Source organism: Perca fluviatilis, chromosome 11, assembly GCF_010015445.1.
Source record: "Perca fluviatilis chromosome 11, GENO_Pfluv_1.0, whole genome shotgun sequence".
NCBI classification, from domain to species: Eukaryota; Metazoa; Chordata; class Actinopteri; order Perciformes; family Percidae; genus Perca; species Perca fluviatilis.
Genome location: NC_053122.1, coordinates 1,339,120 through 1,390,991, shown reverse-complemented (window position 1 = coordinate 1,390,991; position 51,872 = coordinate 1,339,120). Strand labels below are relative to the sequence as shown.

Here is a 51,872-nt window from a genome sequence, read left to right as displayed (position 1 = left end):
CACACAGACATACGTCACACGCACACACAGACACACAGACAGAGAGACAGTCGCACTCACACACACACATGCACACACACAGACACAACACACACACACACACACAGACAGACGCACATTCGCGCGCGCACACACACACACACACACAGAGAATTTACTGAACTTTTATAGACAAAATATTATCTTAAATTCACTGAATATAAGTCCAGCTGATTATACAGTACCTCCTTGTGTCAACGCTCATGAACGGGTTCGTATGATATCCTAAATTTAGCCAAGAAAAGGTGACTGTGAGCCGGGTAAAGCTTATGATCAACAATAACTTAGTTGCATTCCAACCGCTGACTGTAAATATTAATATTAACAGTCTATGATTCCAACACTGCATGTAAGTAGACCCAGGTGTGATTCCCCTCCCGTCCAGCAGGGGGCGGTGGCGCCACTGAGCGAAGCCGTCCAGCGTTCAACAACATGGGGAGGAAGTTCTAGCCAGAGACGGTTGAGCCAACGACAACAAACCGAGCCAGCGGGTGTCTGTCTGGAAGAACTGTTAGCTTTACTGGCCGGACTTTAGGTATTTAAACCACTCGTAATACATTCATTTGTGTACTTAATTGTATTATTGGTTTGAGCCTTTACTAATGCATTGCACAAATTGGCGGCAAAGCAAATCATTTAACGCTAGCTAGCTAGTTTGCAAAAAGCTAAACGTTAGCTTAGCACGCTTGCAAAGATTGAGGCAGAGTGGGTTGTTAATAAAGCTAAACCGGTGTGTATGCTGCTTTAAGCTATCTTAAGCTGCATGAAACGCAATTAAACTTTAGCTTTATAATATTCAATTTTCCACGTTTTTTAATTGTTCTTCTAGAACTGCAAGCCAGACTCAATTTAAAAAACAGACAATTTAAAGCGAGTGTCTTAATCAGCCACGCCATAGTACATTTGACATACCAGTAGGGTCTACTGCTGAAATAACCTTTTTCTGTCATTATTTCCATCCCGAATACCATGAAAGATTGTATTTATTCATAAAAAATAGTTACTCACTACATCATATTCGAGTATAATTCGTAGTTTAGAAACCCATGACATATTTAGATTTATGTATGGAGTTTGGTTGTGATTTAGTTTTTCTGAAGTCTGGCAGTAAACCATTGTTTTTGTTGCTTTGAACTCAAGACTAAGTAATATTTACCTTTTATTTTATTGTCGAGAACTGCAAGCCAAACTACATTTATAAAACAGACACTTTAAAGTGATTGTCTTTATCTGCCACGCCATACGACCTTTTCCAAATCCGAAAGGTCTGCTGCTGAAACCTTGTGTTACCTGCTCATTCGGTCATCTTTTCTGTCCCGAAAACGATTGTAGATTGTATTTATTAAAAAAAAAATTAACTCACGACATGACAGTCCACTATGATCCCTAGGTTAGCTAAGCAGGAAATGTACTGATTTGTGGGTGGAGTTTGGTTACTAAAAACATACAGCATTGGTTTACATCCCAAAAAACACTAGTGGCATTAAGTTTTAATACATTTTTATTTCTCAGATTAAAGGGTCTACAGAGGAGGAAACTCCCCGCCCGTCAGTCCTCCATGGCGGACGTCAAGAACTTCCTGTATGCCTGGCTTGGGAAAAAGAAGCTGACTCCCAGCTATGACATCCGAGCTGCAGGGAACAAAAACAGGCAGAAGTTTTTGTGTGAGGTGAGTTATCTGTCTGCACTGAACATCAGAATAGTTTAAAGGGGTAACTTTGTATGTGTTTTTGTCAAAGTGACTGTAGGGAACAACAGTCTTTGACATTGGTTCAGTATTAAAACGAAATCGCTGCTGTCGACACTCAGCCAAACAAGCTACAACCCTCCTTTGCATTCGCCTAATCCATATATATATATATATATATATATATATATATATGCTGGCTCTATACACGCTAAAAGTCCTGATTATTTACATGGAGTCTAAGTCCTGATTATTTACATGGAGTCTGGTGGAGATATGCTGGCTCTATACACGCTAAAAGTCCTGATTATTTACATGGAGTCTGGTGGAGTTTGGTGATGGTGATTTCGGGGCTGTTTCATGTTAAACTAAAAGGATCTTACTCTTTAACTAAAAGGTCTATCTCTGTAGGGATCCTTTCCATAATGTTGTCAGACACTTAGAATAATAATCTGAGTCTGTCAGCAGCAACAAACAGAACTTTTAGTGGACTCTAACTGCTGCTGAACATTAGTCCTGTAGGGTTACAGTACAGCTTGTTCTGGGGCTGCCTGGTTACAGCAATCTCGCTCAATACTGGACCAACTTCAAAGATTGTTGTTCCTATCAGTCACGTACACACAAAAAACATAGGAACATAGGGACCAGGTTAAACAAAAACAAAGGTCCCCTTTTTTTTGGTTCTTTAAGTTCTAAAGGTGTACATTTTCTAACCCTAAACTCTCCTCCGTCCAGGTCCGTGTTGACAGCTACAACTACATCGGGATGGGGAACTCCACCAACAAGAAGGACGCTCAGACAAACGCCGCCAGAGACTTCGTCAGCTACCTGGTCCGAACCGGGGAAATGAGCGCCGCGGAAGTCCCGGCTGTTGGGGTCAGCACACTTTTTATACATCCTCTAAACATCAACATCGCTTTGCGTGGTTGTGGTGATGGCGCGGTGGATATGACACATTCGATTCTTCCCACTGTGATCCATCAACCAATGTGTCCCTGAGCAAGACACTTAAGCCCTAGCTGCTCCAGAGGCGTGATACCTCTGACATATATAGCAATTCAAAGTCTCTTTGGATAAAAGCGTCAGCTAAATTACATGTAATGTAATAAATAGAGCTGCAACTATGAGTATCTTTGAGGGCCAGACACGTTTAGGTTATTCACATGCTGTTATTTAATCGTAAAAGTCAAGCATCTTCTATTGTATTATTGCATGTCTCATATAATCTCATAAAGACCCCAAAAAGTCAGCAAAAAAAGTAATCAAATCAAAGAAAAAACTAAAACATTGGGGGGAAAACGTCATAAAACGGGCCAAAAAACATTGGAAAAAGTGGCCAAAAGGTCAGAAAAAAGCTACAAAAACTATGTGGGCCAAAGTCTAGTGTGAACTTAAATTGATTTGCGGGCCGGATCAAAAATCTGGGGCCTTGAGTTTGACACGTGTGATGTAAAGACTTTGGACTTTGAGAAACTGGGATGGACATTTACAAAGTCTTTTAAAACTAGGAGATTTGAAAGAGTTTCAGGGATGTATAACATTGAAAATGATCATAAAAGACGAGTCGTAGACATCTCCGTTACGATTCTGACGCTGCATTTTTAAAAGCTCTGTCGGTAATAAGTTTATTGATTCAAACGTTGTTGAAAGGCTGAAGTCTCGTGTCTCTAGGTGAGCGCTCCAGGCGGCGACCAACCTGACGGAGGAAACGGGGGAGGAAACGGAGGAGGAAACGGAGGAGGAAACGGAGGCTTTGGATGCCTCCCTTCCAGCGGCCCCCTGCCGCCTCACCTTCTAGTCAAAACTGAACCAGGTATGACTGTCTCTCTCACACCGCCACTGTCCGTAACATAGAGCTGTCATCGGGCCTTAAAAGTTTGGCCCGACAAGGATATTTTGATTGACAGCTTTTTAAAAGCCTGAACCCGTTTACAGCCCGACATTATTCAAATGTGTGTACACACACACACACACACACACACACAACACACACACACTTGTTTTGGTGGAACATGTGTACGTTCAAAAGTAGTTTTACTCGTGCGACAGAAAACTCAGATTGGACAGATAGTCTAGCTAGCTGTTAGACAGACAGACAGACAGACAGACAGACAGACAGTCTAGCTAGCTGTCTGGATTTACCCTGCAGAGATCTGAGGAGCAGTCACTTCATAACGTTCCCATGGCAACAGGGGAAAATGGCTGCTCTTGTGTGAAGTAAACGCAACATTTTTCAACTTTCTGCTAAGATACAGTACAGGCCAAAAGTTTGGACACACCTTCTCATTCAATGCGTTTCCTTTTTATTTTCATGACTATTTACATTGTAGATTCTCACTGAAGGCATCAAAACTATGAATGAACACATATGGAATTATGTACTTAACAAAAAAGTGTGAAATAACTGAAAACATGTCTTATATTTTAGATTCTTCAAAGTAGCCACCCTTTGCTTTTTTTTTATTAATAAGAGAACAACTTCCACTAATGAACCCTGACAAAGCACACCTGTGAAGGTAAAACCATTTCAGGTGACTACCTCATGAAGCTCATTGAGAGAACACCAAGGGTTTGCAGAGTTATCAAAAAAAGCAAAGGGTGGCTACTTTGAAGAATCTAAAATATAAGACATGTTTTCAGTTATTTCACACTTTTTTGTTAAGTACATAATTCCATATGTGTTCATTCATAGTTTTGATGCCTTCAGTGAGAATCTACAATGTAAATAGTCATGAAAATAAAAAAACGAAACACATTGAATGAGAAGGTGTGTCCAAACTTTGGGCCTGTACTGTATTATGGGACTTTTTTGCAACGAAAATGCAGGGATTATGAAATCATGCAAGCACCGCATATTTTGTGCGGAAATCTGCAATTTATGCTGCGAAAGTGCAGCGTATTTGAAAAAATGCGCTTTTTGGAGGGACTGCCTAACATCCAGCGCCACCGGAGAAATCCCGGAAATAAAACCTTGTTGTTTAAACGAGATCTGAGAGAATGCCCCTAGAAACGCCCGCACCTAAACCATATACTGGCAGGAAACCCTGATTATGTGCTTGTACTATGTTGTTGTTGTTGTTAGAAGAGAGTGGTGGGCCGGTCCCGGGAGTCACTGGACTGGGCTACTCCGGAGGAGGAGGAGGAAGAGGAGGGGGAGGAGGAGGAAACTCTGGCTGGGGAAGAGGAGGAGGAGGAGGAGGAGGAGGGAGGAGGAGGAGGAGGAGGAGGGAGGAGGAGGAGGAGGAGGAGGAGGAGAAGAAGCTCAGTGGGAACGAGGAGCCAACCTGAAGGAGTACTACGCCCGGAGAGATGAACAGGAAGCCCAGGATGTAAGATACTTAGATTTCCAACAACCAGGGCCTGAAGACAGCTGACTGTAATCAGACTCTAACTGTTCAACATGTTTTAAAACGCCCATATTATGCTCGTTTTCAGGTTCATAACTGTATTTTAAGGTTGTACCAGAATAGGTTTACATGGTTTAATTATCTAAAAACACCATATTGTTGTTGTACTGCACAGCTCTCTCTCACTGCTGCAGATCCTCTTTTCACCTGGTTTCTGTTTTAGCTACAGAGTGAGACCTCTTTTCTTCTTCTTCTTCTGTACTATCTTTGATTGCACTCACACATGCTCAGTAGCTCAGATCGTAGATGATGTCAGCTAGCTAACTCTAGAGACAGTAAAAGAAAGCCTGTTTCTCCAACTTCAGTCAGTTCCAAGGCAGGATCAGCTGGGAGACTTCTTCTAAACCAGGGAGCACATGGAAGTAGTTCTTTTGGAGATTATGGTGAACTAGTGTGTGTTGTAGCAGCGCTTTGCTATTGAGAACGAGGTAGCATGCTAACGTTAGCCACTAACAGCATGGATGTTTTTTTTTCCAAAGTTTGTATGTGTGTGTGTCATAATATGGGCACTTTAAACCACTGAAATAAATCTTTTGTCATCGCTGCAGACTCTGGAGTCAGAGGAGGTGGACCTGAACGCTAATCTCCATGGCAACTGGACGCTGGAGAACGCCAAGGCGCGTCTGAACCAGTTCTTCCAGAAGGAGAAAACCAGAAAACCGCAAGCTACAAACGCCAAATGGACGGACACGACAGGTTTGGGACTCAGAACAACAGGTTTGGATCAGAACAACTGGAAGCACAAACCCTGCCTGATGGGGTCACACATTTTTTTTTTTTTTTTTTTTTTTTTTTTTTTTTTTTTTTTTTTGTTTGTGTGTGTGTGTGTGTTGTGTGTGTGTGTGTGTGTGTGTGTGTGTGTGTGTGTGTGTGTGTGTGTGTGTGTGTGTGTGTGTGTGTGTGTGTCAGGATGTTCCTGTGTGTTTTTCTGCCTGACTGCTGTAAACCCAGAGACCTCCGGCGTGTGTCGACTACACCAGAGAGATCTCACTGTTTGAATATTATTATTATTATTATTATATATAATCTAACAAAGCTGAGAGACAGACACCGGCTAAATCCTGGTTTTAATACCGTGTTTTGGTCCAGGGCACCCACAGGCTCTTTAAAGTATTTAAAGAAAGTCCTCAATTGGAGTATAAAAAAAAAGCATCAAAAACTTTGGAAGAGGAGACAACATTTTTTGAAGGAAAAGCGACAAACGGTTCTCAAACACAGTCCTGTTAGGCCGGCCACACACCGGCTGCGTGGTGTTTTCTACGTCTTTCCCCACCAGAAAGGTGTCTGACGCGGCGCTGCTGCTGCTGCTAGCCTCGTCTGGACACATGGATGTTTCCCATAAACATAAATATATACTGATCTGATTACAGCTAAGACAACGTCTGCAGTATTGACGGCTAAATAGGCTCCAGAATATTTCCTTCTGGATTGACAGGTGCAACTACATTCATATATTCTGCATTTATATCAAAACCTCAAGACTTTCAAACATCAACATGTCATTTATTAATATGTTTTAGTGTCTAAATGACATATAAACATCTTTTCCTGTTCTATGTTGTCTGGTAACTCTTCCAACACGCTGGCGTGTGGCGTGAAAAATAGACCTTAGCCAACATTTAGCTGGTGTTGTTGGGTATTAAGATCTTGAGTGAGTTTCCTGTCTGGTCAGGGAACACAGCGGTGACGCCAGAACTCCCAACCACACTGAAGGAAGACACGGGACAGCGTTTAGGTTCAGACTAAAGCTGTCCCATGGGTGCAGCTCGGTGGAGGCTGGTTGTGAGTTCTGGTGTCGCTGTGTTTCCCCGCAGGGCAGACAAACTGAGCTGTCGATTGGTGTTTCTAAATCTCAAGTCTGGCAGAAAAACCCACAGGCTTCCTCCTGACGGAGAGAGAGAGAGACAACACCTGGCAGGTGAGTTCATGGCTTCGGTGACCACAGGCTTGTTGTCGCTTTGATTTGGAAAAAGCGTGGAGGAGGAAGTGAAGCTGCCATGTTTGTTTTTTGTGTCTGCAGAAGCTTCATAGCGGAGATGCAGCTGTTTGTCAGACAGCTCGGCAGAAGTAAGACTCTCAGATACTCCTCATCCAAATATACTTTGATTATATTATAATATACACATTGTCTCTGTAAAGTAAAGTAAAATATTACCACTTTTTGTCTTAAAATATTAATGTTTGTGTGTCTGGCTCTGTGTTTGTGTGTGTCTCTTTGTGTGTGGGTCTGTCTGTCTGTGTGTGTGTGTGTCTTTGTGTGTCTGTGTGTGGGTGTGTCTGTCTGTCTCTGTATCTGTGTGTGTCTGTCTGTCTGTCTGTGTGTGTGTGTGTGTGTGTGTGTCTGTCTGTCTGTCTGTGTGTGTGTGTGTGTGTGTCTTTGTCTGTGTGTGTGTGGGTGTGTCTGTCTGTCTCTGTATCTGTGTGTGTGTGTCTTTCTGTGTGTGTGTGTGTGTCTTTCTGTGTGTGTGTGTGTCTCTCTGTGTGTGTGTGTGTCTGTGGGTCTGTCTTTGTGTGTGTTTGTGTGTGTGTGTGTTTCTGTGTGTGTGTGTGTGTGTGTCTCTGTCTGTGTGTGTGTGTGTGTGTGTGTGTCTGTATGTCTGTCTTTGTGTGTGTCTCTCTTTGTGCGTGTGTGTCGGTGTCTCTCTCTGTGTGTCTGTGGGTCTGTCTTTGTGTGTGTCGGTAGATCGGCAAAGTTCGGTTCCAACGCTCCCGGCGGTCCACGATGCGGTGACCGCTCAGCTCTGCAGCCCCGTCTCCTACCGCAGCGCCTGGTACTAAAGGTACTCCGGTACGGGTTAACCAAGAAGAAGGAGGAAAACGGCGGTGCGCGCCGCCCGCTGTTTTAACAACCACAAACCGCTTCCGTTTCTTTTTTGTAGATGTTTGACGTTGGGTTTTGTGTTGTTTTTGTGTCCAGCTGGAGCCGTTTGACGTCAGTGTGTCTGCAGACCTGCAGCAGCAGCTGGCCGCCGTCGTCCAGGAACTCGGAGTCCACATCCCCCCACCGGTGAGTCTACCGAGACACCAAAACTCATCCATGTGTAGATATCAAGTTTCGCCGGTCCGGTGTAGGAGGCTAACGGCAGAAACTAGGGCTGTGCAATTAATCTAAATATAATCGTGATTATGATTTCGGCTCCCAATGATCACAAAAACAGAATAATCGAGAAAAACTATAATTTAGCTCATTACGTTTTAAAAGTAAACTCTTATTTTCTCTCGTGTTCTGAATGAAGAAATAAAGTTTAAATAGGAAAAGTATTTTGGCAAATTTCACAGTGTGTTTACTGTTGATTTATTTAACTTGTCCCACTGTTTTTTAAGTTCAATAATTGCAACATCTTTCCAGAAGTCAATGAGTAATTGTGTTAAATTATTGTGATTTCAATATTGACCAAAATAATCGTGATTATATTATTTTCCATAATCAAGCAGCCCTAGCAGAAACACACCGCTCGCTGAAGCGCCGTGAAGCTCACCTTTTTTATTTTGCAGTGGATGTTATCCAATCTGTACGGCCACATAGGCTGTGATCAGGCGTAGGTAGGGATGTAACGCTATAAAAATGTAACCTCACGCTTATAGTGACCAAAATGATCACCTTTTTTGGTATTATCGCGGTATTTTATGTACTTCCGTTTACTTTGTTGAGAATTGCTCTCTAAACCCTGTTTCTTGTGAAGTAAGTAAGTAAAGTTTATTCCTAGAGGACATTGAAACACAGTTTAAGCTGACCAAAATGCTGTACAAACAAGCACTAAGGTGCTGGATTAACCCTTGTTTTGTCACAAAGTGTGTTCAATATGTTCAGAAAGCACTGATAGGCCTACACACAAGCTGAAATAGTTTCAAAAAGTGTAACAGTGTTTATTATATTACAAAAATCTAGGCAAAACCTTATCAAAAGTGCAACAATTTGATGTTAAAAGTCCAACTTTTAACATCAAAGGAACAAGTGTTCAGCATGTAAACAGCAGCTGTCCTTGGGCATTCTTATAATAACCTAAATATGCCCATGCTTCAGACTCGGTCCTCTTAGAGGGCTGATAAATGTCCTGAGCGCTGGCATCTCCTCCTTCCACCATGATTCCAACTTCAACAAACGCACGTTATAGGCTACGCAGGGCGCCCGCACGGCCACTTCAGGAGACTCAGATCTGGGAAGGATTAAACACACGGTTTCCACACCGTGGTAAGAATTAGGGCTGCCATCTCTTAGTCGTTTTGGTCTTAGTCGACTAAGATTTCTTTAGTCGATTAGTAATTTTTTATGCTTATTCATGCTTAATTATTTATTTCCAAGAAACTTCTGAGCACATTTATGGTAAACACAAGATTTAAAGTGGTGCTTTTGCAGGATTAATTGTGGAGAAACTCAGTTTTACAGATGGTTAATTAACTACATTTATATTGTGCTTTTCTAGTCTTAACCACCTCTCAAAGCGCACAGCTCTGTCAATTCAATCAATTAATCGATTAGTCGACAAAATCGTATGTGTTAGTCGACTAAGAATTTCTTTAGTCGAGGACAGCCCTAGTAAGAATGATATTTTAAATGAAAACGATAATTGTTATCGACAACATTTTTATCGTGATTTACCGTTAGAGCGGTAATCGTTACACCCCTAGGGTTAAATCTAGGGGCGGCTGCGTTCTGCGATTGTTTTGGCATCTCAAGTTTGTTTGCAAGATTTTTGTGGTTGTTGTGTATAGGCGTAATTTATGGGGGGTTACAACAGTTTTTGGAGGGTTTGTTGCCTTTTTTCGGAAAGAATTGACAATTTTTGTTGCTTATTTCTACATTTGTCGCCTTTTTTGTAATTTTTTTTTTTTCCGACCATGTGGTTGGTGTTTTTGATGTTTTTGTCAATCCATGCAGACATGTCCCGGGACCTCCCTACATAGTTGGAGATCTCAAACCCCCAATGTTAAACCCAAACCCTAAATCGTATAGGTCTTAAACTTCATTCATAATGGTCTTAAAAAGTCTTACATGTGACTTTGTAAAACCTGCAGGAACCCTGATCTAAGTGGTGGTTCTGATGTTTCTCTCTGTGACTGTAATGTTGAGTGTGTAACTGGGTTCATGTGGTCCCGTCCAGCCTACAGACCCCTCCTGCAAAGTGTCTCTGGTTCAGGGCAAGATGGCAACATTTGAGCCGTCCCAGCGCCAGAGCGGAGCAGGGGTCGTCCCGTGGTCGCCTCCCCAAGTCAACTGGAACCCCTGGACCAGCAGCAACATCGACGAGGGACCGCTGGCCTTCGTGAGTCTTTGTCCTTCAACTTTAAATACAGGAGACTAGGAGGGCTGGGCAATATATCGCTATTAGGGGTGTGACGATACATCATTCAGAATCAGAAAAAGGTTTTATTGCCACAATAAGTACACTTATGTGGAATTTGCCTCGGTGAAAGGTGCTTACATAAACAAACATATTAAATGAACTCACAGACTTATCGGGACTTTGTCTTATTCCCCGTATCCCCCAGAGTTGGATAAGTCCATACATACCCTTCTCATCTCATCTGACGCCCCCACCGCTAGCCTAGCTTAGCACAGATCCTGGAGGTAACCGGCTCCATCTAGCCTAGCTTAGCACAGATCCTGGAGGTAACCAGCTCCATCTAGCCTAGCTTAGCACAGATCCTGGAGGTAACCAGCTCCATCTAGCCTAGCTTAGCACAGATCCTGGAGGTAACCAGCTCCATCTAGCCTAGTTTAGCACAGATCCTGGAGGTAACCAGCTCCATCTAGCCTAGCTTAGCACAGATCCTGGAGGTAACCAGCTCCATCTAGCCTAGTTTAGCACAGATCCTGGAGGTAACCAGCTCCATCTAGCCTAGCTTAGCACAGATCCTGGAGGTAACCAGCTCCATCTAGCCTAGCTTAGCACAGATCCTGGAGGTAACCAGCTCCAGCCTAGCCGTTTAGCACAGATCCTGGAGGTAACCAGCTCCATCTAGCCTAGCGCACAGATCCTGGAGGTAACCGGTTCCATCTAGCCTAGTTTAGCACAGATCCTGGAGGTAACCGGTTCCATCTAGCCTAGCTTAGCACAGATCCTGGAGGTAACCGGTTCCATCTAGCCTAGTTTAGCACAGATCCTGGAGGTAACCAGCTCCATCTAGCCTAGTTTAGCACAGATCCTGGAGGTAACCAGCTCCATCTAGCCTAGTTTAGCACAGATCCTGGAGGTAACCAGCTCCATCTAGCCTAGCTTAGCACAGATCCTGGAGGTAACCGGTTCCATCTAGCCTAGTTTAGCACAGATCCTGGAGGTAACCGGTTCCATCTAGCCTAGCTTAGCACAGATCCTGGAGGTAACCGGTTCCATCTAGCCTAGTTTAGCACAGATCCTGGAGGTAACCAGCTCCATCTAGCCTAGTTTAGCACAGATCCTGGAGGTAACCAGCTCCATCTAGCCTAGCTTAGCACAGATCCTGGAGGTAACCAGCTCCATCTAGCCTAGCTTAGCACAGATCCTGGAGGTAACCAGCTCCATCTAGCCTAGTTTAGCACAGATCCTGGAGGTAACCAGCTCCATCTAGCCTAGTTTAGCACAGATCCTGGAGGTAACCGGTTCCATCTAGCCTACTGCTCCCCATAAGTGACAAAATAACGCCAACATGTTCCTATTTCCATGTTGTGATTTGTAGAGTCACAGTGTGAACAAATAACAAGGTCACATGACACACAGCCATCTTCTAACCGTATACACACTGGGAACTATATTCTCAGAAGAAGAAGCACTGCTACTCTCTGCGCCTCACCACGGGTCTTCTCAGGTGCTGCAAGCAATTCACTCCGCCCAAGTAGCAGAAGTAGCAGTGCTTCACCTTCTGAGAATATAGTTCCCAGTATGTAGAAGATGGTTAGAAGATGGCTGTTCCAATGTTATGGATGAAAAGCCCCAGATTCAGCCTAAAACAGTGGTATCTGTATCGGCGAGTACTGGCGTTTATGCACCGATCTGATACTTAATTTATCTCTGAAGAAAATCTGCTTTAAAGGAGTTTATTTAAGTTATTTTTCCGTTATGACTTGCTGTCGAACGGGGCCGTAAAAGAAAGTTCTGTGTCGTTTATTGTTTGTGTTTGTTCATGTTTTACAAAGGAAAATAAGTATTGAATTCCAGCACTACGCTGAGTGAGTGTGATGTCATAACCCTGAGATATATTTCTCCGTGTCCTCTGCAGTGCACGCCGGAGCAGATCAGTGGCGAGCTGCACGACGAGCTGATGCACCAGCTGGAACACGATGAAAACCTGCAGAAGGTGAGTCTGGTTTAAGGCTGCACAACGTATCGGTTTGTTAGCGTCATCGCGATATCACCTGGCTCAATAAACACATCCCGAAAGGCTGCGACACATCGCAAAAACACACTCAGACTTTTTGTGTTGGTTGAAAGAAAATATCAGCAGAAAACTGCACTTTAAAATGTAACTGTCGTTCTTATTTTAGTGCTGCCTTTAAGGTTCAATTTATATTTGTTGTGTGTGTGTGTGTGTGTGTGTGTGTGTGTGCGCGCGAATGTGTGTGTGTGTGTGTGTGTGTGTGTGTGTGTGTGTGTGTGTGTGTGTGTGTGTGTGTGCGCGCGCGAATGTGTGTGTGTGTGTCGGCAGGATATTGATGTGTGTGTTTTGTGTTTCAGGCGTTTTGCTTCTCATTCTTATTCTCCTTTTATTTTTAAAGTTCTGTAAAAACTATGTATATATATAAGTATATGTATAACTACGTATGCTGGGATTGGCTCCAGCCCCCCCACGACCCTGTGCGCAGGATAAGTGGTTGACGATGGATGGATGGATGGATGTAAAAACTAAACCGTAATGACTACGAAATGTACATTTTGTGCAGCTATAAACAACTTAACTTATATTCCCTTTATATTAAAGTATTTGGGCATCAATGTATTAATGATGTCAGAGTTCAACACTCGGGGCCGGGGGAAAGTAAATACAACATCCCAGCCACCCGATGGAACATCCTCGTATCATAAATGACGTTGTTATCTGTTAAATGATTTGATTTAAATGTGCCGTTGGCCAATCAGGAATTAAGTGGACGCTTTTGATGCTTTTTTCTTTTACTATTTAGAATTTTTTTCTAACCTTTGTTCTTTTGTTTTATCAAATTGTGACTGTTTTTCTAAGTTTTTTAAATATTGACTTATATAATAACTATTTCACTTGCTGACCGAAGTAGAAAAAAAACTTACTGTGATCTGTGGATGTTTTAGGTCTTAAAGCTGGTGCTGTGTGAAGGGTTAGGGTCAGGTTCTTTAACGCTGATCTGTGGATGTTTTAGGTCTTAAAGCTGGTGCTGTGTGAAGGGTTAGGGTCAGGTTCTTTAACGCTGATCTGTGGATGTTTTAGGTCTTAAAGCTGGTGCTGTGTGAAGGGTTAGGGTCAGGTTCTTTAACGCTGATCTGTGGATGTTTTAGGTCCTAAAGCTGGTGCTGTGTGAAGGGTTAGGGTCAGGTTCTTTAACGCTGATCTGTGGATGTTTTAGGTCTTAAAGCTGGTGCTGTGTGAAGGGTTAGGGTCAGGTTCTTTAACGCTGATCTGTGGATGTTTTAGGTCCTAAAGCTGGTGCTGTGTGAAGGGTTAGGGTCAGGTTCTTTAACGCTGATCTGTGGATGTTTTAGGTCCTAAAGCTGGTGCTGTGTGAAGGGTTAGGGTCAGGTTCTTTAACGCTGATCTGTGGATGTTTTAGGTCCTAAAGCTGGTGCTGTGTGAAGGGTTAGGGTCAGGTTCTTTAACGCTGATCTGTGGATGTGTTTCAGATCCTGGGGGAGCGCGAGCAGCTGCCAGTCAAACAGTTTGAGGAGGAGATCATGGCCGCCGTGGAGAACAACGCCGTAGTGATCATCAGAGGAGCCACGGGCTGCGGTAAAACCACCCAGGTCCCTCAGTACATCCTGGACAGCTTCATTAAGAGAGGCAAAGCCTCCGACTGCAACATCGTGGTCACCCAGGTAACGGAACCAGGCCGAAAACAAACAGCCAAGTTACAAGTTTTATTCATTTGTTTTACCTAAAAAGATCCATTTCTCTGTTTGTTCATCTCACTTCAATTGTATTGCTGCAAAATCAGATTGTCAAGCAGACAGACTGACCAACACATATATCATAAAAGATCCATACTTGGCGTCTGAGTATCGATACATTATTGCCACAGAAAATATTGCGATACTATGCTGTATCGATTTCCCCCCCCCCACCCCTAATAGACAAGTAAAATGACACAACCACTATTCCAGATTATGACAACTGGCAGGTTGATGGCATGAGAAAAACATAACCCAAGGACCATACGCAGTAGACACAGGTGAAAGTGCATATAGACACACATTAGAACGCATCAACAACACATAAGCATTAAGACAAACTTTTGGGGAAATGCCTGAATACTTCTTCCACCAGCTGAGATGACCGTTGACTGACGCTCAGCTGCCCGTTGATGTGTGTTTCCTGTTTCCTCCCTGCAGCCCAGAAGGATCAGCGCCGTGTCGGTGGCCGAGCGAGTCGCCTACGAGAGAGCCGAGGACATCGGGAAGAGCTGCGGCTACAGCGTCCGCTTTGAGTCCATCCTGCCTCGGCCGCACGCCAGCGTCCTCTTCTGCACCGTCGGTACGTAAACAGACTCCCAACGGCAGCGCCGATTCTCACCAGGGGTTACGATTTAAACCGGATTATCATCGAGATAGGAAAGGATCGATACTGGGCTGAAGATTTATAGTGACTCAAATGAGTGTGTGTGTGTGTGTGTGTGTGTGTGTGTGTGTGTGTGTGTGTGTGTGTGTGTGTGTGTGTGTGTGTGTGTGTGTGTGTGTGTGTGTGTGTGTGTGTGTGTGTGTGTGTGTGTGTGTGTGTGTGTGTGTGTGTGTGTGTGTGTGTGTGTGTGTGTCGCACTTCAGCCTCTTGTGGCACAAATGTGCATTACAACAACAAACAAAAATGTTTTCACCCATTTACACAGATGAAATCTTTGTGTGTGTGTGTCTCTCTTTGTGTGTGTGTGTTTGTGTGTGTGTCTGTGTGTGTGTGTGTGTGTGTCTCTTTGTGTGTCGGCAGGATATTGATATGTGTGTTGGTTGTGTGTGTGTCTCTTTGTGCGCGTGTGTGTCTCTTTGTGTGTCAGCAGGATAGTGATATGTGTGTTGGTTGCGTGTGTGTGTCTCTGTGTGTCGGCAGGATATTGATGTGTGTGTGTGTGTCTCTTTGTGCGTGTGTGTGGGCAGGATATTGATGGATGTGTGTGTGTGTGTGTGTGTGTGTGTGTGTGTGTGTGTGTGTCTCTTTGTGCGTGTGTGTGGGCAGGATATTGATGTGTGTGTGTGTGGGCAGGATATTGATGGATGTGTGTGTGTGTGTGTGTGTGTGTGTGTGTGTCTCTTTGTGCGTGTGTGTGGGCAGGATATTGATGTGTGTGTGTTTTTTGTTTCAGGCGTCTTGCTGCGGAAGCTTGAAGCAGGAATCCGAGGCATCAGTCACGTTATCGTTGATGAGATCCACGAGAGAGACATCAACGTGAGTTCACACGTTACACAGATCCCAAAACGTTTCCATATCGGTTCCAATACCGTGACATCGATACAGCTTCCTGAACAGAACTTTTTTTGATACAGATTTGATAAAATCCATTTTAACAAAAAAGAAATTACAACATTACGGCACAAATCTTTTAGTTGTGTTTCTCTCTGTGTAACTTTAGACAGCCAATCCCAAACATTATTAGATCTTGGTAGAAGCATGCTACGTGCTGATTGGCTCACTGACCCTGATGAGATTCTTAGTTGTTGAAGTATGGTATTGAATGACGAGGCTTTTTTCGATACTCGATACAAAGGAGGCAATTATTTCGGTGCCTAAAAAGTGTTGAATTTGGTACCCAGCCCTACTGTTAAAGTGTTGTGTGTTGTCTGACCCTGTGTGTGTGTGTGTGTGTGTGTGTGTGTGTGTGTGTGTGTGTGTGTGTGTGTGTGTGTGTGTGTGTGTGTGTGTGTGTGTGTGTGTGTGTGTGTGTGTGTGTGTGTGTAGACTGACTTCCTGATGGTGGTCCTCCGAGACGTGATCCAGGCTTACCCGGAGGTCCGCGTCATCCTCATGTCGGCCACCATCGACACCACCATGTTTAAAGAATACTTCTTCAACGCTCCCATCATCGAGGTGTTCGGACGCACCTTCTCTGTCCAAGGTACCTCCCACATCTCTCACCTTCTCTGTCCAAGGTACCTCCCACATCTCTCACCTTCTCTGTCCAAGGTACCTCCCACATCTCTCACCTTCTCTGTCCAAGGTACCTCCCACATCTCTCACCTTCTCTGTCCAAGGTACCTCCCACATCTCTCACCTTCTCTGTCCAAGGTACCTCCCACATCCCTCACCTTCTCTGTCCAAGGTACCTCCCACATCTCTCACCTTCTCTGTCCAAGGTACCTCCCACATCTCTCACCTTCTCTGTCCAAGGTACCTCCCACATCTCTCACCTTCTCTGTCCAAGGTACCTCCCACATCCCTCACCTTCTCTGTCCAAGGTACCTCCCACATCTCCCACCTTCTCTGTCCAAGGTACCTCCCACATCTCTCACCTTCTCTGTCCAAGGTACCTCCCACATCTCTCACCTTCTCTGTCCAAGGTACTTCCCACATCTCTACCTTCTCTGTCCAAGGTACCTCCCACATCTCTCACCTTCTCTGTCCGCGGTACCTCCCACATCCCTCACCTTCTCTGTCCAAGGTACCTCCCACATCTCTCTACCTTCTCTGTCCAAGGTACCTCCCACATCCCTCACCTTCTCTGTCCAAGGTACCTCCCACATCTCTCACCTTCTTGTCCAAGTACCTCCCACATCTCTCACCTTCTCTGTCCAAGGTTACCTCCCACATCTTCACCTTCTCTGTCCAAGGTACCTCCCACATCTTCACCTTCTCTGTCCAAGGTACCTCCCATATCTCACCTTCTTTGTCCAACATCTCTCTCATTCTCTGTCCAAGGTACCTCCCACATCTTCACCTTCTCTGTCCAAGGTACCTCCCACATCTTACTTCTCTGTCCAAGGTACCTCCCACATTCTCACCTTCTCTGTCCAAGGTACCTCCCACATCTCTCACCTTCTCTGTCCAAGGTACCTCCCACATCTCTCACCTTCTCTGTCCAACATCTCTCACCTTCTCTGTCCAAGGTACCTCCACATCTCTCACTTTCTCTGTCCAAGGTACCTCCCACATCTCTCAACTTCTCTGTCCAAGGTACCTCCCACATCCCTCACCTTCTCTGTCCAAGGTACCTCCCACATCCCTCACCTTCTCTGTCCAAGGTACCTCCCACATCCCTCACCTTCTTCTATCTATGGGAGGTCGCAGATTCCTCAAATAAACTGTCCAAGGTACCTCCCACATCCCTCACCTTCTCTGTCCAAGGTACCTCCCACATCTCTCACCTTCTCTGTCCAAGGTACCTCCCACATCTCTCACCTTCTCTGTCCAAGGTACCTCCCACATCTCTCACCTTCTCTGTCCAAGGTACCTCCCATCCCTCACCTTCTCTGTCCAAGGTACCTCCCAATCCCTCACACTTCTCTGTCCAAGGTACCTCCCACATCCCTCACCTTCTCTGTCCAAGGTACCTCCCACATCCCTCACCTTCTCTGTCCAAGGTACCTCCCACATCCCTCACCTTCTCTGTCCAAGGTACCTCCCACATCTCTCACCTTCTCTGTCCAAGGTACCTCCCACATCTCTCACCTTCTCTGTCCAAGGTACCTCCCACATCTCTCACCTTCTCTGTCCAAGGTACCTCCCACATCCCTCACCTTCTCTGTCCAACATCTCTCACCTTCTCTGTCCAAGGTACCTCCCACATCTCTCACCTTCTATTCTTGTATTTCACCTTTACTTTTCACAGCTCCCAGTATGGCGTTGTTAGCTCCGGGGAGGCTTGTTTGTTGTGAAGATAAACTCGTTAAGTGCGTACGTGTGTGTGTGTGTGTGTGTGTGTGTGTGTGTGTGTGTGTGTGTGTGTGTGTGTGTGTGTGTGTGTGTGTGTGTGTGTGTGTGTTAGTCTAACGTGTGTGTGTGTGTGTGTGTGTGTGTGTGTTAGCTAAGGTGTGTGTGTGTGTGTTAGTTACGTGTGTGTGTGTTAGTCTAACGTGTGTGTGTTTTTTTCTGTGTGCGTGTGCGTGCTGCGGTGTGTGTGTGGTTTTGTGTGTTAGTTAAAGGTGGTACGGCGTTTACAAAACCCACAGTTCGGTTCATATCACGGTTTTATGGTCACGGTTTTCGGTTCTCGGCGGGTTTTGTTATTTTTTTTAATTTTTAACACCCAGAAATATACTTAACCGTATTTTTTATATATATATATATATATATATATATATATATATATATATATATATATATATATATATATATATATATATATATATAGCTTAATTATCCACAATAAAGGATACATTATTAAATAATAGTTATATCTGGAATCAGGCACAAACTGAATTTGACTTTATGCCCATTATTGGGACCATCTCTGAGGAAAGCGAGGTGAGATGTTGATACAGCAAGAGGGAAGACTGTGATGATTTCAACAAGCTTTTCATTTATTTAGCAAAAAAAGTAGAATATGTATTGCCATCTACAGGAACTTATGTGCCTATTTAGCACACGAAGATTGAATTATTACAGAATATCAATTGAAATAACTTGCATTTATCATACTGCCAACTTCAGTGTAGCTCTTACAAAAATGTTATACCTTTAAAAGAAAAAGAGAGGAACTCTTAAAGCTCCGTCTTTTGAATAAGTCAGAATACGTTAAACATAAAAAAGCATTATATCATTTAAAAAATAATAAGGAAAGAATAAAACTACTCTGGCTGAGTTTTCCAAGTAACCTTACCAAAAAGGCTCAGGATGCTGCAAATGTTGGTATAATATGAAAATAGTTGGTGGATTTAAGACAAAAAATAATACTTTATTGAATAAATCAAATTTGAACATGTCTGTCAGTGGCTGGTTGATCTTTAGCCTACAGTGTTACCTGGCCTGTCTGGGACACATTTATACGGTTTGATAAAGTATTTATTGGACTTTAACTTATCATTGCACTTACAATAACGAGCGTAGCTGTCCTCAATTTAGGTCCTTGTGTACGTCTCCTCTCTGTTTTTTCCTGCATCCAACTTGTGTGTTTGTGTGTGTGCGTGCGTCAGTCGCGGGGGGAACGTAGTGGCCCCGCCCGCTGCAGAGCCGATAGGATTGAAACAGCAGGGCTGCGCTTCAGCTGCGTTTAGAGTGGGGGAAAAAAGTTACAGCGTACATTGATGTTAAAATGTATACAGGTTGGCAGGACGGTCTGAAATGTTTTGCACGGTCTTTCGCTCTACGTTTTATTGGTAACTTGTCCACACCTTCTGCTTTTGCGCGAAAGGGAAACACACTGTCTCATACGGGCAGCTGACAGGAACGAGGACACATTGCACATGCGTCGAACCGTGCGGCTCAGATGTTTTTTCATGAACCGTACCACCCCTAGTGTTAGTCTAACGTGTGTGTTTGTCTGTAGTTTTGGGAAGAGAGAGTTTGGCAATACTGGTGAAGCAAGAAAGGGAGAGACGAGAGAGAGAGATTTGCCAATTTAAGCCCTGGTTGTAACTCATTCTTTGCATTAAAAACAGAGTATTTCCTGGAGGATTCCATCCAGATGACCAACTTCGTCCCTCCGCCGATGGACCGCAAGAGGAAGGATAAAGACGAGGAAGGAGGAGGAGGAGAGGATGATGTAAGCAACCTTTCTTCTGCTGCCACTGTAAAGAAAACTCTCTCTGCACAGTAGGGCTGTGCGATATGGCCTACAAAAAAGAATCTCTGATTTTTTTCACAAAACTTTCCCCGGTGCCATCAGGGAAACACTTATTGAACCCTGAGTTCTCAGTTTTCCTGGTCAGCTTTTGTAGCGATTTGGTACATTCGTGACCCAACTAGGGATGTAACGATTACCGGTGTAACGGTAAACCAGGATAAAAATGTTGACGATAACATTTAGCATTTTCATTTAAAATATCATTATTATCACGGTGGATTACCACGGTGTGGAAACCGTGTGTTTAATCCTTCCCAGCTTCATCCGAGTCTCCTGAAGTTGCCGTGCAGGCGCACTGCGTAGCCTACAATGTGTGTTTCTTAGTCAGGCGCACTGCGTAGCCCAGAGATCTTCAGAGTCACTGCACGGGGGCCTTCAAATTATTGTCAATTTTTGAATGTTTTTTTTTTTCAAAAATGTAATGTCTTAACATGAATCCAACATATTATTAGTGAATATAAATCCCCACTGATAAGCTTACTGGCCTATAGGTAAGGATGTCACTAAGGCTATCCACAGATCCAGTTCATCCTAAGGATTCACTGTGCCACATGTACATTAAAACTTAAAAAAATGTATAATGTCATGCCAACAATTATTTTAATAGCTTACTATTTTATGCACTAAAAAGTAGGCATGTAACGATTCACTGAACTCGCGATGCAAGACGATTCACGATGCTGGTTTCACGATACGATTTTATCACGATTTTTTTTGTACAAAATGAGATTTAAGAAAGATAAATGAAAAAGTTTCCTTTTATTATTTTATTCTCACTCGGACAAAATGCTGCACATTTCTTTAACCATCTCCCACTCACTGGTTATCACATGGGCTGTGACCGTACGATAACTCTGGGTAGCCCTGGAGGTCCAGCCGTCGGTTGTAATTGATACACTATATGCTTTTCTGAGGGTCTCAATTACCTTAGATTTTGTTTCCCTGTAAAGCGCTGGCATGACAGTCTGGCTAAAGTGGGGGCGTGATGGGATGGTGTATTTGGGCTCCAATTTGTTGACAAGTAGCTTAAATCCTTCATTTTCTACGACAAAACGACCTCATATCTTTTGCCATGAAAACGCCGATACACCTTGTGATCTCTTTGGCTCTCGCACTCGTCGCCGCGAGCGGGGCTGCAAATCCGCCGGTCAGTGTGGTTTGGCCCACTAACAGGTTTTTACGTGCAGACGGCGGTGACTGGAGCTTCTCACTGTGGTGACGGTTTGTATGCTGCATCATGTTTGTTGTGCTATTGGTGTATATTAACATCTTCTTGCAGTATCTGCACACAGTTTTTGTTTTGTCCGTTACCACCTCACCTTTTTCATTTTTAGTCTTCGGAAAGCCAAAATGCCGCCACACGTCCGATTTTAATGAGTTTGGGGCATCCTCAATATCAACGTCATCTACACTTGCCGCCGCCATTTTTGCTTCTGTTAAAAGCTACGGCTTGTTCGCTGCTGTCACGCCTGTAAAGCGAGGTCAGAATATAGGCTACTGCTTCAGTGCCCCCTGCTGTTTAAAATGTGTATCGCGATTCTTTTAACATCTCAACCGACACAAATCGTCACATATTTTCATCGATTTTCAACCGGCTCGGAGTGCATCGTTACATCCCTACTAAAAAGGTATGTACAAAGGCTTTAGGCCGCCATACACGTTATTGTAGGCCCAGTTTATTATGCAACTTCATTTTATACAATATATGTAGTAGGGGGTCCCTGATCCAACTCTCTTTCAGTTAAGGGGTCCTTGGCTTAAAAAACGTTGACGATCCCTGGCGTAGCCTATAACGTAGGGCTGCACAATTAATCAAATTTTAACCACGATCACGAACCTCCATGAGCCAATCAGAGTTGTTTTCTGCACCACGCAGCTTAGTTTCTAGATGTAGGCAGTCACAGAGGACAGAGTAACGTGAGGAAAACTCTACAACAGGTAGCAGTCGGTCATAAGTCGTCACAAGGTTTACCAGTAACGCAACATTTAGTCCCGTCTGTTTTGTTTTTCAGACAACAGCAGTGACCATAGTGCTAGTTTGTGTCTTTTAGCTCATATCTTTAGCTGCAGACTGTTTGACGTCCCGCTGTTGGAATCCTATAGTGAAATACAGTCACACTACACTGTTTAGCAGTCAGCATTTTAGCCGTGTTTTAATCCAGTTACTAGTGTGGCTAACGGTAGGCTAACGTTAGCTGCAGAACGTGCAGGAAAAAAGTTGCTGCTAAAGGCATTGAACACACTTTTAAAAAATACCGCAGTAATACCGAAAACCGTGATACTTTTGGTCACTATAACCGTGAGGTTACATTTTCATACCGTTACATCCCAGACCCAACGGTAACTTTTTTCCAGCTTCATGTAGTAAAAGGAAGGAGTTTTTTTATGCTTTTTTTCCGTAACTTTTTTCAGCGTTTCTTTAAAAACTTTTTTTAAATGTTTTTGTCTATCTTTTGTGTATATTCAACCGGGTGCAGAGCTTGGTCTGGACTTTGAGAGCCCCTGATATAGTAAATAGTGAGTGAGTGAATGAGGGAACGGTTTCCAACACAGCTAATCCATCCATCCATTAGGGGTGGGAATCACCAGAGACCTCACGATACGATATCATCCCGATACTTAGGTCACGATACGATATTATTGCAATTTTAAACATATTGCAATATTCTGCGATATATTGCAATGTATTACATTTTTCCAACTTTTCCATTTCAAATGATGTCCCCAAAAGGACAATTTTGTCAACATCTTATCTAAAAAGATACATTTCTCTGTTTGTTCATCTCACTTCAATTATATTGCTACGAAATGGGATTGTCAAGCAAACAAACTGACCAACACATATGTTATAAAAGATCGATACTTGGCGTCTGAGTATCGATACAGTAACGCCACGAAAAATATCGCGATACTATGCTGTATCGATTTTTTTCCCCCACCCCTACCATCCATCTTTGTCCGCTTATCCTAACACAGCTAATGTTTGTTAAAAAAGTGGAGTCCAGAGTGTGAGTTGTTTCTCTTCTTCCTGTGTGTGTGCAGACGAACTGTAATCAGATCTGCGGGCCGGACTACTCGGCGGAGACGAAGCGTTCGATGGCTCAGATCAGCGAGAAGGAGACGTCCTTCGAGCTGGTGGAGGCTCTGCTGAGGTACATCGAGACGCTGCAGGTAGCCGGCGCCGTTCTGATCTTCCTGCCCGGCTGGAACCTCATCTACTCCATGCAGAGACACCTGGAGACCAACCCGCACTTTGGTACGTTGGCACGGCAACGGTAGCGACTCTGAAGAAATAGTCACGTTTATAACCGCTCACAGTTCATTCTCCACATCCAGCTTCATGAGTCATATAGGGTCGTCACGATTCTCCAAATCCTCAATTCGATTACATGGCCAAAATCACACTAATTTCGAACTTTGAAATCAAAATGGCAGACTTCCTGTTGGGTTTAGGGTATGGCTCCAATTAAGTTTTTTGTACATCTTGACATGTTACATATGTGTACCAAGTTTCGTGAGTCTACGTTAAACGCACTGCAGGGGCTCAATTTTTTTTAACTTTCTAGGGGGCGCTAGCAAGCCATTTTTGTGCGCCTATTCCAGAAACCCTTAAAATACGTACATTTTCACCAGACTTGATGCGACCGCCAAATTTGGTGAGTTTTTGAATATGTTAAGCCCCTCAAAAAGGCAATTCATTTGCCTTACTAATAATTCCTTCAGTTTCAATAGGGCCTTCGCCTCTGTCGGCGGTCGGGCCCTAAAAAAACAATTGAATGGAATGGAAATTGATTTATTTGAAACTGGGACAATGCACAAACTAACATCAAACTTGTTAAACAATAGAATATGTGTTGGGCCAGGTTATAGCAACAACTGCTAATTTCCTCCTGTAGTCCCTGGGCATGTATGACAAATAAAAAAAAAACAACTGCCGTAGCTGTATCCAATCTAGCCTCAACCGTTTTTTTTTACCCTTGTGTTGTCTTCCCGTGCAACTTTAAAATTCAAACGTTTTGCTCGTCTTTTTCAACCCTTTTGTCGCTTTCCCCCTGATGTTTTTGTCATTTTTCTCCACTTTTTAAAATTTTGTTACACAATGTTCTTGTTGATTTCTTTTTATCTGCGCCTTTGATGTTTTTGTGGGCTTTTTCCAACATTTTTGTAAATCTTTTTCAGCGTTTTTATAATTTGTTTTTCATCTGCATTGTAGGGAACAATCCACTTTATTTTTATTTTTTTATTATATATTTTATTATTGGTTAAAACATTTTTTTTTTTTTTTAAATGGGTCAAATTTGACCCGAGGACAACAGGAGGGTTATCTTCTTTCTGCTTTTGTTTTTCTTGATCTTTTTCTTTATGTGTGATTTGTTTCCAGGAAGTAACCGGTACCGAATCCTGCCGCTCCACTCACAGATCCCCCGAGAGGAGCAGAGGATGGTGTTTGAACCGGTTCCCGACAACATCAGGAAGGTCAGAGGCTAAAAGATTAGAAACCACTTTCCCCACACGTGTTAAACTCGCTCACAGAAAGAACAACTACACTGCTACCTTTTCATTTTTAACCATCTCTGTCCACACAAGAGTTTTAACTCCAGCAGCAGAACTAAATGTGCATCCATATTAAAGCGTGTAACTCTCGCCAAAATGCAACCTAGGGTCTTTTTGTGAATGTACCCGAGTCAAACTTAAAAGCGTAAAAGCATATTTAGGACGGAAACGCCACTTTTAAGATTGACCGTATTCTAGTTTTTCGGTCAAATGGCCTTTTGAATGGGAGTGCTAGGGGCACTTTTTATGCTAGCCTCAAAATAGCTATTTTTTGTTGTTTCTGAAAACATTTTAAGAGAGAAATAGGCCATACAGTTGCTGAATCTGTCTTCATTTCAGCTCAACAAAGGTCAGTTTAAAAGATTTTCATCAGATTTTGAGAGACTCTAGTCACCTCATCCTGCTCCCCATCTCCTGGTGAGTCCCGACTGTCCTGCCGCTGACTGAACATGTCAGGTCGGCCAAAATGAACGCCGACGGCACGGGACACACCAACAGACTCACGTCACTGACCTCGCCAGACTGTCCTACGACCGATAATCAGCCGTGTGTGTCAGCACCTTTAGGCTACGAAAACGTGCACGCAGGCTGAAATTCAACCGTGCTGTTTTATCGAGATAAAGCTATAAACTGAAGGACACTCTGCTAGCTGCTGGGCTAATGTGCAACGGTAAACCCTGCAGCTGTAATGTTAATGTGTCTACCTCAGCTGAGAACGGAGAGATGTCTTTGCCTTCCCTCCCGTGTATAGGGCTGGGTACCGAACGTCGATACTTTTATGGTATCAAAAAAAATACTCCAGTCCTATGAGTATCGAAAAATTCTTTATCTTTCGGTGCCAAATTTCAGTTCCAAAAGCGTCTGAGCGCGTAAGTGCAAGCTCATCTGTCCTCTCTGCATACTGACACAGAGCGGAGCTCCGACACACACACACACACACACACACACACACACACACACACACACACACACACACACACACACACACACACACACACACACACACACACACACACACACACACACACACTCACACACTCACACACACACACACACACACGGAGAGGTGTGGACAGAGTAAACTGTCTGCAGTGTTGTTGAAGTCACAGAGAGTCACGGTTGGTTTCATGTGTGGTTACAGTTTTTCATAACTTGACCCAGACAGCGTTTGCTGCGATATGATATTAATCTATGGATATTAATGGCGAGGTGATATTAATGGCGAGCCGACAGCAGTCGCAGTGCTGTTGACGTTCCACTTCCTCTTACAAGCGGCCACAACGGTGGTTTCTCTGCCCTGATGACTGACTGACAGGCTGAGCTTGCAAGGCAAGGCAACTTTATTAATGTTACTCTGAGTGAGCAGTTTTACCAGAATTTTTAAATTCTGATAACTGTTTTGATTCACAATTAAGGTGGAAAATAAAAGCTTTGTGTTTAATGTATTTTTGTTGATGTTGAAATGGATTTTAAAACATATTGTATCGAAAAAAGTCATTTCGTTAGGAATCTGTATCGAAACTGAGGTATTGAAATTGGCCCCGGATGGAAAGATTCTGAACGACACCCAGCCCTGCCCGTGTATGTTGTTATGTGTCATGGAACATTGCACTCCCCAACTCGCCAAAGGTCGGTTTTGCTCCATCTTTTGATAAGTTTAGTTTAGAAAACCTTGAATCCATGTAAGACACGATATCATCAGACACAATCCATGTCATTAAACACAACGTGGCCGTGCACACGTGCAGGCCAATGCTTTTTTGCGGCGATGACGGTGACGAGCTCAGACCCGCGGTAGGCGTCACGTGACCGCGGTATTGCGGTAACCGTCCCAGCCCTACTCTCCTCTCTGTTACGTTGCATTCGGAGAGCGACTCGTTTTGACTGGCGAGATAGCGGCGAGCGGAAACAACAACTGCTAACGTGAGTTGTTCAAAACCTTTTTTTAAGTAAACTCTGTGAACACAAACAATGTTGTCAATGCTTTCATTAAGGTGCAGAGCCCCTGCTGATACTTGGAGCAAAGTCTCATGTTATGTCGAGCCTTCTTAGTGTTTTAAAAATAGTGATTTTGATGCGATCATAGTAGTGCCCCTAGCTCTCCCATTCAAATGGCCATTTGACCCAAAAATTCAAAAGAAGACCCTAGGTTACATATTGGCGAGAGTTACGCTTTAACAAGTCTGACATCACATATCCAACTTTTTCCTCCTAAAATATTCAAAGTTATTTTTTTCCTCAAATAATTAGCTTTTTTTCTCAAAATGTTCGACTTTTTTCTCTCAAAATATTCAACTTTTATTTGCTAAATATTTGACTTGGACAGCGTTAGTTCCAGTAGCCGAACTAATCTGTGTCCATATTAACATATTGATATTTTAAATATGTATGTTTGCACAAAGCAGTTATAGCACCAAAAAACTGCCTTTGTTTTCAGCTCCGCTGCGTCTCTCTGTTTACATTTCCTATTAAATAATCCGGCATCGTTCAGGCTTTAGTTAGTTAGAGGGAAACCGTTGTTGTGATTTAAACATGGTGATGAAAATGTGTTTAATCTGCAGGTAATTCTGTCCACCAACATCGCAGAGACGAGCATCACCATCAACGACGTCGTCTACGTCATCGACTCCTGCAAGTAAGTCTGTCGGACTGTCAGAGTTTGACTTTACGTCCCAGTTTAAACATCCAACTCTTCTGACCACAGACTTAACGGACGTAGCAGCAGTAACTACACATATTGGTTTGAGGACTGCCGTTTTCAAGCCCCGAGTTTGGAAATTTATCCTTCTCCATCTTGATGGCTTTTGTGTGCAACTATTATATCTTTTTGTTTTATTCTCTGAGGTGCCAGTCAAAGTTTTACAGTCAACACACGGAAACTTGTTTTTGGAGCCAGTGGAGTCTCCCCCTGCTGGAAGTTAGAGAGAATGCAGCTTTAAGGAGTCTCCCCCTGCTGGAAGTTAGAGAGAAAGCAGCTTTAAGGAGTCTCCCCCTGCTGGAAGTTAGAGAGAATGCAGCTTTAAGGAGACTCTCCCTGCTGGAAGTTAGAGAGAATGCAGCTTTAAGTAGTCTCCCCCCTGCTGGACGTTAGAGAGAAAGCAGCTTTAAGGAGTCTCCCCTGCTGGAAGTTAGAGAGAATGCAGCTTTAAGGAGTCTCCCCTGCTGGAAGTTATAGAGAATGCAGCTTTAAGTAGTCTCCCCTGCTGGAAGTTAGAGAGAATGCAGCTTTAAGGAGTCTCCCCCTGCTGGAAGTTAGAGAGAATGCAGCTTTAAGGAGTCTCCCCCTGCTGGAAGTTAGAGAGAATGCAGCTTTAAGGAGTCTCCCCCTGCTGGACGTTAGAGAGAATGCAGCTTTAAGGAGTCTCCCCCTGCTGGACGTTAGAGAGAATACAGCTTTAAGGAGTCTCCCCCTGCTGGACGTTAGAGAGAATGCAGCTTTAAGGAGTCTCCCCTGCTGGACGTTAGAGAGAATACAGCTTTAAGGAGTCTCCCCCTGCTGGACGTTAGAGAGAAAGCAGCTTTAAGGAGTCTCCCCCTGCTGGACGTTAGAGAGAAAGCAGCTTTAAGGAGTCTCCCCCTGCTGGAAGTTAGAGAGAATACAGCTTTAAGGAGTCTCCCCCTGCTGGAAGTTAGAGAGAATACAGCTTTAAGGAGCTTTAGTGTTGGCTTCACTGTTTTATTTTTGGTGTGTCTGTTGTCCTGACAGGCAGAAGGTGAAGCTCTTCACCTCCCACAACAACATGACCAACTACGCCACCGTCTGGGCCTCCAAAACCAACCTGGAGCAGAGGAAAGGCCGAGCCGGCCGAGTGCGAGCCGGATTCTGCTTCCACCTCTGCAGCCGCGCTCGATTCGAGAAGTAGGACTTCCCCCGCTACACCTCGCCACATCTCCTCAGTCTGCGTCAGACCGTCGTGTCCAACAGATGTGTGTTTGTGTGTTTTGTGTCTCTGCAGGCTGGAGACTCACATGACTCCAGAGATCTTCAGGACGCCGCTGCATGAAGTCGCTCTGAGCATCAAACTGCTGAGACTCGGCGCCATCGGACACTTCCTGTCCAAGGCCATCGAGCCACCGCCGCTGGACGCCGTCATCGAGGCCGAACACACTCTGAGAGGTACACAACTCAGAGACACACACAAAGAAACTCAGAGACACACATATAGAAACTCAGACACACACACACAAAGAAACTCAGAGACACACACACACAAACTCAGAGACACACACACACAAAGAAACTCCGAGACACACACACAAAGAAACTCAGAGACACACATATAGAAACTCAGACACACACACACACAAAGAAACTCAGAGACACACATATAGAAACTCAGACACACACAAAGAAACTCAGAGACACACATATAGAAACTCAGAGACACACACACACAAAGAAACTCAGAGACACACATATAGAAACTCAGACACACACACACACAAAGAAACTCAGAGACACACATATAGAAACTCAGAGACACACACACAAAGAAACTCAGAGACACACATATAGAAACTCAGAGACACACACAAAGAAACTCGGAGACACACATATAGAAACTCAGAGACACACATATAGAAACTCAGACACACACAAAGAAACTCAGAGACACACATATAGAAACTCAGACACACACAAAGAAACTCGGAGACACACATATAGAAACTCAGAGACACACACACAAAGAAACTCAGAGACACACATATAGAAACTCAGAGACACACACACAAAGAAACTCAGAGACACACACACAAAGAAACTCAGAGACACACACAAAGAAACTCAGAGACACACATATAGAAACTCAGACACACACAAAGAAACACAGAGACACACATATAGAAACTCAGAGACACACACACAAAGAAACTCAGAGACACACATATAGAAACTCAGACACACACACACTCAGAGACGCACACACTCAGAGACACACACACACACACACAAACTCAGAGACACACACACACACTCAGAGACACACACACAGACACACACACACACACAAAAACTCAGACATGCACAGACACACACACACAAAAACTCACATATAGAAACTCAGAGACACACACACACACACAAACTGAAAGACATGCACACAAACTCTGAGACACACACACACACACAAACTGAAAGACATGCACACACAAACTCAGAGACACACACAAACTGAAAGACATGCACACAAACTCAGAGATGCGCACACACAAACTGAAAGACATGCACACAAAATCAGAGACACACACACAAACTCAGACACACACACACACACACAAATTCAGAGACACACATAGAAACTCAGACACACACAAACTCAGAGACACGCACACAGAAACTGCTCTGTGTATTCAGGCTTGAATATGTACGGGGGACCTTTTGAAATTGAGCGACTTACTGCCGCGTTCGATGCTAACTTCAAACTCTGCCATTTCGTTGATCTCTTCTGCTGTTCTCTCGCTTCTTGTTCCTTCTGTACGACATCTATTGCCGAAAGAGACTACCGGTAAAGTAGTGAAGATTCGAGAAGTAGGACTTCCCCGCTAAAAAAAACAACTTGGGTGGCCGGTGAAAAGATGGCAGCGATACCATCTCCCAAAATTACCATGCTTTTGGTCTAAATTTGGGTCTGGTAACCGTACATTATCTGAAAAGCTGCAGCCGTCGAGGCTTTAGTGATCATGTTTTCATCTAAAGTGGATATGGAAAAACAACAGACGAAACCTATATCTGTTTGTACACATTACAGAATTGTTATGGTTCTCCATTACTGACATTTTAATGTGTCTCTCTCTCTCTCTCTCTCTCTCTCTCTCTCTCTCTCTCTCTCTCTCTCTCTCTGTGTGTGTGTGTCTCTCTCAGAGCTGGACGCCCTGGACACTAACGATGAACTGACTCCTCTGGGGAGGATTCTGGCTAAGCTGCCCATCGAGCCACGACTGGGGAAGATGATGATCATGGGCTGCATCTTCCAGTCAGTTTCTCTCCCTTCCTCTTCTCCTCCTCTTCCATCAGATCAATCCCCTGCCATCCTGTTAACCTTCTGATAATAACCCTGTGTCTCCCTGTAGTGTTGGAGATGCCATGTGCACCATCTCAGCCGCCTCCTGTTTCCCCGAGCCTTTCATCAGCGAGGGCAAACGTCTCGGCTTCGTGCACAGGAACTTCTCCGGCAGCCGCTTCTCGGACCACGTGGCTCTGCTGTCCGTCTTCCAGGCCTGGGACGACGTCAGGTCCGTGTAACGTTGTGTGTTTTCACTCTGGCTCTGGTTAGTTCACTACAGATCAGAAGAAAGTCCCTGTGAAGGGCTAGGCCTCCTGCACACTGGCTGCGTGGCGTGTCCGTTTTTATTTTGGCTCCCATGGTAACAGGTTAGAGCGTGCACACTGCCTGCATAACACCTACGTCTCAGGCACGGCTCGAGCCATGCCGAAAACGCGCCCATGCCTAGAAATAGGACCGACGCCTATTTATCATGCGACACGCAAGCGTATTAAAGATGTTTATACAGTACAGGCCAAAAGTTTGGACACACCTTCTCATTCAATGCGTTTCCTTTTTATTTTCATGACTATTTACATTGTAGATTCTCACTGAAGGCATCAAAACTATGAATGAACACATATGGAATTATGTACTTAACAAAAAAGTGTGAAATAACTGAAAACATGTCTTATATTTTAGATTCTTCAAAGTAGCCACCCTTTGCTTTTTTATTAATAAGGGAAAAAATTCCACTAATGAACCCTGACAAAGCACACCTGTGAAGGTAAAACCATTTCAGGTGACTACCTCATGAAGCTCATTGAGAGAACACCAAGGGTTTGCAGAGTTATCACAAAAAGCAAAGGGTGGCTACTTTGAAGAATCTAAAATATAAGACATGTTTTCAGTTATTTCACACTTTTTTGTTAAGTACATAATTCCATATGTGTTCATTCATAGTTTTGATGCCTTCAGGGAGAATCTACAATGTAAATAGTCATGAAAATAAAAAGGAAACACATTGAATGAGAAGGTGTGTCCAAACTTTTGGCCTGTACTGTATGTCATTTAGACACAAATACGTAAGGGTTAATGCCCGACGAGGTGTCCACTGTCAGGTATTAATGGACGACGGCGAGGCGTGAACCGAAGTCCATTAATACCTGACAATGGACACCTCGAAGGGCATTAACCCGCTTATACCATGGTCACTTGCCAAATAACACATTTTTAAAACATTAGTTCATATTTTAATTAGTTTTACAATCGAAATCTAAAGTTTATCCAAATAATAACTCGGTTTCCCTGGTTACGCCTGACGGTTTGACTAATACCTGGAACAATCATTCCCATCCATCAGGTTCTTATGCAATGCAAACGTTGTTGTCTCCACCAGGAATTAGGAAGGACCTTAGATACGACTTGCCTCCCTTAGCAACCGGAGATATTTATATAGTCCGCTCAGCTGATAGAACCCTTCAGTTTAGCTACGTGCCAGAAAGCTAACGCTATGCTAGCAAGATCCAAAGTCAATAACATTGTGTACAGTTGGCAATCAGTAAAAATAATTTGACAGTATGTTGAACAACAAGACAAGCTAGCTAATCAGAATCGAGTATTCACCCAGACCATGGTATAAATATTAATAAATGACATTTTGATGTTTGAAAGTCTCTAGGTTTGGACATAAATGCAGATATAAATGTGTAGTTTAAAAAAATAACAATGAATAATTATCGATTTTCTAATATGTCACCTGTCAATACAGAATGAAATATTCTGGAGCCTATTGTGCCGTCAATACTGCCGACGTTGTCTTTGCAGTAATCTAATCAGTATATATTTATATTTAACATGAAGTATACTACTATCAACCCTATCAATGGGAAACATCCATGTGTCCAGACAAGGCTAGCAGCAGCAGCGCCGCATCAGACACCTTTCTGGTGGGTAAAGACGTAGAAAACGCCACGCAGCCGCCACACAACTGACACGCAACAGACACGCCACACTCACACCAGGCAGGCAGTGTGCAGCCAGCCTTAGTGTTAGGGTCAAGCCATGACAAACAGACTGTAATGTGCCAACTACTAGGTGAAGAAGACCGATGTTAAAGGGTAACTACCGTTTTTTGGACCCTATTTTTCTGTTTTTGTGTACATTCATGAACCCCGTGTGTTTTTGTGTTCCTGTTCAGGATTAGCGGCGAGGACGCAGAAATTCGTTTCTGTGAACACAAACGTCTCAACATGTCGACTCTGAGGATGACCTGGGAGGCCAAAGTCCAGCTGAAGGAGATCCTGGTCAACTCTGGATTCCCTGAAGGTACCTGAACGCACCTCAGCAGAAACATTGTGCCTGTTGAAGCATCTCTGTCCTATGTTTGCTTTTTGTGATGTCCTTTCCTGGAGTATCTTCAAATTCTTCATATCCCTAAATAACAGTACAGCATAAACTAAAAGGTTATGCAAGTCAATGACCCATAATAATTAATAAAAGTATTGAAAATGTGTCATAAATTTTAAAATAAATATACAAAAATCGTATGTTTTTATCAGATTTTTACAAAATAAACACAAAACATTGATCAAAAACATTTCTAAATTAGAAACCTGGCCGGGTGTAAAAGCGTTTCATCTGCAGTAGAAGTAGTGTCACGTAGTTTTGCACCGGGCGCCACGTAATGTGATGACATCATCACGAGCGTATGTGATGACGTGAAAGACAGAAACCGTAGCATTATAAAGGCCAGGCAGACTTATTTGAAGTTGTGGAACGAGTATATCCCTCTCTCTCTCATCAACGTGCTTTCTTGTTAAAGACACCCATGGCGGCCTCTTTCCAGATATGACGTCTATAAGCAATCTAGCAAGACAAAACTATTAAAATGAAAGTCAAAGTGACCACATAGAGACAGAAAACAACCACATAAAAATGCAAAATGATGACACAGTGCAGAAAGAAACAACACTCTAGCTGTGATGGGCTTGAGTCAGACTTTAGTCAGAATTAAAGAAAGAACGCTCTAGCTGTTGTGGTTTTTATCTTAGATCATTTTAAACAGAATCATGTTAACAACAACCTCCTGTGGAAATGTAGCGGGGGCCGGTTCTCTTAAGGTTAAATAATCTGTCCTCCTGCGTGATTAACAACAACCTTCTGTGGAAATGTAGCGGGGGCCGGTTCTCTTAAGGTTAAATAATCTGTCCTCATGCGTCCCCCCCCCTCTCCCCGTCAGAGTGTCTGCTGACTCAGATGTTCAACACGGTCGGACCGGACAACAGCCTGGACGTGGTGGTTTCTCTGCTGACCTACGGCTCCTACCCCAACGTGTGCTTCCACAAAGAGAAGAGGAAGATCCTAACCACCGAGGGGCGCAACGCCCTCATCCACAAGTCCTCCGTTAACTGCCCCTTCAGCAGCCACGACATGACCTACCCCTCGCCCTTCTTCGTCTTCAGCGAGAAGGTAAGAAGAGCCCATCCGAGCAGGGAATTATTAGAGCAGGGAACAACTAAATAAAGAAGTGTTTCTCCTACCATTGTTTTGGGGGGGGCAGCCCCAAAACAAAGCTGTTTTCACACATACAGGCAATACGCTTCTCGTTCCTCGTCTTAAAAGTTCACTTTATTTTAACTTTAGTCGCGCAACCTTGCCCCTATTTCCACTTTGCTGAGTAACAAACATTAATGTCCCATTGTCTCGTGAATGTAGCATAACTGTAGCAAGCTCCTTCGTAGTAACAGAGACACACACACACACACACACACAGAGACAGCCACATATAGGCTACAATTACCACAGTTTTTCGTCTTTCTATTGGAGAGAGAGTTGAGAGGAGAAGGATGGCATGGAGAAATGCACATCTGTATGAATGGATCAGGCACATATCTACGCCTCGCGGGGCTTACGTGCCCGGTGTGTTTTTACTGTAATGCGGCGACGAAAGTTAAGTTTTGGCATCGAAGCGAGTGGTTGAGTTTAGGAAAAAGGTCGTGGTTTGGATTAAAACACTCCCAAGGAACACACATTTCCTGGGTGAAAGTCTTGTGTCCCCCCCAACTATATATATACATTTTCCAGCTCTCGTGGAAAATGCGGTGTGTGTTGATGAGCAAACAGCCGTGTTGTTGTTGAACATGTTTGTGTGTTTCAGATTCGGACCCGAGCGATCTCGGCTAAAGGGATGACTCTGGTCAGTCCTCTGCAGCTGCTGCTGTTCGCCTGCAAGAAGATCAGCTCTGACGGAGAAATCGTGGAGCTGGATGACTGGTGAGAATCCACACGCTACAGTCTGACGTAGAGCTGGAGATATCTGTTACTCTGCTCAGTCTTAAAGCTTTAGGGTCCTATTTTAACGATCTAACAGATGGGAGCAGGTGCATTTGCTGTTTAAACGACATGGGCACTGGACGGGAAACTGACAACTGGGTCAGTCTACTAGCAAAGAAACTTGCGTCGGGCTTTACACTGGGTGATAGATAGGGTCCTTAGTGTGTTACTTTTTTTTATATTAATGGATGTCCTTTGGAAAATGAGTTGATAGAAAGCTAATCAACACAGTTGCATTCAGGGCTTTAAATTCAATTTTTCGATCACATGGCTAGTAGATTTTTAAAGTTACCAGCCAATCAAACTTTCCACTAGCCACATTTTAGTTTTTTGTTTTTCCTAACTGATTTAAATTTTTGCGCCATTCGGGTTCATTTTCTCTGTTTCAGTGTAGCTCGCAATGACACCACACACGCTAGGCACGTAGCCAGCGGTTGTACGACACATCACGACATAGTGTTCATGGGAAGTGTAGGATTAGTGCTACAGGCAGTGTTGCCAGATTAAGAGTGGGTTTCCAAGCCAAACGTACACACACAGAACCGTCCAAATTCCTGACTTGTCGCATCGTTCCTGCAGCTGGCCGATTCAAACAGACGCATGTTGTTTGCTTCATTCATCGCCAGCCAACTTGGCTCGTAGCTTTACAGTCCGGTCAGGTTACTTTATTGGTACCTGTAGGTAAACTAGGTAGAGGCTGGACATCCTTAAAACTTTGTAGACAACCACATAACATGCAACACACAAAACATTAAAACATATAAAACAGACAGTAGAACATGGATAAGAAACCGTACATGACCACATTGACACAGTGTCACCCAAAGTTAATTTTTACCTGCATTTGGTGGGTTAGCAGTAGCTGTCCTCGACTAAAGAAATTCTTAGTCGACTAACACTTATACAATTTTGTCGACTAATCGATTAGTTGATTGAATTGAGAGGTGGTTAAGACTAGAAAAGCACAAGATAAATGTAGTTAATTAACCATCTGTAAAACTGAGTTTCTCCACAATTAATCCTGCAAAAGCACCACTTTAAATCTTGTGTTTACCATAAATGTGCTCAGAAGTTTCTTGGAAATAAGTAATTAAGCATGAATAAGCATAAAAAAATGACTAATCAACTAAAGAAATCTTAGTCGACTAAGACCAAAACGACCGATTAGTCGACTAATCGACTAAGAGGTGGCAGCCCTATCAATTTAAAGCCCTGGTTACATTTATTTATTTTCACTTTGCATGGATAATATTGGCTCGTGGATCATTGAAAGGATGTACCGATCCAGATGGATGTATTGTTACACCTCTAGTTCAGTGTCCCCGAGGAAGTGAGTGATGACCTTTCTTTGACAATAACGTGTGCAGGATCAAACTGCGGATTCCTCACGAGGTGGCGGGTGGCATCGCAGCCCTGCGGGCCGGACTGGAGGCGCTGGTGGTGGAAGTGACCAAAGACCCAGAATACATCCGACAGATGGACCCGACCAATCAGCAGCTGCTGAACCTCATCAGACTCACATCCAAACCTTCAGCTGCTGGACTCAACCTGATGGCCAACACCCAGAGGTACACACACACACACACACACACACACACAGACACACACACACACACACACACACAGACACAGACACAGACACACGCTGCCGGGACGGGACGCTTGGCGTCAATGCCAGCACTGATAGGGGGATCTGTGACATACTAAATCTTTGGCTAAATAGCAACCTCTTCTAAAATCCTGCTGGTTCTGTGGTGTGTAAATGTGATGCCTGTTGAGCGCCACAGAAGCATCAATTAAGGCCATCAATTACGCCTACACTCTACCCGACCGGCTGGACTCGACAGACCGGGAGCTGTATGTTTCTTTATTCCATTAGTCATGTCTGATGCTGTTTTCATGCTGAATGACTTATTTCCAAGAAACGTACGAGCTCATCTCTGGTAAACACAAGAATTAAAGTGGTGCTTTTAGCATGACTCTTTGTGGAGAAACTCAGATTTACAGATCTGTCGATTAAATCAACTAATGGATTAGTCGATACAATTGAATGAGTGTTAGTCGACTAAGAAGTTCTTCAATCGAGCACATGTATATTCCCTAGTGTATATTCGACATTAGAATATCCGTTGACTGGCCTACTTAGGTCAGTTCCACCAGATTCAGTGTACCAACGGTTCTCCGTTCTGTCTCTGCACAGGATGGGTGACGGTCCCCGACCTCCGAAGATGGCACGCATGGATGGAGGCGGCAGCGGGGGCTACCGAGGAGGAGGGGGCGGCTACAGAGGAGGAGGGGGATATGGGGGGGAGGAGGAGGAGGGTACAGAGGGGGAGGTGGGTACAGGGGGAGGAGGGGATATGGGGGAGGAGGTTATAGAGGGGGTGGCGGTTACAGAGGAGGAGGAGGAGGAGGGTATGGAGGAGGTGGGGGAGGCTACAGAGGAGGAGGAGGGTATGGAGGAGGGGGGAGGAGGGTACAGGGGAGGAGGAGGGGGAGGAGGAGGAGGGGGGGGAGGGTACAGGGGAGGTTATTAACGATTCGTTGTCATTGTTCTCTAGAAAAGACGAGTCAATCTGATCTGGATACAGAGGCAAAGCCCCTTCCTGTGTCCACCACGGGACTTTATTTCAGTCACAAATGTGAACGGGGAGACACACAATGTTTAGATCACGTTTGAATTGAGCCACGAATTACACATCGGATGTTTGTCAGTTTAGTTTTGTGGGGGTGTTACAGTAGGTAACGTTACTCTCACCTTCTTTCTCTTCCCGGCTGATAGAAAGATGCTGATAGAACAGCATGTGAGATAACGGTACACAGTATGTTTTTCTGAAATAAGGTCCCATGGGGTCCACCAGAAGGACAGGGACTTCACCTCTCTCTGTCTTCTGAAGTTTAGTGAGGCCACAAATCTTCCTCTCTGTCGTTGTTGAGAGGACAAAATGTTTGTCCTCATCTGGGCCAAGATAACACTCCTCTCTTCTGTCAGCTGTTGAAACCAACGTGTTAGTTTGTGTTTGATTACATTTGATTGTATGTCTGTATTTATGGTTTTATGTGTAACTGCATTCTGCAATAAACTTGACATTTACAGCTGATGGCTCACACCAAAATATTATTATTATTACTTTTTGGCCAGTATTATCTTCTTCTTCCTAAGAAGTCCATTTTCCCATGCAGAAAAAAAATCACCAAACTTTGCCCACAGGTCCAGTCCTGTTCCAGACGTAATCAGTGTGATTTGTGTGCTGATAGTCCTGATGGTGACGCTACAGCAGCCATCTACAATTCTAAACTTTAAAAATTCATAACAAATCAACCGTACATGCTACAATGTCAAACTATATCCCCAATAGGGCAGAAACTTTGCTCTGCTTTTACCCAGTGGCAATTTCAAAGTCCGTCACTGTATTTTCTTTTTTAAACTGCAAAACTCCCACATTTTTGTTACTATTGACACCAAACTTTGGGAACTTCATCTCCAGACTGTTCTCCACAAATTTCCATCCATCCATCTTCGTCCGCTTATCCAGGGTCAAGTCGCAGCAGGGGACCCCAAACTTCCCTTTCCTGAGCCACGATAACCAGCTCCGACTGGGGGATCCTGAGGCGTTCCCAGGCCAGAGGCCTGTACTACGAATCAAGATCAACATGCCCTGGATTTCTTTCAGCTACCCGGCTTCACCTAACCTAACAACCGCGGTCCCGCATAACCTGTACTACGACGCTGGTTATCAGTTCATTCAACTCAGGGTTTCCCAATCCAGCAACGCGCGCATTCACATAAAAGAGGGCGTGTTTGCACAGCACGACCAATTGCAAACATCTACCAGAGCCGCATGTTATACGTAGGAGAGCAAACTATAATTCTACATAAATATGAAGAACACAGACACGGTTTTACAGGCAAAACGCAATACAGTCGCTGCTTCCTAAAACAGGAGGAAAGCTGGCAAAAAAAACAGCCGACGCTGTAGATGCGTATATCACCATGCACAGGCACCAGATCTGACCGTTGCTTTAGCCTTTAATTTCAGTTGCAACCCTGGCAGTAGGAAGCGATTGTAAAAGCAAATAAAAAATATAAAAACATAATTCAAACCGATGTGCGTATTGGCGAACACACGGCTCAACAAGCCGACAGATAGCCTATACGTAATTCCCTCCGCTGAAAATCTGAAGATACCCATCAGGGAATGTTAACGGGGTTGTCTGTCTCTAAATGTTTTAACTTTTATCAGCGCACCAAGCTCCACTAGATCTACTAGGAACGGTGATGCCGTTATCAGTCGAGTACTGATTGGTAAGTAAGTAAGTCAAGTAAGTTATCAACCGGTGCTTTTACACCGGTTGATCTCTGATCTCCAACTTGACCTGCTCCCGACCAGGTTAGGTGTTCAGCATAAGTTACCACGGCGATTGAACCCGATAACAAGTGATCCACCTTCGTGATACAGAAAACCCTGGGTTGAACCTGAAGTTACCTCGTTAACACAGAATCAGGCTCCAGGTTAGAGATATAATCCCTCCACCTAGTCCTGGGTCTCCTCCCAGCTGGACGTGCCTGGAACACCTCCCTAGGGAGGCGCCCAGGGGGCATCCTCACCAGATGCCCGAACCACCTCAACTGGCTCCTTTCGACGCGAAGGAGCAGCGGCTCTACTCCGAGCTCCTCACGGATGACTGAGCTTCTCCCCCTATCTCTAAGGGAGACGCCAGCCCCCCTCCTGAGGAAACCCATATCGGCCGCTTGTTCCCTTGTCCCATTCAGATTTTTGATATATCAAAAATTAAGCCCACACTGCATCCAACCTTTTACTGCATACAATAGTGTAAATAAATACTGCAACTTCTTGCAAACAAAATCTTTGATGTCCATGGAAAAAGAATTCGGAAGATTTCAGAAGTTTATCTCAAAAAGTAAATTTAAAAAGTTTGAATTGTGTCCTCATCTACGCCATCACAGTCAATGCAAAATAGAGCATCTGTAAACATCAGTCAGTCAGTTATTGATCTTTGTGAAAATAAATTACAGGCATCTCTATGTTGTCTAAACAAAGTACCAACTTATCTGAATTTTCTAGTGAGAAAGAAATTTTTGTTCTATAATAGTTTATAATTCTGAATTTGCAGGCAGTCCTGCCCTTTGTCTGCTCAATCTCATAAATCCAGTTATGTCATCACCCAGATAGTAGTCTGTATCAATGACGTTACACTTCCCGGGATTCCCCCGTTGCTGCCGGATGGCCGTCCCCTTCCTCTGTCTCTGTGTTGGTGTTTAGAGAAATGCCAATAAACCAGAGCATGTTTTTCTCCCATCCAGGAATGCTGTGTGGACTAGCCAGACCTTCCTTCGCAGCACTGTGGAGGAAGGTCTGGACATGGGAGACTACCCAGATAATAGCTCCCTGAGATCAGCACCTGCCTATAATGTCAATGGTTCTGAGTTCGAGCCCCTGGTGTTACAAAATGATCATACATATATCTAATCGAGCACAGTGCTGCGAATAACTGCCCTGTATGTTTTAGATGCACTTCTGCATCATCACATCTGATTTGAATTAACAATCACTTCAGGATCAAGCTTTAGTACGTAACTTTTTGATATTAATCAAAGTCCGTTACATTCAAGCCATTGCTAAATGAGTTGATACAAAGTTAATAAAGACTCGGCTCCAAACAACTCTCTGCGTTTCTTAGCATGGCTATGTTTAGAAAGTGGTGTCGTCCGGAGACTTTGGTGTGCAGAAACTCCAGTAAAGATACATATTTTAAATCTCCTTGGTTACAAGCAACTCGGTGGAGGAGGGGTGGGTGTGAAGGCTTGTATCATGGATGCACCACAGAATTGTTGTCATTACTTACTTGCTTTTTTACAGGGTTTGTGTGCTGACCTGATAAAGGTCATTAAAAGTCTTAAATTTGAATTGGCAGAAACCCTAACTGAAGACAACTCCCATGATCCCACGCACCTTCACAATGTCATCAAAAGTCAGTGTTTATATCCACGGTTTTGATTGGAAGAGACCCCTAGCAGCAGAAAATTAGATATTGTACATTTAAATGAGATTTGTTTATTTAAAATAGGGCAATATTCAATCAACCCTATACAACATTTAACACAAAAAAATTCTAAATTGTGTTTTATAGTAACAGGTTACACAGGTTTGTACTAGCCATGATAAAAGGAATAGCTGTTGAAGTGATAAGTCGTTATGCTTTGGTTGCCCAAAACTATGACATTCACGGATACAAATTCCTGTAGAAGAGGAGTTATGACCAGGGCTTTAAATTAATTTTCCACGAGCCAAATTTAAAAACCTAAGCCTCTTAAAAATATGTGTTTGGGTTTGATGGCTGGCAGATATACATTAAAATCTAAACATTTACATTTACTTTACTCTCGAAAAATATCTTTCCTGCAGTTCTGTCCGTTTCTTGAGCCCAAACACACACCAAAGTGCCCAAATATCTTGCTGGAAAACAGACCAATCTGGAAACACTGACTTGTCGGATTGTTTTCTGCAGAAACAGATGCTTCATCACCTGCCAAACTGGCTCATAACTTTACAATGTTACAGACTGATCTCATGAAGTGGCGTATGTATGACACGCCAATTGGTATGCCATTTTGGCATGTTATCAAGATGCATAATCGCTTTTTAGCGTGTTATCAACGTCGTTCGGCCACCATTAACCTACATTACTTGTGAGTTATCACCATAGCGAGTAGTATGAAAGGACGTAAGTCTGCGTAGGGAGGTTGGTTGGGGTGGAGGATGGGTAAAACAGGACTTTCACCCAGGAGAGCTGGGATTGCGTCCTGCGTGTGGCATTTGTCAACCTTTTTTTTTTTTTTAAGCCTTCCCCAAGGTTTCTTCCACACAGCACAACAATTCTTGTTTTGTCCTACCGTGATTCTTCTGCGAAGCTTTTGCGCAGGCTGTATCTGTGTCCCATTGAGTGGATTCAGCTGGCACGGAATGAATGAAGTGCTGCGCTGTCCTTCCTCTGATAAATCCAATCGTTCTTTCCTTTGAAGCTGAGTTTTAAAAACAAAATGTACTACACAAAAAAAAATGCCACTGCAGGGAATTTGAAGCCATTTCCAACTCTTGCTGTTGCAAAAAGTGAGGTCCTCCTTCGTCTTATGGTTAATCATTTATTGTATAAATGTATTTAAAAACACATACAAAAGACTGACTTGAAAGATTAAAAAACTAACAGATGAGATCTAAAAACCATCACTATCACACAGCTGAGGTTGAAAAACTGTGTGGCTTCCCAGACTAGATTCTCCCTCTGGCTCACCTGTGATTCCCTTACTACCCTGGCTGATTAGCACACACACACACACACACACACACACACACACACACACACACACGCACACACACAGGTGACGTAACAAACAAACCATTCACACAAACCTACCACCCCCACACACACACTATACATGCACACACATCCAAATTGGCCACAACAATATTCTATTATGTATTGTAAGTAAACCAACCAGTCTCATCATTTGTAAATGAACTCAGGACAATCATCTTTAAACAGCCTGGAGTCTGTGTGTACTCTCAACACGCCATCCTCTGTTATAATCCAAACATACTTTAGATTTAAAAATAACTATAATACATTTGTTATTACATGTTAAATGTCAGAGGTAGATTTGGATTACCATACAGGAAACAAGAAGAACCACCCAGAGAAGCGGTTCCTCTTGTTTCCTTTTTACTACTTTTTACTTACTTTAAGTTTACTTTCACTTTCCAGGTTTTGTGTCGCAGTTTTTTTCTCTCCAGGTGAAAATCCATCTGAAGGTAAGATTATTTTTTGGGCATTTGTAGGCCTTTATTGACAGGACAGTCTCTGTGTGTGTGTGTAACCATAATTTTGTTGCAGAAAATGACGTTTTTACTTTAACCAGTGAAAAGTACTATTAACCTCTATAGGGAAGTGGAAAGTCACTCATGTTGCATTCACGGGACAAAAGAAGAATAAACACACACTGAGGCTGCAGTCAGAAAACTTTACATGAGATCTAAATGAAGGCTGAGTTTGAAGATGGGTGGGGTCCAAGCCTTTCTCCTGCTGTCAGAAAACACACCATTTGTCACTACCCGATGTGAGTCGAGTGCAGATGTGAGCGTTATCTGTATAACTTGAACAAGCCAACACCTGCTTGTCGCAAAGTGATGCATGCGCGACTCACATCGACACTCGACTCACATCGGGTAGTGACACCGTCGTCTCCACCAGCGTAAAGTCAGACACAACAAGACTCTGCTGTTTCCTCTGGAACCTTTCAGAATAACATGTAGTGACCTAAATGTCTCTGGTACTGTTGTAGTGATGTGTGGAGGAGGATGCACAGGACAGAAAGGTGAGATTGATTGTCATAATGGAGTCTTGTCTCCATTAGAGGAGAGAAAGATGACATTAGTCCTGGAGTCTTGTCTCCATTAGAGGACAGAAAGATGACATTAGTCCTGGAGTCTTGTCTCCATTAGAGGACAGAAAGATGACATTAGTTCTGGAGTCTTGTCTCCATTAGAGGACAGAAAGATGACATTAGTCCTGGAGTCTTGTCTCCATTAGAGGACAGAAAGATGACATTAGTTCTGGAGTCTTGTCTCCATTAGAGGACAGAAAGATGACATTAGTCCTGGAGTCTAGAGGACAGAAAGATGACATTAGTCCTGGAGTCTTGTCTCCATTAGAGGACAGAAAGATGACATTAGTCCTGGAGTCTTGTCTCCATTAGAGGACAGAAAGATGACATTAGTCCTGGAGTCTTGTCTCTATTAGAGGACAGAAAGATGACATTAGTCCTGGAGTCTTGTCTCCATTAGAGGACAGAACGATGACATTAGTCCTGGAGTCTTGTCTCCATTAGAGGACAGAAAGATGACATTAGTCCTGGAGTCTTGTCTCTATTAGAGGACAGAAAGATGACATTAGTCCTGGAGTCTTGTCTCCATTAGAGGACAGAAAGATGACATTAGTCCTGGAGTATTGTCTCCATTAGAGGACAGAAAGATGACATTAGTCCTGGAGTCTTGTCTCCATTAGAGGACAGAAAGATGACATTAGTCCTGGAGTCTTGTCTCCATTAGAGGACAGAAAGATTACATTAGTCCTGGAGTCTTGTCTCCATTAGAGGACAGAAAGATGACATTAGTCCTGGAGTCTTTACAATGTTCCTGTTCTCCCAGAAAGAGAATGAATGACAGAGCAGGATGAGCAGAGAGCAGAAATCATTCAGTGAAGAGCTTCAGACTTTATTTTTAGCTTGATAGCTTCTAGTTTCTCCAGCAGCTTCTGGTTCTGGAGATTAAAAAGTGATTTCCCTCTCTGGTGGTCTTCCTCTCTTTCTAACAGGACCCATCAGAGACCAGACCCTGCTGAACTTGAACCTGAACCCAGCTGTGTGTCTATGAAGAGTCACCGGTCTATGGAGACACCAGTACGTTAAAAAAGAAGGCGACCTGTAAGGGAGTGGTCAACTAAAATGGAGGAGAGGAGAAGGAAGAGGCAAAGACAGAAGGAAGGAGAGGAACATATTGAAATAAAGAGCCGAAGACTGAGGTGAGTTGTTGTGAAAACCTCCAGCAAACTAGAAGTAGTGTTGTCTCATTGGGTGTGTGGTCTTCTTGTAGAGGGTCTCTGTGTTTCCAGCCCACTCGTCATCCAGGTGAACTCTGGGATATCTATGGCCCTGTTTTCACCTAGTATTTAAATCTGTTCTGAGTGATCAGATCACAAGTGGACAGCTTTAAAGGTCCAATGTGCGGGAATTTCTCCCATCTAGTGTTGAGATCATATTTATCAATCAACTCTTTCTCACCACGCAGTTCAAACAGCTACGGTAGCCTTAACGCTTCAGAAAGCCGCACTCTTGCTCTTTTCAATCTCCTTTTTCTGGGCGAAGAAGAAGACTCCTGTTCCTGAAATTAGGATTTTGAATACGTGTGGTCCTCCATGTTTCCTTCTTCAAACTCGCCACCGAGGCCGGGAAGCTACGATACCCATTAGCAGCATTAGCAGCATCTGAGAGTTTATCATGTGACAGAGAAAATGTGAAAGGTGGAACAGTATGTCCTGTATGTCTCTCTCACACACACACACACACACACACACACACACACACACACACACACACACACACACAAAGATGGAGCAGTGTGTCCTGTATGTCCCTTAACAGCTAACGTATTTCTAGATGGAGCATGAATATGGAGCGTCTACCCCAGTTCATGCAAACGCAAATGTAAAATTTCCAGCCAAAAGGAAGACTTGGAATTGATGGTGGAGGTAAATATTCATGAAAAAGGACAAGTTGGTGAACGGGCAACACAGATTTAGATAATGAACAACTAAACACGTTACACACTGGACCTTTCAGTAGAGGTGTGAATCATTGAGATCCGATCACTCGGAGCACATTGTGAGGTGGTCTGATCCTTCTGTTATATCCCTATCTGTCTGCCCCGCTGGTACCTGGGAAAGGCAGCCACCAAAATACAATAACCTTTATTATTAGTTTCATAAAAACCTCCCCAAATTCACCAGAATGTATGACTACCAACAGAGGTGTATAGTCCAGGTGCCAGAAAGTAGAAATCCTGTCCAGCAGCTGTCCCAACCATCACTAAACCAGCTCCTCTACCAGGTAGATGAGCTCGTTAGTGAAAACACCTGTTCTAGATGTAGAGGCAGATCCAAAAACATGGCAGGATTTTTACTTTCTGGCACCTGGACTATACACGTCTGCTACCAACCTTGCTGCTTTTGTCTCCTTTTGTTATTTGTTAGTCTCTCATTGCCAGATCTCCGCAGCGCTGAGTAAGCAGGCAAACTGAGGTGGTAGAAATGGTTTCGTTTACTTTATAACATCAGCAACAAAACATTTGTTACAAAGGATTTAGTCTATATCCGCAACTTTCATTTCTGGGATAGTCCTCACAAATCCACCGGAGGTTAGAATGCCAACACAAAGACAGAGGAAGGGGACGGACATCTGGCTGAAATGGGTAAAATCTGGCAACGGAGCAATCCCGGAAGAGGAAGTTTGTGGATATAGACTACGTCTGACATAAGGTTAGCTTAGTATCTCTCCATTCCCTTTGCTGATTGTTCACCTCTGTTTCCACTTTTCTCTTCATAACAGCTCACTTTCTGGGGTCGGCAGCTTATAAAAACTGAAGTTTGGGGTTCTTAACCCTGTTGGTAGTGAATATCAACACACAGCAGCTTTTAGACATGTTTCTGTTGTTTGCTAGCAGACTGGATTGAATTTCACTTCACTTGAATTACAGTATGCTGAAAGATTATTATATAACTTTGTCCAACGATGCAAATAATAAAGTGCTTATCCCAGCTTTAAGTAAATAGTATGCAGTTCACGATCTATTGGTTTCATACTGCAACGTGACATCATGACCGCGTAAACATACACACCACTTTCTTTGTTATCTGTACGCATTTTGAGCTATACACGTGTATGTCTACCGTATACAGCACGTTGCATTTTGAGCTATCCGCATCTATGTCTACGCCGTATTGACAATGAGGACATACGTCATGGTAGCTTGCTGTCACCTGACGATTTGGGAGGTGTCTGAGCCCGCCCACCATTTTGACGCTATCGGTTGCCAAGGGCAACCGTGTAAGAGCAACATAGAGACAGAGCAGGAAAGACAGCTTGAATTTAGAACTGGGTCTGAGGGAAGTCAAATTTTGATTGATGAGACTGACGTCTGGAAGACTCTTGAGCAGACGAGCATAAGGAAGAGCCAGGGGCCTGACCACATCAGCGGCCGATTGCTTAAAAATTGTGCTCTGTTCTTGAGCAGTATTTTTACATTTATTTTCCAACTTTCGCTATCACAAAGGAAAGTCCCAGGGTTATGGAAAGAATCAGTTGTGGTTCCAGTGGCAAAAGTCCCATCTCCAAAGGTGCTGAATGACTATCGCCCCATGGCTCTGACTTCTTTGGTGATGAAGGGTTTTGAGCGTATTGTAAAGAGGAGTTTACTTTTCATGACTCAGGGCATGATTGATCCACTCCAATTTGCATATTTACCAAGCAAGGGGGTTGAGGATGCCACAGCAACACTGCTGGACTATGTTACTGGACATTTAGAGGGCAAGAAGACACATGCATGTTTGTGTTTTGTTGACTTCTCATCAGCGTTCAACTGTATGCAGAACTATATTCTTGCTCATAGATTATTGCAATTTCCTGATATTGACTTTGGTACCATATGCTGGCTGGTTGATTTCCTAACTATGAGGTCACAGAGAACCCGGGTAAATAACACTTTATCTAAGGCCCTTATGTGCTCAACAGGGTCACCTCAGGGGTGTGTTCTGTCACCACTTCTGTTTGTGCTCTACACCAATGACTGTCAGAGTATGTTTTAATCAAGGCATATTATCAAGTATGCTGATCATTCTGTGATAATTAGTCTTCTGCAGGATCACGAGGCGGGACATGGTCCAGTTTTGGACGATTTTATCTTATGGTGTAAGGACTCATATCTACAACTCAACATCTCTAAAACCAAAGAGATGTGTATTGACTTTCGTCGAAATCCTCCCACCACTGCTTCAACTTTGATTAATGGCACAGCGGTAGATGTGGTAAACCAATACAAGTACTTGGGCACCATTTTAGATGATAAATTGAATTTATGCCCGGTCTAACAGATACCTGAGATCATTTGTACCATCAGCTGTTGGGTTTCTCAATAAACTATAGGTCATCTGCCATCCCTGCCATTTCACAGCATATACTTTTCATCTTTTAAGTGTAGTGTACATGTGTATTTATTTTTTTATCTATTTACTATTTTAGGTTTTATGTGCTTTTTTGTGTTAATGTTTATGTGTTTATGTGTTGACTACATGTTGTGAACCAAATTGCCCCTTGGGGACATTAAAGATATTTCAACTTCAACCGCTCGAGGAATTGGCATCACGGCGAACGGTTGGGTTTAGGAAACGTGACACGCAAGACCCGATCTCTGGTCTCCTGGGTGAAGGTCCAGTGTTGTTTGACCCATCCACCCCCCCGACCCCCCCGACCAACCTCCCATGAAACGCGGATTTTCGTCCTTTCCTACTACTCGCTAGGGCGTCAATTGACACGCAATTGCAAGCTAATGTAAGTCAATGGAGGCCAAACAGCGTTGATAAACACGCTAAAAAATGAGTATGTGTCTTGATCACGCCCAAAATGGCATACCAATTGGTGTGTCATACATACGCCATTTCATGAGATCAGTCTGCATACTAAGACATCTCACTGTTTGTTTTTAAAACTATGTATGAGCTGTGAGGACAGGCTCAGCCGTCACCCATCCAGCCAAGTTTAGCTCAACTTTCATCATTTTACCAGTAAACCTACTAAACACTGGGCTGTTGTTTCACCGTCCACGGCTCTGCTTATGCATAAAGAGAGGTGGTTTATTCGAGTTAATTTTTTTTTTTTTAATGGCAAATGTGTGATCAGTCTCAAACGCTGTGTAGATTGTGTGTGTGTGTGTGTGTGTGTGTGTGTGTGTGTTTGTGTGTTAGTGTGTTTGTGTGTGTGTGTTGTTGTGTGTGTGTGTGTGTGTGTGTGTGTGTGTGTGTGTGTGTGTGTGTGTGTGTGAGAGAGCTGTTGTTTATTGAACAGAAACAGAAATATGAAGAGGACATGTTGTGTTGGAGCTGTTTGTTGAGCAGTCCTGAACTAAAGCAGCTGACTGCAGGATAAACAAGACAAGGTTTTAATATCAGAATCATTCACAACTTGTTTATCACATCCAGAGAATAAATATTAATATTAAAGTCTGACGAGCAGGATCAGGTGATTATTCTTTATAGTTTGACTTTAAGAAATGTCTTCTGTTTCAGGGTTTTGATGGCCTGAAAGGAAAACTCTTTGGCATGAAACTGCTTAAATATGATGATTCGATAACGTATGAAATATGAAAATATCATCAGCCGTTCGAAGATCAGTTAAATAAATGTCGTCCCGAGAAGAAGGTGAGTCCCAGTTCTTATAAAGTCCACTAGATGATGCTCCAGAGTTCAGCTCTGCAGAAGATCATTTAGCCTCTGACAGGAAATCATAAACGACGGCACTATTTTGTGAAGCGTATGGATATCCGATGATGATGATGTGCAGCCCTGTCGGTTGCTGTGGAACCACGTGGCTGCTCGTGGTCCGAAGTGTTCAGACTCCCAGCAGGATCCCAGAGAACAGAGAGTCCTGCAGGACCCTGATGGTCGACCCGGTGGCGTTGTCCACAAACACAGACACGTACTCTCCAGCCTGCACACACGCAAACATACAAACGTCAGTAGTTTTAGTTAGTGGGGTCAGCCCAATGTTCCCACATTTCAAAGATTTTTCTTAAAATTAGGCCCTATGTTCCCACAGCCCTATGTTAGGGTTAGGGGGTTAGGGATAGTGTTATTGTAACATTAAGCTCTTATACAGATGCCGTCAATGTAGTGAATACAACAACAACAACAACAAAACGTGGAATGCTTACGAATTACAGTCATTGAACACACACAGATTGCATTGGTGAAATACTTTGACAGTAACAACACAACCCTCATGCACTTTGGTCTCTGGTTCCTCCCTGGTTTGATGAGAACATGCAGAAATCTGGACTTGGTTTGGTCTGCAGGTGTGTGTCGTACCTGTAGATAGAGCGTTCCTGTCAGTAGGATGCTGAATGTTCCTCCCGCTGCTGCCACGCCCATCACAGACTCCACAGAGCTAACAAACACACAAAACACACAAAACACAGCATAAATAATCTGCAGACGTATCACAACAGGGACAGTCCATCCATTTAAAAGTGATATAGGACGTAAGTAGTTGCAGTTAAACTGACTGTTTCCCGTTCTAGATTAAACAAAACAAAATGTTGAATGTTAACACATCTCCATCCCAAGGTGACATGATTGTGTGTATTCTGTTGTAGTCCTTTCCTGTTTTATTTTGTAGTCTCTCTGTTCTCCCATGTTATGTCTTGCTTTACTTCCTGTCTTCTACTTTCCCACCTGTGTGATTACCTGTCCCCGCCCCTATGTGTTTCGCCTGTGTCTCGTTGTTTCCTCTGTCTTGTGTATTTAAGTTCAGACCCTGTTTACACGTACATGGTTATTTTTACAAACGGAGACATTTCCCTTCGTTTGTGCCCTTCGTTTACACGCAAATGGAGAATTCTCCTCTGAAACTGATATTTTCATAAACAGACATTTAAACCTCTTGGTTTTCAGAAAAGTTTTCGTTTATATGTACCCGTGTATATATGCAGTCAAGAGCACGCCAGACCTGTAGGTACCTTGTAACGAGAAGCTCAAGCCCACGTTAGCCAATCAGAATCCCAACAATAGCAACAACAGTAACCAAACACTACCTCTTTCCCTCTCTCGGCTGCCTAAACCTCCGTTTGTCTCAGTTTACGTGCAAACGTGCAAACAAGGTTTTCCAAAATCTCCACTTTGGCCGGAGTTTTTAGAAATAATCGTTTTCTTTGATAAAAACGGGGTTTCCGTGTAAATGAGAGGCCAAACTGCAGGAAAATATCTGCGTCTTCCCTTCGTGTAAACGGGGCTTGAGTCTTTCAAAAAACTCCGGCCAGAGTGGAGATTTTTGAGATCTTCGTTTGCACGTTTGCAGACAAACGGAGGTTTAGGCAGCTGAGAGAGAGAAAGAGGAAGTGATTCATTGCTGTTGTTGCTATTTTCTGGATTGTCATTGGCTTGAGCTTCTCATTTACACCGCCACCTACAGGTCTGGCGTGCTCTTGACTGCATTGACGGCATATATACACGGAGACATGTAAACAAACACTTTCTGAAAACTGACAGCTGTGCACAATGTTATTTTTGAAAAAGGAGAGGTTGAAATGTCCGTTTATGAAAATAGCCGGCCATGTGGAAACGTAGCATCAGTCTGGCCTTTACTACTGTGTGAGATCGTCTGCTTCCATGTGTTCAGCCTTTAAGCGGATTTCCTGTGTCCTGTTTTCCATCGGAGTTTGACCATTTCCTGTTTTCCTGGATTTCCCTCTGCCTGTCGTTTACTGGACACTGTTGCTTGTATTTTATTAGCGTGCTAATAAAACTAATGTATTTGACATATTCGAGTCGTGCATTCTCTGTGTGCGTGATACAAGGTGACAACTGACACAGTCCCTAAGCGTTTGTTTTGAAAAAGCTTAGAGACTGAACAATAAATCACATTTTAATCGTCATCTTGGTATCTATATGCGTGTGTTGTTTCGCAGTCAGAGCGCCACGGAGAAGAGGAAGAGAAGGAGGACGAGGAGACGAGCTTCTGTTGCTCTCTGTGGCACAGGTAAATACATTACCCGCAATCCCTCACTCCACAGGTTATCAGGCTACATCTCCACTGCTACGTCTTGGTTTAAAAATTAATATCTGAATATCTGCTACATTTCACCCTCTCATTCCCCCTGCTCTGGTGCTTCCCCCTCTCATTCCCCCTGCTCTGGCGTTTCCCGCTCTCATTCCATCTTCACATATGCTACCCAAATAGCTGTCTGAACAGGGAAGTTGTAGCTGCTTAGGTGAGAGTTTGTGAAGGATTATTAAGTGACAGAAGAGTCCAGAGACCACAGATAATAGAGAGAGGGAAAGAGTGAGAGAGAGAGAGGTACTCACAGGTTGCTCTGGCAGAGCGACTCGATGCAGATTGCTGCTCTCACGCTGTCTCTCAGTCTCACCTGGACTCTGTCTCCTGATTCTGACACACACACACACACACACACACACACACACACACACACACACACACACACACACACACACACACACACACACACACACACATGTTTACATGATGCCTCCGTCACACAAATAACCTACTGACGCAACAATGTTGTCATTGTGTAAAATCTGGTTTGGTTTTGGTTTCCAACACAGCTTCTGTCAGTGTGTGTGCATCAGGTGAGCAGCAG

General features: G+C 43.6%; 2 protein-coding genes and 1 long non-coding RNA gene across 4 annotated transcripts in view; 2 read left to right on the top strand and 1 right to left on the bottom strand.

Annotated features, from left to right (window-relative positions):
- Window positions 1-453: 453 nt before the first annotated feature.
- On the top strand, window positions 454-37,970 carry dhx9 (DEAH (Asp-Glu-Ala-His) box helicase 9). The gene is given in 30 exon segments (XM_039816052.1): window positions 454-574; window positions 1,552-1,708; window positions 2,462-2,602; window positions 3,398-3,539; window positions 4,809-4,903; window positions 4,960-5,055; window positions 5,682-5,829; window positions 7,817-7,904; window positions 8,044-8,140; window positions 10,236-10,397; window positions 12,331-12,408; window positions 13,920-14,111; window positions 14,625-14,766; window positions 15,584-15,666; window positions 16,177-16,333; window positions 19,812-19,915; window positions 23,039-23,252; window positions 24,378-24,472; window positions 27,112-27,185; window positions 28,257-28,409; window positions 28,507-28,667; window positions 30,414-30,525; window positions 30,623-30,784; window positions 32,735-32,862; window positions 33,776-34,005; window positions 34,694-34,809; window positions 36,237-36,437; window positions 37,070-37,175; window positions 37,178-37,330; window positions 37,332-37,970. Coding segments are annotated over 29 exon segments (3,816 nt in total). The 5' UTR covers window positions 454-574; window positions 1,552-1,597; the 3' UTR covers window positions 37,407-37,970.
- Window positions 17,367-18,137, top strand: LOC120568021. 2 transcript variants are annotated; one of them, XR_005640649.1, is made up of 3 exons: window positions 17,367-17,456; window positions 17,526-17,661; window positions 17,830-18,137. It is a non-coding gene; the product is annotated as an uncharacterized LOC120568021 (long non-coding RNA). The 2 variants fall into 2 exon arrangements; XR_005640650.1 differs by having other exon boundaries at window positions 17,989-18,013.
- A 10,670-nt stretch (window positions 37,971-48,640) lies between the features above and the next one.
- Window positions 48,641-51,872, bottom strand: part of si:ch1073-184j22.1 (erythroferrone) — a 20,138-nt gene continuing 16,906 nt past the window's right edge. Inside the window, exons 7-9 of the mRNA XM_039816703.1 lie at window positions 51,577-51,658; window positions 49,582-49,660; window positions 48,641-49,204 (exon numbers count right to left, since the gene is read on the bottom strand). Of these exons, the coding sequence (XP_039672637.1) occupies window positions 49,106-49,204; window positions 49,582-49,660; window positions 51,577-51,658 (260 nt within the window). The 3' untranslated portion in view covers window positions 48,641-49,105. The remainder of the gene's footprint in view (window positions 49,205-49,581; window positions 49,661-51,576; window positions 51,659-51,872) is intronic.